This window comes from Mesocricetus auratus, unplaced genomic scaffold (genome assembly GCF_017639785.1).
Source record: "Mesocricetus auratus isolate SY011 unplaced genomic scaffold, BCM_Maur_2.0 Super-Scaffold_4256, whole genome shotgun sequence".
In the NCBI taxonomy this organism is placed as follows: Eukaryota; Metazoa; Chordata; class Mammalia; order Rodentia; family Cricetidae; genus Mesocricetus; species Mesocricetus auratus.
This window is the reverse complement of record NW_024429182.1, coordinates 84459749-84518973: the sequence shown is the minus strand read 5'-3', so window position 1 is coordinate 84518973 and position 59225 is coordinate 84459749. Positions and strand designations below refer to the sequence as shown.

Genomic DNA, 59225 nt, shown 5'->3' with positions numbered 1-59225 from the left:
TAAAATTGACCACATATTAGGAAACATAGCAAACCTCCACAAATACAAAAAAATTGGAATAACCCCCTGTATCTTATCAGACCACCATGCATTAAAATTAAAATTCAACATAACACGAATTGCAGAAACCCTACAAAATCATGGAAATTGAACAATGCACAATTGCACCATTCCTGGGTAAAGGAAGAAATAAAAAAGGAAATAAAAGACTTCCTGGAATTCAATGAGAATGAAGACACAACATACCCAAACTTATGGGACACTCTGAAAGCAGTGCTGAGAGGAAATTTCATAGCACTAAGTGCCCACATGAAGAAACTGGAGAAAAGTCACACTAGAGAATTAATAGCATAGCTGAATTCTCTAGAACAAAAAGAAGCAAACTCTCCCAGGAGGAGCAGATGCCAGGAAATAATCAAATTGAGGGCTGAAATCAATCAAGTAGAAACCAGAAAAACATTGCAAACAATCAATGAAACAAAGAGTTGGTTCCTTGAGAAAATTAACAAAATAGACAAACCTTTGTCCAAACTAACCAAAAGACAGAGAGAGAGCATGCTAATTAACAAAATCAGAAATGAAAAGGGGGTCATAACAACGGACACTGAAAAAATCCAGAGAATCATCAGGGCATACTTTGAAAATCTGTACTTCACAAAATTTGAAAATTTAAAAGAAATGGACAATTTTCTGGGTAGATATCACTTGCCAAAACTAAATCGAGAATACATAAACAATCTAAACAGACCTATAACCCTTAATGAAATAGAAGCAGTCATCAAAAGTCTCCCAACCAAAAAAAGCCCAGGCCCAGATGGCTTCAGTGCAGAATTCTACCAGAAATTCAAAGAAGAGATAATTCCAATACTCCTCAAAGTATTCCACATAATAGAAGCAGGAGACTCACTGCCACACTTTTTACGAGGCTACAATTACCTTAGTACCCAAGCCACACAAAGACACAGCTAAGAAAGAGAACTATAGACCAATTTCCCTCATGAACATCGATGCAAAAATACTCAATAAAATACTAGAAAATCAGATTCAAGAACACATCAGAAAAATCATCCACCATGATCAAGTAGGCTTCATCCCAGGAATGCAGGGATGGTTCAATATTAGAAAATCTATCAATGTAATCCACCATATAAACAAACTGCGAAGGAAAAACCACATGATCATCTCACTAAATGCTGAAAAAGCATTTGAAAAAATCCAGCATCCCTTCATGATAAAGGTCCTAGAGAGATCAGGGATAACAGGAACATACCTGAACATAATAAGAGCGACATACAGTAAACCAACAGCTAATATCAAACTAAATGGAGAGGAACTCAAAGCAATTCCTGTAAAATCAGGAACAAGGCAAGGCTGTCCACTCTCTTCAATATTGTACTTGAAGTTCTAGTTAGAGCAATAAGACCACAAAAGGAGATCAAGGGGATACAAATAGGAAAGGAAGAAGTCAAGTTTTCACTATTTGCAGATGATATGACAGTTTACATAAATGACCTGAAAAACTCCGCAAGGGAACTCCTAGAGCTGATAAACAACTTCATCAATGTGGCAGGATACAAGGTGAATTAAGAAAAATCAGTGGCCCTATTATATATAGATGTTAAAGTGGCTGAGAAAGAAATCAGAGAAACATCACCCTTTACAATAGCCATAAACAGCATCAAATATCTGGGGATAACGTTAACCAACGAAGTGAAAGACTTGCATATCAAGAACTTTGAGTCTTTAAAGAAAGAAATCAAAGAGGATACCAGAAAATGGAAAGATCTCCCATGCTCTTGGATTGGTAGGATCAACATAATAAAAATGGCAATCTTGCCAAAAGCAGTCTACAGATTCAATGCAATCCCTATCAAGATTCCAGCACAATTCTTCACAGGCCTTGAAAGAAAAATAATCAACTTTATATGAAAAAACAAAAGACCCAGGATAACCAAAACAACCCTATACAATAAAGGAACTTCAGGAGACATCACCATACTTGACTTCAAGCTCTATTACAGAGCTATAGTCCTGAAACAGCTTGGTACTGGCACAAAAATAGACAGGTAGACCAATGGAATCTAATTGAAAACCCTGATTTTAACCTACACACCTATGAACACTAAATTTTTGACAAAGAAGCTAATATTATACAATGGAAAAAAGAAAGCATCTTCAACAAATGGTGCTGACATACCTGGATATTGGCATGCATAAGACTGCAGATAGATTCATGTCTATCACCTTGTACAAAATTTAAGTCCAAATGGATCAAAGTCCTCAACATAAATCCAACCACACTGAAACTCTTAGAAGAGAAAGTGGGAGCTACTCTTCAACGAATTGGTACAGGAGACTGCTTCCTGAACATACACCAGTAGCACAGACGCTGAGATCGACAATTAACAAATGGGACCTCTTGAAACTAAGAAGCTTCTGTAAGGCAAAGGACACAGTCAACAAGACAAAAAAGCAGTCCACAGAATGGGAAAAGATATTCACTAACCCCACATCTGACAGAGGGATGATCTCCAAAATTTACAAAGAATTCAAGAAGCAAGTCTCCAAACACCAAAGGATCCAATTAAAAAATGAGGTACAGAACTAAATAGAGAATTCTCAATAGGGGAGTCTAAAATGGCTGAGAGGCACTTGAGAAAGTGATCAACATCCTTAGCCATCAGGGAAATGCAAATCAAAACAACTCTGAGATACCATCTTACTCCTGTCAGAGTTGCTAAAATCAAAAACACTGAAGACAATTCATGCTGGAGAGGATGTGGAGAGAGGGGAACACTCCTCCACTGCTGGTAGGAGTGCCAACTCGTACATCCACTTTGGAAATCAGTATGGAGATTCCTCAGGAAAATGGGAATCAATCTACAACAAGATCCAGCAATTCCACTCTTAGGCATATATCCAAAAGATGTAAATTCATACAACAAGGACATCTGTTCCACTATGTTCATGGCACCATTATTTGTAATAGCCAGAACCTGGAAGCAACCTAGATGCCCCTCAACTGAAGAGTGGATAGAGAAAATGTGGTACATTTACACAATGGAGTACTACTCTGCAGAAAAAAAACAATGGAATCTTGAAATTTGTAGGTAAATGGATGGCACTAGAAGAAACCATCATGAGTGAGGTAACCCAGTCACAAAAAGACAAACATGGTATGTACTCACTCATATATGGATTTTAGACATGGATCAGGAAAGTGCCAGTCTGCACTTCCACTGAAAGAGAATCTGGAAAACAGAGAAGAGGAATGAGGCAAGATCTTCTGAACAGATTGGGAACAAGGCGAGAGGTGGGGGGAGGCTGGGAGCTGCGAAGTAGAGATGGGGAGAAGAGGAAGAGAGAGTAGGTCATGGGGGAACAGGAAAGTTGAGGGGGTAGAATAGAGGAAGAACAGGATGAGAAATACAATAATAGAGGGAGTCATAGGTTAGAAGAGAGATCTGGCACCAGTGTGACCTCTAGTGATCTAAAGAGATGACACCAACTGGCAAGCTAAGCAATAGTGGAGAGACCACCTTAAATGCCCATTCCTGATAATGAACTTGACGTCTACTCTATATGCCATCCTAGAACCTGCATCCAGTAATTAATGGAAGCAGTGGCTAACACCCACAGTTAAACACTGAACTGAACCCATGGAACCAAGTGCCATGAGAAAGTTGACAAAGAATACGCTGGCAAAACCAGCAGAGACAGCTGATCTGAATAAGGGGGAGCTCTTGGACCCCAGACCGACAGCTGGGAGGCCAGCATGGGACTGATCCAGACCCCCTGAGTGTGAGAGTCAGTGAGGAGGCCTGGGCAACCTATGGAGCCCTGGGGCAGTAAATCAGTGTTTATCCCTGGCATACAAACGGGCTTCATGTGTCCACAACATAAAGAGGGGATGCTCTCTCACCTGGACTCTTAGGGGAGTGCCTGGACCCTGCCCTGAGCAAAATGACAGACTCTGGATATCCCCTATGTGGAAGGAAGTGGGGATAGGGTGGGAGGCTTGGGGGGATGGTGCGGGGGTGTGGGAGGAAGGGATGGAGAGGGAACTGGGATTGACATGTGAAACAAGCTATTTAAAATTAAAGTAACAAAAAAAGTAAAAAAAAAAAAAAGATCACTTTGCCCAAACCTACCTTCTTGAAGTTTAATTTTCAAAGTGACCATAATTTGATAATACCCAATAGCAGTGTTGTGGTACGATTAAACAAGAAGTTTTGGTTTTTAATGCAGGTGTTTGATGACAATTAATAGTGGTGGGGAAAGGGAAGAAAGCTTAGAGATCAGAGGCTGACCAACATGGCACTATGTTGAAATATCACTCTTTATGTGACTGAGAAATGTTTTATTCATCCTAATAATCTTCTAACTTTATAATATTCTACTAATGAAATATAGCCATTTTAGAACAGCTTAAAGAATTCCAAAGCATTTTCCCTAAGTCCAAGACATTAATGTTGAAGATTAATAAGCACTGTACTTTAAGCAAATGACTCACAGATGTTGTAGCTATGAATAGACATAACTCTAGTACAAGAACCATTAGAGTAAATTGAATAACTTTAATGTAGAGAGAATTTGGACATATATCAGGTCTTATAAATCATATGCAAAAGTTATACTTGGCAAGATCTCTGAATTTATTTTATGATATAGACCCACTCTGGGAAGATATCTGTGCTTCTCTGAAAGAAAGTAAAAGATGTGATCTGAAATTTAAATTTTCAAATTTCAAATACATTATTTTACTTCAGTTTTAATATATGGAGCAACTTGTTCAAAATTTCCATGTGGATATTTTCCTGCCTCTTCAACATAACCAGAAAAGCACGGTTACTTTTATATTAAAAGGAATTCTCATACCCCAAGTAAACAATGATCTCTATACTTACCAGAGGAAAATACACTAGTTTCCCATTCAAATTCTTTTTCAGTGTCTATCAATTGAAACACTAAACCATCCATTATTTGAACATACATGAGTAAACTCAACAGATGTGTATATGAATAAATAGGAAAAGTTTTATTAATAAACTTGATTTCATTTTATTTTCAGTGTAAATTAATTTATTGTGAATTGGCCATATTCCCAGACAGAAAATAGATGCAAATGTAAATTAATGCTTGGAGATCTGACTTGGGTCAATAAAATTCCCAGTGACTCAGAAACAATAAAATAAAGTTTTCTAAAATCACAAAAAAATGCATGGCATTATAAGTCACCATCAGTACTAAGTAATTCATTTTCCTTAGAAAAAGAAAGAAATGTACCCACAAAGACTAGTTTTACCAAACACAGTAGAGTAGTCCTGTTAGCCAAAGGCATAGAGAATTATTTGATGACTTCAACATTTAGTGTATCTTTTTTACTATTTAAAGATTAGAATTAGAAAAACTTTATTGTATGCCAAAAGGAAATCATAAACTTAAAAAAATCAGACACAATAATGTGAAAGTATAGAAGTTATTGGATTTAAAGTCAATTTGTCTCATTTTTATTTCACGTAAGTTTTATTGGCCTATGTCCATTGTACATAGTGATGGACTTCATAAAGACATTTGTTCTTCCTTTTTGCCTCCTCGCTGTTCTCACTAGTTCTTCTTTTATGGCATGTTTTTATCAATAACTTATGCATCTATGTATTTAACATCCATGAATGAGAGAAAACATGCTACATTTGGTTTCTTTTAGTCTGACTTACTCAATTTATGAAGATCTTCAGTTGTGTTCATTTTCCTGTAAATGACATAATTTTGTTCTTTATGACTGAATAAACCCCATGACTTATATATTTTCTTTACCCACTCTTTTGTTGACAAACCCCTAGGATGATTCAGTAACTTGGCTTTTGTGAATACTACACAACTATAAATATTGTAAGTGTCTTTTGTGTGCCTAAAGTCCTGTAGATATATACCCAGGGGTAGGATCACTGGGTAATATGCTAGTGTTATTTTCAGTTTTATGAGGAACTGCTAGAGTGAGATTTTATCTTCCAGAGTGATTTTAGAGAATGGAGACTCCAAGGTTGTCCACTAAAATCCTCTTCTTTCCTGCTGTTCAATAGGAGCCCTCATGGCAACAGCCCCCTTTACCTGTTCACAGTCACAGCCACAGCCATGAGCAAGATCTCATCATGGCTTGTGATAACAGCCACAAGTTGGGTCACACAGAGTTGTACCTGTGTTGCATCTTTTTGATCCTCAGACAGCTCGTTCAAATCTGTCCTAAGATGCCCTGAGACTAACCCGATGTCTTACTCTGGTCCATGTCATGAAGGGATATATTCATTTGGTTCCTGGAGACAGTTTATCTGAATCTCCCTCCAAGGCCCCACTCCATTGACTTTCTGAGAAATTTTTAATTACAGGGTCTCTGAAAGAAAAGTCATCTTTATAAGTTCATTATAAAAGATTTATCTATGAAGCTTGGTATGTAAGGAATATGGAATATCTAGTTTACAAATAATAATGAAATATTCTATAATCTTTGTCTTAAATTTTGTAGCTAATAGATTATCACAGAATACTTTTGTTGATTTTCACTGGCAACTATGCTTGTAACTGAAGAGAAAGGTTTCAATAAGAGTGCATTACTGCATTTTTATATAAAATAAGAAAAGTGAAGCAGTGAAGATGTTCTGCGCTTACTCATCAGTGACTGACTTTTGTTAAATTGGAAGTAGCATAAAACCATTGGATGTTTGCTTCCTTGAATCTTTAAACTCTTCACTAAACAACCGCAGACATGAAATACCTTAATCTGCAATGTAATTATTTTCTACAGGTACTTGAATATAGACAAATTTACTATTTTAAATCTTAAGAGTTGGCAATTAAGAAAATAAAATAACCATATAAAAGCAAGCCTTGACTGGTTCCATTTGCTGATTTCTGTGGTGTAGATCCTCCCGTGTATCGAGTTATCATGGTGACATCACTAAACGAAGGTTGAGAAGTGGTGTGAATAGCACACCTTTGTGTAATGTCCTCCACATTGAAATCATCCGCATAAAGAACGTCAAGAGCATGAAGGGCAGTGATGAGTAGTAACATTAACAGGAAATGATAACTTTTGCATATTATCATCACCTTTTAAAGTTTATCTGGGGCAAGGGAGATGGCTTAGTTGATAAAGTGCTTGTCTCACATCCTTGAAGATCTGAGTTTAATCCCTAGCACTGCTGGGAGGAAATGGCCAAGTGTAGTCCCCTACCTATAATCTCAGTGCTGGGGAAATGGGAACATGGAGGTTCCTGGAGCTGGCTGGCTATCCAATCTGGACAAATCAGTGAGCTCCAGGTTGATTAAGAGGACTTGTTTGAAAAAAAAGAAACAAAGAGGCGAATGATTGAGGAGGACACCCAGTGCCTACTTTTGTCTTCTGTATACAAACACACATACACAAATAAGTTACACAATTCAACTGTACTCATGGCTCAATGGCTTTTAGTAATTAGTTTGATCTTTCTGAAATTTTAGCAATCAACTCTCAAAAGCCTACATAAACCCATGCCAGAACACCACTATCCTCTACTCTTTTTTATTTTTATTTTATGTGTATAGGTGTTATGCCTGAATGAATGTCTGTGTACTACATGCATGCCTGTTGCTAGTGGTGGTGTATCAGAGGTCCCCTGGAATTGGAGATACATATGGTTGTGAGCCATCAAGTGGGTGCTGAGAGTCAAACCCCATACTCTGGAAGAGCAGTCAGCGCTATTAACCTCTGGGCTATCTCTCTAGCTCCTGCCTACTACTCATAATAAAATATCTATTATCCAGTGATTTCTCAGAGGCAGTTTGACCACCAGCACCCAAATTCTTCTCTAATGGCCATCCTTGTCAAAGCTATGGGGGATAAAGCTAGATTTACTGTGTTGCTTTGTCACAAAAATTTACACATTTGATGTTTTTCTCTAGTTTTTCTTTAGCATCTTTCCACATTCTTCTGACAAAGCTCTGTCTTGACAGAAAATGAAGGCCTTTTTGCTTGTGATTGTAATGAAAGAATGAGATTTGCCCTTCCATGTGTTTACTTATTCACAAGTGCCAGCTTTTGTTTCTGGTCGTTGTAACTTGCCCCTAGACCTCCTTGATAATCAGCCACTAGCTGAGTCACTGTATCACAGCTTTAGACAAGGAGAGCCTCTCTTCTCAGGACAAAGTGCTGTCCCTGGAAGAACTAGGAGAGATCAGATGGTATAGTTGGGCCTTACATTAAATTGTGCACACAAACACCCACACACACGAGTGCGCGTAGATATCACCACATCATATATATTCACTCATACTATTAGTGTGCAGGCCAACACTAAAACAGCTCGACTATTCTCTTTTCTCTTGCTCCAGAAACCTCACTTCTCCATCCATGATGAGCTGTGGATCCTACCAATGGGGCTAACTGAAAGTGCTGCTGTGCTCCTGCATGGGATGGAGGGGCTGTGTCTCAGGGGCTCATGCTGGCAGCTGGGGCTTCATCTTCATCAGTCCCTGTCCCTACTGTGAAACTCAGAAATGTCCAAAGCTGAAATGCCTATCCCTCTAGCTCCTGAGAGAGGGTGGCTCAGCTCTAGTGGTAGAAAGAAGGATACTGTAGGGGTGGTGGAACTTATGTCTCTCCCGCATCCCATGGAACTGATTGAGTTATTGAAAAATCGAATTCAGAGGCCGTTGCTGTTCATAACTAAGTTTTTAGCAATTCCAAGTTAGAAAGAAACTTCATTGTTAGTTTTACCGACTCTGAGCAGGTCATTTTATGAACCCACGTCATCCTCTATTTTCGCACATCGCCTAGATTAAGACAGTATCACTGTTTTCATGTGGGTTTTCACAAGAAAGGTGATCAGTATGTGAGATTGGCATAAAAATAGCTGATGACCAGACAGGCTTCCAGATCTGTGGTGGAGATAACATAGTGGCTGACATTCCCCAACAGGAGAGGAGCAGAGCTGTGATAAACCACACGTTTTACTCTGTATTTTGTCACTATCCTTACATAATTGAGCTACAAGGGAGCCTAGGGGGTGTGCAGTACCAGCTCCCTCATTTAGCAGAAGGGAAAGCTGAATCCTGGAGGACACTGTCCTCCACATGTTGTATAAGGAGTTCAAAGCAAAGCAGGAATGGGAAACTAGGATCTTGTATTTCTCATTCTCATATTGGCCAATCCTCTTTTCTGTATTAAATACTGCTTAATCTGATGGTGCTATCTTGGGAATCCTTGTCTTTTCAGTTCAGAGAAAACGGCCATTGGATGTGAAACCATGCTCTTGGGGAGCTCAGAAATTTGAATAAGGTGGAGCCATCCACAGGACCCAGGTCTATTCCCAAAAGCTCCCTGATCCAGCAGAAACCCAGGAAGAAGCATAGACTCAGGAAGAGGCTGTTGCTGTGTTCTTTGTGTCTTATTGAGTTAGTGACTCAGCAGCACTCTCTCCAGCTTGAATCCTGCTCAGGAGGTTTTTTTTCCCTCCTAGTATGCAAGCATTCCCTAATAGCAGGCTTCTTTTTATTTTTATTTAAATTAAAAACAATCTTATTTTACATACCAATCTCAGTTCCCCCTCCCTTCTTCCCATGATCACCACTAACCCCCATCCTATCCCCATCCCATGGAGGATCATAAAAGTCTGTCACATCATTTGGGGCAGGGCCTAGGCACTCCCTCATGTATCTAGGCTGAGAGAGTATCCTCCATAGGGAATGGGCTCCCAAAGTCACTGCACTAGGGATAAATACTGGTTCCACTGTCAGAGGCCCCATAGACTGCCCAGGCCTCTTAACTGACACCCACCTTGAGCGGGCCTGGTTTGGTCCTATGCTGGTTCCCCAGCTGTCAGACTCTGGTCCCTGAGCTCCCACTTGTTCAGGTCAGCTGTGTCTGTGGGTTTCACCAGCATGGTCTTGGCCCCTGTGCTCATCACTCTTCCCTCTCTACATATAACTTGATTCCAGGAGTTCAGCTCAGTGCTTAGCTGTGAATCTCTGATTCTGCTTCTGGGTGAAGGCTCTATGATGACATTTAAGGTAGTCATCAATCTCATTATAGGGGAAGGGCATTTAAGGTAGCCTCTCCCCTATTACTTACATTCTTAGTTGGGGTCATCATTGTGGATCACTGGACATTTCCCTAGTGCCAGATTTCTTGTTAAACCCACAATGGCTCCCTCTATTCTTTCCTTCTCTATTCCTTCCCCAACTTGACCTTCCTGATCCCTCATGTTCTCCTTCCCCCTCCCCTTCTCCCCTCCTCTTTCTATCTCCCTACCCCCTTCCCCATGCTCCCAATTTGCTCAGGAGATCCTGTCCCTTTCCCCTTCTCCAGGGTCCATGTATGTCTCTCTTAGGGTCCCCCTTGTGTCCTAGCTTCTCTGTGGTTATGGATTATAAGCTGGTTATCCTTTGTTTTATGTCTAATATCCACTTATGAGTGATTACATATTGTGTTTGTCTTTCTGTGTCTGGGTTTCCTCACTTAGGATGGTTTCTTCTAGTTCCATCCATTTGCTAGCAAATTTCAAGATGTCAGTTTTTTTCCACTGAGTAGTACTCCGTTGTGTAAATGTACCACATTTACTTTATCTATCCTTTTGAGGGGAATCTAGGTTGCTTCCAGCTTCTGGCTACTAAAGAAACAATGCTGCTATGAACAGATGTCCTTGTGGGATGAATGTGCATCCTTTGTGTATATGCCTAGAGTGGAATTGCTGGATCTTGAGGTAGACTGATTCCCATTTTCCTGAGAAACTGCCGTACTGATTTCCAAAGTGGTTGTACAAGTTTGCACTTCCGAAGGCATATCCCCCTTTCTCCACATTCTTTCCAGCATAAACTGTCATTGGTGTTTTTTATTTTGGTCTTTCTGACAGGTATAAGATAGTGTCTCAGAGTTGTTTTGATTTGCATTTACCTGAAGGCTAATGATGTTGAGCAATTTCTTAAGTGCCTTTCAGCCATTTTAGATTCCTCTATTGAGAATTCTCTATTTAGTTCTGTATCCCACTTTTAAATTGGATTGTTTGGTGTTTTGGTGACTAGCTTCTTGAGTTCTTTGTATATTTTGGAAATTAGCCCTCTGTCAGATGCCGGGTTGGTGAAGATCTTTTCCCATTCTGTGGGCTGTAGCTTTGTCTTGTTGACTGTGTCCTTTGCCTTACAGAAGTTTCTCAGTTTCAGAAGGTCCCATTTATTAACTGTCAATCTCAGTGTCTGTGCTACTGGCGTTATGTTAAGGGAGTAGTCTCCTGTACCAATTAGTTCAAGGGTACTTCTCTTCTAAGAGGTTCAGTGTGGCTGGATTTATGTTGAGATCTTTGATCCATTTGGACTTAAGTTTTGTGCATGGCCATAGATAAGGATCTATCTGCAATCTCCTATGTGTCAGCATCCAGCTATGCTAGCACCATTTGTTGAAGATGCTTTTTTTTCCCATAGTATAGTTTTAGCTTCTGTTGAAAGTGTCTGTAGGGAGTCTGAAATCAAACATTTATTCCCTCTGTAAGGAACAAAAGGCCTCCTGTTTTGGCCTTTTTTAAATGCTACGTATTTCTTAACTCTTTGGTAGACTATCATCTAGATATATCCCAAGACCATTTTTTCCCATCCCTTTTTAATCCTTGACTTCTTTTCCCCCTAAGATTAGTGTATAATCCCCTCAATTTTCTTTAATATGCACTCTTTCTGGTTGTTTTGCTTTTGCAAACAGAGTCTCAAGTGATACACACTGGTATTTGCATTTATTTTTTATCTGAGAGTGACCTTGAATGTTTGCTTCTCCTGCATTCACCTACTCCACTCAATATACAATCATAAACAGTATCTTATTTAATTCAGTAGATTTGCACATCATTCTTTTATGTAAAACATAGTAAGCTATTAGTGTCCTGGGAGTGCTGAGTGCTTTTTGAAACACGTAGAGACTATCAAGTAAGCAATGCTTTCTTTAGAATATGTGGGAGGAGACATAGGTGTTACCTAATCATAATCTTCTGGATTCAGGTACACATTAAACAAGCTATAATCTAAGTACTGTGTGAACCTTGCTGTTTAGGATATAGTCTTCAAACTAGTAGCATTATCAGCTCCTTGACAGGTTATTTCATCCCAAATGGTCAGCCCTAAACACCGGTACATATGAGCAACACTAAACTGATTCAGCATGTTGCATTTATACATGCATGTAAGTGTGTGTGTGTGTGTGTGTGTGTATGTGTGTGTAACAGTAATAATTAAATGAGATGTCATGAATTTGAGAGAGGGTGGGGTCATGGGAGGAAATGGAGAGGGAAAAGAAGAGGTAGAAGTGATGTAAATAAAATTTTTAAAAATTGAGGACACAGAGTTGAGTGGGAATGGAAGAGGGTTGTATATAGAAGGAGTTGGGGGAAGGGGTGAATTTGATCAAAATACAATGTATGAAATTCTCACAAGCCCTTGCCCTCCCTGGGGAGCAGAGGGGGGATGGAGTGGGGGTGAGGGGTTGGGATGATTGGGAGGTGGGGAAGGAGGGGAGGGAGAGGGAACTGAGAGTGACATGTGTAAAAAGTTAAATAAAAATATGAAAAAATGTATGAAATTCTCAAAGAATTGATAGGCATATTTAAAATGATAAAGAAGGGAAGAATGTCTACCCCCAGCCTAGAATTTGATCAAATATAATTTCACACAAGACACCTGGTAATGATAGTGGTAATGCTATTGGTCCACCTTGAGGAGTGCAGTTGTGGGACACAATGGAAGGAACACATTTAACACATCTGGTGGGGTATCTTTGGTAGCATCATGGAAGAGGCTATATGTGCACTGGGGAGGGGAGGATGGATGACTTCACAGAAGATGCAGGCAGAGGATGTAACACAAATAAGATACAAAGGCATCAAAGGGTCTTTGTCGAATGCAATTAGCAGTTATATGGGAAAATGTTTGAAGATGAAGCTGAAAATATAGATTGGGATGGTATTTGAAGAAATCTTTTCTGCTGTGCCAAAGACTGTAGGTGGCAGGTTCAGCAGGTTCTGTAGAGGAGCAAGAACATGTTTTCATTTACCTGAAAAGAGACTGAGGGAAATAAATTAATTATATTGCTTACTTTTTGTGTTTCTGTGAACAAAAGTAACTTCAGGAAGAAAGAGTTTATTCTGGCTTGTAGATTGAGAATGAAGGCCATCATAGCAGTTGGAGCTTGAAGCAGCTGGTCACATGGCATCCTCAGAAAACGAAAATTGCTGGTGCTCAGCTGGCTTTTTCCTTTTAGTTCATTTTTGGAATCCCATCCTGTGCTACTCACACTTCATGTGGGTCTTCCCACCACAGGTAACCCAAACTAGAATTCTGTTAGAAGTATGCCCACAGATTTATCTCTTAAGTGATTCTAGATCTTGTCATGTTGCAGGTCAATGTTAACTAGTGTGATTTGAATGAGAATGGCCCACATAGACACATATTTGAATGTTTTGTCTGCAGTTGGTAGAACTGTTTGGGAAGGATTAGGAGGTGTGGTGTTGTTGGAAGAAGTGTTTCACTGGGGGAAGTTTTCAAAAGCCCACACCATTTCAGTTAGCTCTTTCTCTGCCTCATGGTTGTTGTCTTAATATATAATCTCTCAGCTACTTCTCCAGCACCATGCCTGCCTTACTGCTTCTTGCCTTGATGTTCATGGACTCTTTGAACTGTGAGCAAGTCCCCAGTTAAATGCTTTCTTTCCTAAGTTGCCTTGGTCATGGTGTGTCTTCAGAGCAATATTAAAATAACTAAGACAAGTATCACACTAAACAATAACGAGAAGCCTGTGGGAGTCTATTGAAATAATCCAGGTTGGCATGAATAAGAACTGGAACTAAGGCTATGGCTGCAAGGATGTTTATATAAGCTGATATATTTGTGATAGTCTGTTATGTGGTTGGATGACTAACACATACTTTAATACCTGGAAATGGGATGATGCTGAGTGACAACAGTTGTGGAACCAAGGAGAAGGCAGAAGCTAGAATAATTCTAAAAATAATGAATGATAAAATTTAAATTGTCTTAGGAGGTCTCCTAATGGAAATCCAGACTTTAAGGTCAAGTCTGGCATGGAGGGCTCAAGAGTAAGTGAGAAATGTGTTATTGGAAAGCTGAAGTCCTTACCATTTAGCAACAGAAACTTAGCAAATCATCTCCTGTAGTTATGTGGAAAGCTGCACTTATAAATAATGAGAGCATACATATATAGCTGAGGAGGATTCCGAGTTCAGGGATGACAGTGCCATTTGTGTTCTTCCTGTTGTTTATGCATGAGAGGAAAGGTGTATGTTGAAGGGATATCTGCTTAATAATAGTAATAACAAAACAGGACTTACGCTTTGGACATTCTCAGCCTCTCTAGCTGACCAAAGATACTGGAATTAAAAACCTCACTATTGGGAAAGCATACTCAAGTGAGAAGTCTGAACTCCCTGTGATATTTGCTAAAATCTAAAGAAAAAGCAGCCGTGTAATCACCACCTCACTTCCCCTAAGACTGGAGATCAGCATGTTTAGTTGCTTTCAAGAGATTCAGAATGTGCTCTGAATTCTTTCAATCACACTACAGGGTCTCTAGGAAGTTTATTGGTATTTCCCTCGGGCATTGGGGAAGATCTAAAGGTAGAGACTGGATCATTCGTGGCTATCATTTTCATATAATAGAGCAAACCCTTGTAAAATCTGCAGAAAGCCAGAGTCCCTCCAAAGGTTGTTTCAGCAGAAAGAATGCCCGCTGCAAACCAGAGAATTCAGTGAAAGCCACAGAATTAGAGGAGGCTTCTAGAACATCAACACTCTACTGTTTGGGGGCTAGGGAGAAGACTCAGTGGGTTAAGTGCTTGCTGCACAAGTGAGGAGCAGAGTAAACATGCCTAGCACACATGTGAACACCAGGAAGGCATGGGATCCTGGCTGCAATCCTAGCACTCAGATATTGGAGATGGGATTCTCAGAGTAAGGTGGCTAGCTGTACTAGCCAAGTCAGTGAGCTTATTTTTAAAGTGATAGACTGTGCTTCAATATATAAGATGAATAATGATTGAGAAAAATGTCTAAGACCAAGCTCTGTCCCCCACGTGCATTAGTACCCACATAAGTGAACATACATATACATGAGCATACACAAACACGTCTTACTTTGAAGCAGAATACTTATATATTATGATGTGTCCATATCAGTGTTGTAAGTTGAGTATGTTGGAGGCAAATAATCTGCCCTTTTAGTTTTATAGGTCCATAGATGGAGGGGAAACTGTGCCCCAGCTATTATCTTTTAAATAGATTTTACCCAGGAGTTTCACTGGTACCCAGAACTGATTTAGATGATGAAATATTGACTTATGAGCTGATGTTATTATGAAACGAGACTCCGGGGAACTTTGCAATGCAGTGAATGTGTTTTGCTTGTGGGCAGTGTGTGAATCATTGGGGATCATGGAGTAGAGTTTGTGATGCAGAATTCTAATATAGCACCAAAATTTCTACTCCCTATTATATACAAGCTGTGTAGTGCCTTCTTGTTTGGGAGAATTCTCAGTGGTACAGCCTTCCGCTGTACCTGTACTTTCCTTTTTATATCTACATGGGTGCTTGTCTATGGCAGACCACATGCTACCCTCTCTTGACTTTGATCCTATAATAAATACCAACATCTTACTGTGGTTTCAGGGCCCTCTAAATCTAATGCAGTAGCTCCCAACATTGTTGTCAAGAGAGCAAGAAAAAAGGGAAAGAACTGAATCAAAAGTACTGATGCTCAGCCACCACCTATGAACATGTAAACCTGGTCTCATTTTTCCACTTTATCTTTTGCTGTCTGTGCTCCAACTTTACTATATTCTCTATTTATAGACTATAATTTGCAGCTGCATGTGGTAAATGCTTTAACAGCTGGCAAATCTGTAACAAAAAGCCAGATTTGTAGGTTAGTCAATTTCCACCGTATGAATACCCCAAACAAGAGGAAGTTCATGCTTCCAGTGACATATCATTGAATGCAGAGCTAGAAAGAGAGACTTAAAACTGGATTCCATGAGCTGGTGTGGACAAGCACCATCCTGTCAGGAAGATCATGCCTGTACCCGTAATGCATGTGACTGCTTGCTCTCAATTCTCTGCCTGTACCTTCTCCCAACACTCTCAACCTCAAATGTCTAAGTAGGGGTTTCTTCTGATGTTTGTACTCCATATTCATGCTGCACATAGCACCTTCCTTTTGCTAGTTATGTTTCATGTTAGTGCTTTATGTCAGTCTTCTCAGTTCATCTACCTAAGAGACCAAAGACCATGTCTTTCTTACTGTATCTTCACCAGACAGCAGTGCTTCAGTACCTTGCAGATTTGAAGGAAATTTTGTTTCCTATGTCCCTTTGGGACCTCTACTTTACAGAAATAAGAGATCAGGTCTTGGCTGAGTGAAAGTGAAAACAATAAGAAATTTAATGTATTATAGTAGCCAATTTGGAAATAAGAATTAATGCTAACTATGGAAGCATCGTTGTTACTTTTCTCATTGCTCTAAAATACTTAATATGAACAATTTAAAGTTAGAAAGATTTGTTTTTGATGCTTTATTTCAGAGTTGCCAATCCATCACAGCATGCAGGATATAACAGAAGAGTAGTTCATATCAGAGGAATACAGGAAGATAGAATGCCAAGGACATTCTTCCAGTGGGATTCTTCATCCAGTTAGGCCCTACCTTCCACTTTCATCATCTTCCAATAATATCATCATATTGTGAATCAATCACAGGATGAACCCACTGGTTAGATAAAAGTTGTCATGATCTAACCATCTCTGGAAAAATCAGTTAAACCCAGAGGTATCCTTTACTAATCATTAATAGCAACATTGAAAATTGACCTTACAGGAAGATAAAGGAGTACTTGCTAACCCTTGATTCAATACAAATGGTTAAAGTAGCAAATAAACACAAGGAACATGGAATTGTAAACCACTGGTACTGATGAACACAGAATAGGTAGGTAATGAGCTAACTGTTGTTTGGGGATGATTTGAGTACTCTTGGGAACCAGATGAGCTGGGAACCACTTAAGCTGAAGCTCTATTTGCATCCCTGCTCTAGAAGAGTATCTGGTTGTCTCATAGAAGCCTTGTGACATCTACTCATCCCCTCAGAATCTGGCTTCCCATCTAATTTTAAGGCTGTATCATCATTCATCATGGGACTCTCAGAAATTTTCTGATTTTTAATAAATGGCCAATGATTTTTCATTTGCTTATAGAAGAAACTTGACACGATCCAGATCCCCTGTTGTATCAGTTCATTCATATTCCTGCTGTTTCTTACAGTTTTGTGCAACTGACAAAATCCTGTGTTTATTTAAATACCCTATGTGATGACGTTTTTCTAGAGAAGTCCTTCTGTTTAAGTTAGGGTAGACCAAAGTCTTCTGTGCCTCCTTCAAGGATAGATTTTATCCCATTGGATCATAATTGCATCCTTGCTTTATGTCACAAATATTTATTAAGTGCCAACTATTCCGGGAAAAAAGTGTTATAATATAAAGCAAAATGGTTACAGCTTCTGCGTGAATGTCTGAGAGTAGATATTAAGAAATCAGAAAAATAAGTTAAAATGAAATGGAAGATGAATGGAAAGTATGTCTCTACCTTTGCAATCCAATGAGAAATAAATATAACATTGACATGAAGGTGGCAGTCTGGGAAGTCTTCCCAAAGGAATCAATGCTTAGCTGAGATATGAAAAATAAGTAGAAGTTAACTGGAAATAGACAACATAAGGAGACTCTAGCCCAGGGCAAGGTCATTCAGAAAGACCCTGTGTCTGGATGGCAATGCTGAATGTAACACACTGAAAGAAGGCCAGTCAGTATAACTGGATCTCAGAGAGTGGAAGAGGTGCATGTAAGTAATCAGCTGAAGCAATAGTCAGGTGGTATATCATTGCAGTTTTGTAGACCATGCTAAAGGTATTGTGTAGGACTTAGCACATTGTTGGCACTGATTATGTAGGCAAGACACCACTCCTATGAACTTCTTAGATCTAGAAATGAGCCAAGCTCTCCAGGAAGTCCCTAAAGTACCCCTCTTTATGGAAACCATTAATCTTATCATTGTGCTGGCAAGTCTAAGTGAAAAAGATGAGTCCAGACTTACAGTGCTTGGCTTAGAGCCCTGCCTTAGACAAGGGCAAGATATTTGTTAGCTCTACCCAACATGCTAATATAGCAGCAGCTCCAGAAACATCCAGTAAAGTTTCACCAAACAGGATATTCCTGGGGGTTGAAATAGGTGAAGAGCCTTATTTCCTACCCTAAGATACATTTTTAACAATGAATAGATAAAAGTCTATGGTAAATCCAGCTAATATGTATCATAGGAAACCAAATTAGCTATGGACTTCATAGTGAAGAGTAAAAGTGATTTTCTTTACCCACTTGACAATTAATCCCAGTCTTTGTGAAGGTCAGTCTTCAGTCATGGTAAGTTCTCTCTGGAGGGTCAGCTCAAGAGTGAATCTCATGAGAACCAAATGAAGTAGCAGAGCAGAGAATGGACTCTGTTAGTTTATGGGGAGATTTTTCTAAGAAAGCATTAGGAGGTGTGGCTGTGTTGGAGTGGATGTGACCTTGTTGAAGAAGGTGTATCACTGGAGGTGGGCTTTGATGTTTTAAAAGCCTACAGTAGGCCCAATTTCTCTCTCTCTCTCTCTCTCTCTCTCTCTCTCTCTCTCTCTCCTGCATATGGATCAGAATGTAAAGCTCTCAACTACTTCTCCAGCACCATTCATGTCTGCTTTTCATAGTGATAATCATGGACTAACCCCATAAAACTGCAAGCAAGGAGATTGGGTCTCCGGCGGGGACACTCCCCATCCCCTGCCCAACACCCATCCCCTCGCTCTTCTGGGGCCACTCCTGGCATCCAGAAGACCCGCCCACATAGGAAAGACATCGGCCCTTCCAGGACCCAACATCCAGCAACCCCAGCTTCAGCTTAAGCTTCAGTGTCAGCATCCTCAGAGTCAGCTTCAGGAAGGAAGGAGACCAGTGTAGACAGAAAGACACCACCAGCACCCACTGGAAGAAGAGATGGGAAAAAGACAGAATAACAGCTCACTCAGCAATAGAAAGACCAACATGATTCCATTAGAATCTAGGGAACCAACACCAGCAAGACCTGAAAAGCACTAAATAGACAAAGCAGAGGAGACAGACCTTGAAAATTATTTTATAAAGATGATAGAGACCCTCAAAGTAGAAATGAGGAAAACCCTTAAGGAAATAGAAGAAAAAATAAACAAAAAATCCATGATATGGAGGAAAAAGACAAGAAATAAACAAATCTCTCAAAGAATCTAAAGAGTACCAAGAAAAAACAACCAAACAAATGAAGGAAACAACTCAAACAGTTGAAGGATTGAAAGCTGAAGTAGAAACGATAAAGAAAACACAGAATGAGGGGATGCTGGAAATAGAAAAGCTGGGTAAATGATCAGGAACTACAGATGCAAATATCACCAATGGAATATAAGAGATAAAAGAGAGAATCTCAGGTGTTGAAGACTCATTAAAGGATATAGAGTCGTCAACCAAAGAAAATCTCAAAACCAAAAAATCCCTAACACAAAATATCCAGGAAATATGGGACACTGTGAAGAAGCCAAACCTGAGAATAATAGGTATAGAAGAAGGTGAAGAAATACAGCTCAAAGGTACAGAAAACATATTCAACAAAATCATAGAAGAAAACTTCCCTAACCTAAAGAAGGATATGCCTATGAAAATACAAGAATCTTACAGAACACTAAATAGGCTGGACCAGAAAAAGAAGTCACCTCACCATATAATAATCAAAACATCAAACCTACAGAATAAAGAGAAAATATTAAGAGCAGCTAAAGAAAAAAGCCAAGTAGCACATAAAGGCAGACCTATCCGAATTACACCTGACTTCTCAATGGAAACGATGAAAGCCAGAAGATCCTGGATAGATGTCATACAAACACTAAGGGAACAAGGATGCCAGCCCAGACTACTATATCCAGCAAAGCTTTCAATTACCATAGATGGAGAAAACAAAATATTCCATGACAAAGCCAGATTTAAACAATATGTATCCATGAATCCAGCTCTACAGGAAGTGCTAGAAGGGAAACCTAAATCCAAGGAAGATAACTACACTCACAAAGACACAGGCAATATATAATCCCACTTAACAACACCAAAAGAAAAAGGGAGGAGAAACTCCACAAAATAACTTCACTAACAATAAATCAAGCACAAACAAGAATCATCAGTCAATGGTCATTAATATCCCTCAATGTCAACGGCCTCAACTTGCCTATAAAAAGACACAGACTAGCAGAATGGATACGAAGACAGAACCCTTCCTTCTGCTGCATATAAGAAACACATCTCAACATCAAAGACAGACATTATCTCAGAGTAAAGGGTTGGGAAAAGATCTTCCAATCAAACGGTCTCAAGAAACAAGCAGGTGTAGCAATCCTAATATCTAACAAACTAGACTTCAAGTTAAAATCAATCAAAAGAGATGAAGAAGGACACTTCATATTCATCAAAGGAAAAGTCCATCAAGATGAAGTCTCAATTTTAAACATCTACACCCCAAATACAAAGGCACCTACTTTTGTGAAAGAAACATTACTAAAGCTCAAATTGCACATAAAATCTCACACACTAATAGTAGGAGACTTCAACACTCTGCTCTCACTGCTAGACAGGACCTCCAGACAGAAACTTAACAAAGAAACAAAAGAACTGATAGATGTTATGACCCAACTGTGTTTAACAGACATCTATAGAACATTCCACCCAAAGACAAAGGGATATACCTTCTTCTTGGCACCACATGGAACCTTCTCTAAAATTGATCACATAATAGGAAACATAGCAAATCTCCACAGATACAAAAAAATTGGAATAACCCTCTGTATCTTATCAGACCAGCATGCATTAAAATTAGAATTCAACAATAACACAAATCGCAGAAACCCTACAAAATCATGGAAACTGGATAATGCACAATTGCACCATCCCTGGGTAAAGGAAGAAATAAAAAAAGAAATTAAAGACTTCCTGGAATTCAATGAGAATGAAGACACAACATACGCAAATTTATGGGACACTTTGAAATCAGTGCTGAGAGGAAAGTTCATAGCACTAAGTGCCCACATGAAGAAACTGGAGAACAGTCATACTAGAGAATTAATAGCACAGCTGAATGTTCTAGAACAAAAAGAAGCAAACTCACCCAGGAGGAGCAGACACCAGGAAATAATCAAATTGAGGGCTGAAATCAATCAAGTAGAAACCAGAAAAACCAGAAAAACATTGAGAAGAATCAATGAAACAAAGAATTGGTTCTTTGAGAAAATCAACAAAATAGACAAACCTCTGTCCAAATAACCAAAAGACAGAGGGAGAGCATGCTAATTAACAAAATCAGAAGTGAAAAAGGGGACATAACAATGGACACTGAGGAAACCCAGAGAATCATCAGGGCATACTTTGAAAATCTGTACTCGAAAATTTAAAGGAAATGGACAATTTCCTGGGTAGATATCACGTGTCAAAACCAAATCAAGAGCAGATAAACAATCTAAACATACGTAAAACCCCTAATGATATAGAAGCAGTCATCAAAAGTCTCCCAAATAAAAAAAGCCCAGGCCCAGATGGCTTCAGTGCAGAATTCTACCAGAAATTCAAAGAAGAGCTAATTCCAATACTCCTCAAAGTATTCCACACAATAGAAGTAGGAGGCTCACTGCCAAACTCTTTTTATGAGGCTACAATTACCTTGATACCCAAGCCACACACAGACACAACTAAGAAAGAGAACTATAGACCAATTTCCCTCATGAACATCGATGCAAAAATACTCAATAAAATACTCGCAAACCGGATTCAAGAACACATCAGAAAAATCATCCACCATGATCAAGTAGGCTTCATTCCAGGAAGGCAGGGATGGTTCAACATTAGAAAATCTATTAATGTAATCCACCATATAAACAAACTGCGAAGGAAAAACCACATGATCATCTCACTAGATGATGAAAAAGCCTTTGACAAAATCCAGCACCCCTTCATGATAAAGGTCCTAGAGAGATCAGGGATAACAGGAACATACCTGAATATAATAAAAGCAACATACAGTAAACCAACAGCCAACATCAAACTAAGTGGAGAGAAACTCAAAGCAATTCCTGTAAAATCAGGAACAAGACAAGGCTGTCCACTTTCTTCAATATTGTACTTGAAGTTCTCGCTAGAGCAATAAGACAACAAAATGAGATAAAGGGGATACAAATAGGAAAAGAAGAAGTCAAACTTTCACTATTTGCAGATGATACGACAGTTTACATAAATGACCCGAAAAACTCCGCAAGGGAACTCCTAGAGCTGATAAACACCGTTAGCAAAGTGGCAGGATACAAGGTAAACTAAAAAAAAAATCAGTGGCCCTATTATATAGAGATGATGAAGTGACTGAGAAAGAAATCAGAGAAACATCACCCTTAACAATAGCCATAAACAGCATCAAATATCTGGGGATAATGTTAAGAAAGGAAGGAAAAGACCTGTATATCAAGGGCTTTGAGTCTTTAAAGAAAGAAATCAAAGAGGATAGCAGAAAATGGAAAGATCTCCCATGCTCTTAGATTGGTAGGATCAACATAATAAAAATGGCAATCTTGCCAAAAGCAGTCTACAGATTCAATGCAATCGCTATCAAAATTCCATCGCAATTCTTCAAGGACCTGGAAAGAACAATAATCAACTTTATATGGAAAAACAAAAGGCCCAGGATAACCAAAAGAACCCTATACAATAAAGGAACTTCAGGAGGCATCACCATACCTGACTTCAAGCTCTATTATAGACCTATAGTCCTGAAAACAGCTTGGTATTGGTACAAAAACAGGCAGGTAGACCGAATTGAAAAACCCGGATTTTAACCCACACACCTATGAACACTTGATTTTTGACAAAGAAGCTAAAATTATACAATGGAAAAAAGAAAGCATCTTCAACAAATGGTGCTGGCATAACTGGGTACTAGTATGCAGAAGACTGCAGATAGATCCATGTTTATTGCCTTGCACAAAACTTAAGTCCAAATGGATCAAAGATCTCAACATAAATCCAGCCACACTGAAACTTTTAGAAGAGAAAATGGGAGATACTCTTCAATGAATTGGGACAGGAGACCACTTCCTGAACATAACATCAGTGGCATAAACACTGAGATCGACAATTAACAAATGGGACCTCCTGAAATTAAAAAGCTTCTGTAAGGCAAAGGACACAGTCAACAAGACAAAAAGGCAGTCCACAGAATGGGAAAAGATATTCACTAATCCCCCATCTGACAGAGGGCTAATCTCCAAAATTTACTAAGAACTCAAGAAGCAAGTCTCCAAAACACCAAAGAATCCAATCAAAAAGTGGGGTACAGAACTAAATAGAGAATTCTCAAGAGAGGAGGCTATAATGGCCAAGAGACACTTAAGAAAGTGCTCAACATCCTTAGCCATCAGGGAAATGCAAATCAAATCAACTCTGAGATACCATCTTATTCCTGTCAGAATGGCTAAAATCAAAAACACCGAAGACAATTTATGCTGGAGAGGATGTGGAGAGAGGGGAAAACTCCTCCACAGCTGGTGGGAGTGCCAACTCATACAGCCACTTTGGAAAGCAGTATGGAGATTCCTCAGGAAAATGGGAATCAATCTACCACAAGACCCAGCAATTCCACTCTTAGGCATATATCCAAATGAGGCAAATTCATACAACAAGGGCATCTGCTCCACTATGTTCATAGCAGCATTGTTTGTAATAGCCAGAATCTGGGAGCAACCTAGATGCCCCTTAACTGAAGAGTGGATAGAGAAAATGTGGTACATTTACACAATGGAGTATTACTCAGCAGAAAAAACAATGGAATCTTGAAATTCGCAGGTAAATGGATGGCACGGGAAGAAACTATCCTGAGTGAGGTAACCCAGTCTCAAAAAGACAAACATGGTATGTACTCACTCATATATGGATTTTAGACATGGATCAGGATAGTGCCAGTCTGCACTTCCACTGAATGAGAGTCTGGGAAACGGGAAAGAACCTAAAAGATATGCATAGTACTCAAGAGAAGAGGAATGAGGCAAGATCCTCTGAACAGATGGGGAACACAGCGAGGGGTGGGGGGAAGTGGGAGCTGGGAAGATGAGAGGGGGAGAAGAGGAAGAGAGAGTAGGTCATGGGGGAACAGGGAGGTTGAGTGAGGGGGGGTAGAATAGGGGGTGGAGGGAATCATAGGTTAGAAGACAGATCAGGCACCAGTGTGACCTCTAGAGATCTAAAGGGATGACACCAACTTGCAAGCTAAGCAATAGTGGAGAGACCACCTCGAATGCCCATTCCTGATAATGAACTTGATGTCTATAACCATCCTGGAGCCTTCATCCAGTGACTGATTGAAGCAGAGACAAACACCCACAGTTAAACACTGAACTGAACCCAAGGAACATAGTGACAGAGAGAGAGGTGCGATGAGCAAATTGGCAAAGAATGGGCTGGCAAAACCAGCAGAGACAGCTGATCTGAACAGGGAAGAGCTCTTGGACCCCAGACCGACAGCTGGGAGGCCAGCATGGGACTGATCTGGACCTCCGAATGTGAGTGTCAGTGAGGACAACCTGTGGGGCCCTGAGCAGTGGATCAGTGTTTATCCCTGGAATACAAACAGACATCGTGTGTCCGCAGCACAAAGAGGGATGCTCTCTCACCCTGGACTCTTAGGGGAGTGCCTGGACCCTACCCTAAGTGAAATGACAGATTCTAGATATCCCCTATGTGGAAGGAATTGGCAATAGGGTGGGAGGCTGGGGGCATGGGGGTGCGGGAAGAGGGGAGGGAGAGGGAACTGGGATTGACATGTAAAACAAGCTATTTAAAATTAAAATTAAAAAATTTAAAAAAAGCTGCAAGCAAGTCTCCAATTAAATACTTTCTTTTATAAGCATTTCTTTGGCCATGTGTCTCTTCACAGCAATGGAACAGTAACTAAGACAGTACCTTCGAAAGTACCTCAAATTTCAAAAATTCACCAGAAGACCACTTGGTAGATGTTCTAGATGTGGATCTATATGACCATAAACATTTCTTCTTACTATGAGGGCCTTATATACAAAAGAATGACGTGGACCAATTGCTATAGGATAAAAAGAAATGGGACATTGAAAGGGGATAAAAATCACTCACTACTAAGGAGAAAAGGATTCAGCTTCATTTAGAGTAGAATCAACTTATGCCATTGCATTTCATCTCTCATGGGCTTGTGGATCAGGAAACAGGTAGGGGGATATCTGATCTGTTATTTCTGGAAACAATGACCTCCAGCTTGAACTTGCATGTGCACCTCCAACAAACTCAAGTGGATGCGCTTTTCAGATTTGAGGAGTTGAAATAGAGTTGTCATAGTTTGGAGGGGCATTGCTTATCTATTGTGTTGTAGCAAATTATTTCAGAAGTTAGTAGTTCAGAATAGCAGATACTATATCGCACAGTTTCCTAGCGTTAGGAATCTCAGAGAGGCTCAGGGTGGTTCTGATTCAAGGTCTATTATGAATATGCAGTTAAGTGCTTATCTAGAACTAGAATCATCTGCAGGCTTACCAGGCTGGAGAGTTTACATCTGAGCTCACTGCTGTTGTTAGAAAGCTGACTTCTTCTGGCAATTTCTCAGAGACCTTCAACACTTGGGCCTTTCACTAGCTTACTTGAGAGTTCTCATGATGTGGCATATGACATTCCTCACAAAGAATGATCTAGAATTGAAAGAAATGTGAAAAAATGCCCTAAAAGGAATAAGGGCTGGTATGTAGATACAGAGATGAACTACCACTTAATAACAAGCAATTCCTCTGCCTAGTCAAAATGGGCAATATATTTAAGCAGAACTATAAAAGTAAAATTGATGAGTTGTCAACAAGGATAATTATCAAGAGTGAAAATTTAGGGTTTGATGATATACTATTATGGAGTCGTAAGGATAGCTAAAATTAAAATAACAACAGCAAATCAAAAACCTGAAAACACCAAGACCAGAAGGGTATTTAAAATAGTATGGTCATACTTTTCTGCTAGGAGTGTGAAACAGCATAGCCATCAGAAATCAGTTTAGTTATTATGACCAATGACCACACAACTTGCAGGTATTTACTCAGGGCAAATAGCTTTACCTGTTCCCATCTGAATGTCCATAAGAAATTAAAAACAACCAAGACCTGGAATCTAATCAAGTTTCTGTTGAACAAGCTGCAGTATACAATGGAATGCTACTTAACCTCTCTCACTGGAATCTTCAAATTTTAATATACAACAAATTCCCCAAATAGCCACATATTGATTGTACAATCATATAAATAGATTTTATGAACATTATGCTAATGAAAGAAACTACAGACAAGAGGGTACATGTGACCTGTTGCTTTTTATTCTATTTGTCCATATATCTGTCTATCTGCCTGCCTGTTAATCTATATCAGTCATCTATCTGCTATCCAACTAATTTATCTAAAAATGAGCCCATTTTTAGTGGGCTCAGTGATTTCTTGAATAGAATTTTAGAAATGGTGACTTCATAGTGGTGTGAAGAACATTCTGTAGTAATGGAAACATTCTATAGCATTGTTGTGATAATTATATGAGTTAATGTACCACATACATATATATTTCATGAAAATTTACTTTTAATATAAGAAATATATTTATATTTATATTTATATTACAAAATATTAGACATGCAAAAGGTAAGTTCCTAGGAAAAAGTAGCCCTTAGAAACTTTATTGGCCTATTTTAGTTTCCAAGGATTATTTTAATGAAAATAATATATAAAACAATGAAATTAATCACTGTAATTACATATAAATATATTTAGGTAAACAACTTCAGATGTAAAATTCCTACCATAGGAAAATACTTATAATTTCTTTAAAATATTTATGGCAAAATGGTCATATTATAAGTATTACAAAAAGTCTTAATAAATTTCCCAAATGATATCGTAGAGACAACTTTATCAAAACATAGTACCAAAACCTAGAACCAAGTAATTCAGGTATAATTTTAAAAATTATTTTAAAGCATAAAATGTTCTACTTAAAAACTTCTGAGTCAAGTTGAATATCAAAACAAAAATTATCATTTAAAATATCCATTGCCAAATGATCATCCTGAAAACATATATATAATCAACATTATGCAAACTGAGCAGGTTATATTTTAGAATTTATGTGTTTTATAGTGTACATATATGCACATACAACAATGAATTGAAAAAGAGGCCAGGAATTTGAAAGAGAGCAAGAATGAGTATATTGGAGGGTTCAGACGGAGGAAAGGGAAGTGAGAAATGTTGTAATTATATTATAATCTAAAAATAGAAAAACAAAATTGATATATATCAAAACATGGTATAATGTTAAAACTGAACTCAAAGGGTAAAATAAAACTGTAAAAAATTTTACAATGAATTAACTAGTTCAATAAATACTTATTGAAGGCCTATCAATTCTAGGAACTTTTCTAGACTTAAAGGAAATATATGTATATAGCTTCCCATTTTAAATTATATGCTTATAGAACACAGAAAAGAAACAAAACATATATTTATTTTAGAAAATGTTAAGTCTGTGAATAAAAATAAATTTTACTATAGTAGCTAGCCATGAGCAGAGATGGCAAGCTATTTTGTATATGCTGATGACTTCTCTGGAAAGCTGATGTATGGACAGTCTTGAAGGAAGAGAGAGTATCAGGTGTCAGTGATGTACACACTGAACCAGTCATTCAAATGGAGTCAGAAGAGGCAAAATACATATTTCTAAAAAGTCCCCAAGGAAGCAGAAGTAAATTATTGTCAGGAAGAAAGGTCAGAATGGTTTGGGGTCAGATTGTGTGGTATCTATAAGGCCACTGTGAGGGGAATGAGGGATTTGTTTAGAGAACACACAAACTATGATTCAAAAACAATCAACTCCCTTCATTCATCTGCTCCTGTTGCTGTAACAGAGTACCATATACTGAGAGTCTTCAACAACAGACCTCAGTGTCACATCTGAAGTTTGGAAGTCCAAAACCACAGTATGTCAGGGCTGGTATCTGCTAAGATCTCTTAAGAGTTCCTGGCTCTCTGTGTCCTCAGCTGGAAACTTCTGTGTATAAGGTGAATGGTAGAGAGCATCTCCTCTTAAGAGGATAGCAGTCCCGTCAGTTTGGGACCCTACCTTGTTGCTCAACTTGTCCTTATTTAGCTCCTGAAAAGCTCGCCCTGCAAATGAAGTCACTTTGAGGGTTAAGGTATCCACATATAGACTTGAGGACACAATTTAACCTCCCAAATCTTATGAAGTACTTTTCTGTTGTTACAATAACACAAGAATAAGCTCAATGTCAGTGAATTGGGAACATTGCTTTTTTCTGCTTGTGGGTTTGTGGGTAGTTGCAGGTGGGAGGGGTGATCTCAAGAGGTGCTGTCTGGGCTTGAGTCCAGGCTAAATGTTAGAATTAGCTCCATATCTCATTTTGGGTAATATGTCAAAGAATAATTTGACAAAGCGTGGAGCTAGGTGTGTTCTTTTCATGACAACAAAGGAAACTGGAGAGCACAAAATTCAAGCACTTAGACACATTTCAAGCTTCTGCTTGTTTTAAGACTACACTATTTTTAAACTGGGCGGTGGTGGTAAATGCCTTTAATCCCAGCACTTGGGAGGTGGAGGCAGGCAGATCTCTGTGAATTTGAGACCAGCCTGGTCTACAAGAGCTAGTTGCAAGACAGTCTCCAAAAGCCACAGAGAAACCATGTCTCGAAAAACCAAAACAAAGAAAAGAGACTACGATTTTTTTTTTTAGCCAAAATAGATCACATGGTTGAAAAGGAAAGGAATCAATGTCATCTATCCCTGAAACTATGGCAAGGATGAAGAGCACATAATAATTCTGTAGCATGGTGAAGGGTTTAGAGCACTTAATCATTTAGCCTCAGCATATGAACTGCATCTCTGACTGTTTATTGACATTAGAAGACCCCTCGTTCCTGTAGTGGTCCATGTAGCATGTGAAGAGTAAAGACTGATGCTGCATCTACACTAAAAGTAATTGTTCTTCATGTTGCCTGGTGTGCTGCTAACATCCATTGCTTCTTAGGTTTCATGTGTTTGAGGATTTGAGTTAGTTACTGTTTCACTGTATGGAAGCCTGAGCCAACTTGGAAGTATTCACAAGATTCTGGTGTGAATTCAGCTTAGTCTTCAGTAACCTTAGATCCCAAGGTAAAATATTCTTGTCTTCCTTGCTTTTATCTTATCTACCTAACCATAGATATCATAGCTAGAGTGCCCCTTGCCTTTCTGATGATCATAATTAATCAAATGGATAAGAAGGGTGGAGTTAGATTGTGTACAAATGAAATAGTGTGTAATGGCCTTAGACAGGGAAATAGAAGATTTCCTTGTAAGATTCTAGTCAATTGAGGAATTCATTGTCCAAGAGATAACAGAAGGCATCTTAGACAAGTAAAACTAAAGAAAACCAGACCAGAAGGAACCTGAGAGGTGACCACAAGCAGGAAAGGTAACATTTAATTGTCACTCACTAAGCAATTCAATAACTATTTGTTGAGTGCTTCAGGCACACTATCCTGTATATTGGGGAAGAGCAATTAATAAAATGGACATATCACTACTGATGTGTACCCTGTTTATGGTGAAGGGCACAAACAAGAAACAAAGCTAGAAAAACTATGGTATAGTAAAAGATAAAGTGGAAAGGAGAAAACTAATAAAACAAAGAGAGGTGCTAAGGTGTGGTGGGTGTGGTGGGTGTGGTGTGTGCAGTTTCAGGATAGATGCCCAAGGTAAGTAACATTGAGTGAAGATAAGAAGGGGGCCATTGCATAAGAGCATTCTGCACAGAGTGACACTAGCCAGTGTTGACTAACAGTGCGAGTGCTTTGATATAGGAGTTGAAAATAAGTACTAAAGCCAGCATGGGAGGGTAGGAAATGTGGCTAGGCAGGTGATGGGGTGGATATGAAAGGAGAAGCTCATATTGGACTTTTAAGTTGCTTCAATGCTCAAGGCTTTTCTGGAGAGATGAGGAGTAATTGAAATGCTTTAAAGGTAGGAGGGATGGTTGTAATCCACCTTTTACAATGCCAGTTGGTGTACTGTGTTGAACAGACTAGAGGGAGGAAGGAACATAACCCTATGTGTGCTTAAGAAAATAGTCAGTGATAGGAGAGGCTGAGTTTCCTAAATAATTAACTCTGATTACCTTACTTGTGAGACTGGCTACCCACTCATCTTGGAGTTCTATTCAGTAACTTGCCACTGGTGGGTCCCAGCAGATGCCAGAGATATAGTTACTGACAATCTCCTACATGAAACAAAGCATCAGAATCAATGGCATCCCAGTTTCCTATGTGTAACAAGAGTCTGTGTTTCTGCAGTATGTGTCACCTCACTCACCTAAGTAGAGTATAAGCTCCATACAAGCAGGAAGTTTTGTCTGTTTATCGCTCAATTTCCAGTGCCTAGAATATTGTCAACATACTGAAGTTAGTAACTAAGTGCTTGCAAAATGTGCAGATGTCTATACCAGACTTGTTGCATGACCTTGAGTAAGTCTCTTCCATGTTTCTCACATAATAAAAAGTGGGTCTGAGTCACACTGATGACCATTATAGACTGACTAGGCTTTGGTTCCCATTTAAACTCCAAACTTCCATTTGGGGGGAAGAAAAGGCAGGGATAAGTAAGGACAAACCTGAGAAATGAAGAATCACAAATAACCTCTGGGACTGGGAACCAGGTCGCTCTTTGGAAAAAAAATGTGCATTGTCCTCTTTGACATACACAACATTCTAACAAATGGAGGAGGTTAACCAGAAACTCAGGGTCCAAGGCACCAAGAATCACCTAAGCACAACACCTTTGCTTAAACAAAGTCCTCACAGGCTCCCAAAGTGCTCTTTGGAAAAACAGTATAAGTAACAGCAGAGACTCCACTTGAGGATATCGAAAATACATTTTTTAATTTTGATTAAGTTCACAAGTGACAGTATTGACATTTTTTTAAACATATAGTTCCATTAAGTCACAGCACTACCATGTGTCCCCAGAAGGCAATGGTCCCCTTGAGGTTTTGCAGAGTTGTTAACATCAATAGGCTGGTTTATGGGGACCAGATGTGCTACCAGATAAGCTGGAACAATACTGTCATGTTTATTGGATACAGAATCACATAGAACATGATGTACAATAGGCAACTATAGTGAGCTCACTCTGCACTTAGTTTTAGCTTCTGTCAAAGGGAGAAGGGTTTTCAATACCAAGAAGGATGCAAATATATGTGTCTTCCACCAGCCTTTCCCACACATGAATTTAATTACACATGAGAAGAATTAGAGTTTATCTTTATTGTAACCTAGGAGGGAAAAAAAGAACAAAGTTTAGATATTGATTGCCAAGCTCTTGACATTATTTCATTTAACTTTCTATTAGTACTGGGAGGTTGGTTCTGTTGATGTCCTCAGTTTATAAAGAAAGAAATTAGAAACTCACTGAGAGTTAAGTGACTGTCCAATGGTTATATACCTAGTAGAGAGCAAATACAGTTCTTAAACCTATGACTGCTTTTAAATTGTTGTGTATATTAGAAGGATTATGTCATTGGCTTTCAGATCCAAATGGTATTTATAATTACAGTGATAAATATACAGGATCTGTATCTCCTGGTCCTAGAGCATAGCATCTCAGGAGAAAAAAAATGGAGAAAGTGGGCTGGGAGAAAGGAAGGTTAGGGGTAAAGGGTTAAAAAAAAGCTATAAGATGGGATCTGATCCACGGACCCAGTGAGGTTCAGAGTATGGCTTATGCCCCTGAGTATGTAGACATCTATTTTCCGACTAGCTGTACAAGGAAGTCACCTTTATTCTGGGGGCTATTATCTGCTCAGGCCTGAAGGTCCCTGCGGCGTCGGCCAAAGGCTTCAGAGCCCACATTGGTGGGCACAAAGTTGTCCTTCACCACACCCCCTGACCTGCTCAGCAAGCCCGCTAGTCGATGGGTCACACAGGTGGCAGTGTTGCAGGATCTCTTCTGGGCAGTGACACTGATATTCAGGATGGAGAGAGAGAGAAAAAAGGCCTGTCAGTGAGACTGGCGAGGTGTCTGCCCCATGGAACTATCATGGGACTATTGTTGCTCTCAGAAGCACCAATTAGCTTTAAGTGTTTCTCCCAAACATGGTTATCAGAACAGACAATCACAAGGCCATTAGAGGAAATGCTGTGATCACTTCCCTTAGACATTCCCAGAGGCATTAGAAAACCCAAAGTGGATTTGGGGGTGACTGGCCATAGAACAAAGGGTTACAACAGCCAATCATGACTATCTAAATAAAAATAAGCAAGGATGTATGAGTCTAGAGTAAATTTTGATGTCACCTCTGAGGCCATTCACAAGGACTGTAGAATCCATGTCCCAGTCAGACATAAGTGACCCTCCTTAGTACAGTGGAGCCCCACCCCAGTCTTACCTGAATGAAGAACGGAGGCGAAGCATCCATCCCGGCAATGCTTACCTGCTCCTCAGCACCTCTCTTGTTACTGCTTGAGCTGAGTCATGGGCACTGCTCCCAAAACTATGTCTGGTGACCTTAGAGCAAGACTACTTCTAACCACAAGTCCTGAACTCCATGAAACCTGCGATGTGGGCTAGAGCAATGATCACCATGGCTCAAATCTTTTTAGAAAAATAGTTTTATTTTCCAAAGGACTAGCACTTTCAGAAGCAAGACTGAGAAGCTCTGCGAGGAAGCCAGAGGCCTGCCCTTGCCCTCTGCCATCTTCCTGGGTGATTCTCTTTCAGCCTGTGAGTCCTTCTTTCTCCTCACCCACTAGGGATCACAGATCCCATCCTTTGCCTCAGGAAAGTAACTAGTAATAGCCTGGAGAGCAACCAGAGAGGAACTACATGCATCAAGTTACAGAAAGAAAACAAATGGAAACCAGAAAGGACAGAGGATCTTAGTTGCCAAAAAGGTTGTGATGGTCTGTCTCCAAGTTCTTGGCCACATCCCTTTTCTTGCCAGGTGCTCCAACCCCAATTGCAGTTTGGGGGAAGGTATGAAACTTGTTGAGTTCCTGTGTGTATGTGCCCAGCATGCAGGTACTCAGATTCCCACACCGCTTAGATCTGGGGCTGTCCAGGCTGTAGGGAAAAGACATGCAGGCAGTTCCATGCACCAGGGGCTGACCCTGTGGGCAATCAGCCAGTTAAACCAGTCAGGGGACTAGAAGTTGGGACAGGGGTGGTAGGAGGCCAGTTTACACATACGCCATTAGGAAGGCTTGGGGTGCAGTGGACCAGGGTAGTGTGGGGAAGGGCAGAGGAAAAGGGTGACTCTGGCACGCCACATGCTGTTCTGTCTTTCATGCTCAACAGAGTGTTTGGATGCAAGTCAACACATGCTTTTCCTTGGGTAGTGCTGGAGCCAGGCCAGGGTTGGTCTGTTTCCAGGATAGGGGCACACAGGGAGGCAGGGATAGGGAGGGGTGCTCTCCTTGGCCCTGTGACCACAATCACATCTCTGCAGAGGTCCCCAGACTTAGACTTTAACTTTACCAGTCCTATGCCAGGAACTACTGTGATTCCGCACCTTCTCTTAAGTGCTTTCATAAATAAACCTTTTAAGTGTGATTTAACCACAGTCTCACCAGATGACTTCTGTCTTCAGTGGAGTCTGAGAATGGCTGGGCCCTAAGTCCTGCTGAACAGCAGCCAGATGACCAGTGCATTCTCTCTTACCTCCTGGGTTCTGCCTTCCTCTGGATGTGCTAGGCAGGGTGTGGGGCCTTACCTGGAGCCCTCAGCGTCCTGCTCCTCCTCCTGCTCCAGCTCCCTGGCTTTCATCTGCATGTAGTCCTGCACCAGGGCAGCCAGCAGGCGAGCTTCTTCTTCACTGAGAGTGGCCAGGCCTGGGCTGCTTTCCAAGGTTGACCTGTGGAGGGAGGGATTGGGCTAGGCTGGAGCAAACCTAGCACCAACTCAGATTTCCTGCCTGCCACTTCCCCCAGAGGCCTGAGCCCGTGTCCTCGCTAGTGCTGTGCCAGAACCTGCTTAGGAATTTTGCAAGTTAAGTGGTAAGTGAAGCCATAATTAAATAATTTAATGGCAAAATAATTATTGTTGAATCTGAAATGGAGGCTCATTTTAGTAAATACCATTTGTAAGAGTATAAGAAATAGATAGACAGATTATCAGTAAAATATATTGGTAAACTAGCAAATTTGAGTGAAATTCATATCTCATGTGAACTGAGTAAATGGGCTTGAAAATTGATAACTGAATTAGGGGAAAAAGCAACCAAAGCATTTTGTATAATGTTAAGTGTCATACATCCAGTCATTGTTTGAAAATTATGTATCTCCACCTTTATATCAGAAAAAGTTTATAGTGAACTTATGTATATATGTATATACATATTTCTCTTAAGAGAGCTAGTTTTCAAACATTCAGCACTCTTACAGTTAACAGACAGGGATCTGTCCAATCCCAGGACAGTAAAGCTCCTGTCTTTAGACTCACCTGAAAGGTACTGCATGGAGGCTGCCTGCCTGGTACAGGAACAAGATGCTGACAACCAGGAAGGGGGAGAACTTCAGAAAGCCCATGATGTGTCCCTACAAGAGAAGAATGACATCATCCTTTTATTTACTTCTATTTTGCACCAGTTCAAAGTTCTATGAGCCCATAGAGTTGGCCTCCTGTGACTCTCTGGCATTTTGGCTTCATACTGATAACTACATTTCTCATCACCTTTGTCTCTTCATTGATAAAAAAGACGAACGAACGGTCCAGCGGGAATGTAGCCCATATGGTTTGAAAAGAATCGTAGCCCTACCGATGGAGGGTGGTGGTGGTGGTGTGTGTCATTTCATTTTATTTGCCTCACGGGTCAGTCTCAGGGAGCCCTAGGGGCCTCCTGTCTCTATATCTACCTCCATAGAGAAGCACAGAGCTATCTACCGTTCGTGGAGCTTTTGTAGACACCCAGGATGTGAGAAAGGAAAGTCTATGGAGAGGGAATCTTTTTGCCTTGGAATCTGTGAGAAGCTGAAGCTGCACTGCTCAGCCGCTCCACCCTCTGGCAACTCAGTCACCCGCCAAGAACCGGGTCTAAACTTCAGACCCACGGTGTTTCTCTGTAATCCCAGGGTCCCGAATCCAGGTTTGTAGTTGTAGCTGCTGGCTCTTGTTCCCTACATACTGGTGCTTGGTCTGGACTCTGAATCAGTTTCTCAGGAAACCTGAGTCCTGAATGCACCATCTGAAAGGAACTACTCCCGACTACGTGAGCGATGCCTTTCCGAGAGTCCGAGATTGGCGGATCAGGTGTGTAGAGGGCGAGACTGGAGCCCGCACTCCAGAGAGACCCGAAGAAGGCTCTTTGGATCAGTGCTTTCGGGTTCTACCTGGATCGCGATCTGACCTGAACCACGGGCTAACAGAGACCTGGATTGGCAGGGAAGACAAACTAAAGAGGACTAAAACGAGAGCAGGAGAGGGAGAGGAAAGTAGAAGGACACACCTGAGCAGGAATCTCAGGGCTCACCTGGTGAACGGTGGCTTGGAGCAGAGACGGCGGGGGTTCTGCTAGGGCCGGGCGGAGGTTGCAGTGCGGTGACTCTTGAGCTGGGCAGTGGCTCCGGTGCTTCCCACTGCCAGCAGCTGCTCTTATTCCCGCCGCGGTGAGTCGGGAGGGGTCCCGGAGCGCCGGGCAGCCAATGGGTGGAAGTGCTCGGTGCCCCAGACAGATTGCGTCACCTCGGTGCTTCCAGAACCCAGAGCATCTAGCAAGATGACACCATTTGAATTTGAATTGAGGTCATTGATGGTAGTGGGGGGGGGATGGTGGGGATCAATTAGAAACACCCTTAAAATTAGCGGGAATTTGGAAGGTGTTTTGACGTCAAGGTAGTTTTCATTTCTTCTTTCCCGCTTGACTTGAACATCTCCCGACACCAAGCTCTGGATGTTGAATAGTAGGGTCCAGGAACTGCATGTCTGACTCTAATCATATTCCCCTCCCAGCCCCCGCCCTCCCATCCCCTAGCGACTAAACTAAAAGCTTAGTGCAACTTAGGGATGGATTCTTGAACTGCAAGGCTGGCTCTGGCGGCAGAGCACAGGGTGAGGCTAGTAGGCAGAAGATGCTGTTGCTGAACACAAGGACTTTGCTAGACCTGAGCCGTGTTGCGGCTGTGCCATTGAAGGCTATGTGACCACGGGTAAAAACAAAAAAGACAACCCTCCCCTTCCCAAATCAAACCAAAACCAAAACATGCATGAAATCTCAACACACTCCTCTTTTCAACCGGTATCATCAGCTCCTCTGAAAGACCAACTAGTAGACAAAAACCTTGGCGTTTCCTGGGCTGTAAAATCACCCCCATCCTCCAGTGGGAATCATGTCTACAAAGCTGGCCATTCTTAATGTGCTGCCCAACTCAATCACATGTGAGGAGGGGGTTCCGTATTCAGCTGGTGCTGCTCGCAGTAGAGGGGGTAATGGGTAGTGGGGAAAGTACAAGGAAGGACCAAATGTCGCCAAAGTTTCCATTGGAGATGTCTCCCCCTTCCTGCCTGGCTATCTATCACTTCTTATTAGGCTGCCTGCCTGCCTCAGGATTTGCACAGCTGCCCCTTTGCTTCTGGCTGCTTGCCAAGATGTCCCTGTGTCAGTGTCATTTGATCTGGGCTCTTATCCTACCCTTACCCTTAGATCCCTGACTGAAGAACTAAAGAGCAGACTGACTTGACAGAGCTGTGGAGATGCTGCCCATGCTAAACCTCATACTCACTACAAGCCACTCATCACCACACAGAGACTCCCCTCTATTTCCAAATGCGTATCCTCTCCGGAAAGCACAGCTACTCATAGCAGTTGCCGTGGCCCACAGGGGCATCCTTAGGGGTTCACACTGAAATCATTCCAAGCTTGCCCTGTAGCTGATCCCACATCCCACAGCTCGCCTGCTGTTGGATCTCCATCTCAAGAACAGATCTGCACATACTGTCAAGAACGGATGTGCTCCGTGGCACCTAATTATGGATTCCCTTGATTTGATCTCTCTCACACCCAATCCACTGGTTTGGAGGCTCACTCAGTCTGAGCAGTGACCTCCAGGAGCACCTGCATGGGGGAGGGCCTAGCTTAGGCATTTGCTATGTGGGGACAAAGAAGCTTCTCTGCCGCAGTTGTCGAAGTCTGAGCCATCAACCCTACACCACAGCAACCAGTTCATACTTCACCAGCCAGCTGAGCATCAAGGACTGCGGTGGTCCACTGGGAGGAGGGAATACAAGGATCCAGGCTGCACATTTCCCTAGACAGATCAGAAATTAGCTTCCAAGAAGGCTCAAATGAATGGCACAAAGCCACAGAACTAGAGTTGGTCCTACCAACTCCCCAGATATCTGTCACCAGAAGCAGAGTAACAGGATGTTACCTTCTGCCTTAACTTCTGCAGCAGCTACCCAGAGGGAATAAAAAGGGGAGGAAGGACTGAGTGTCTTTCCTCGAGGCCTGCTTTCGGGACTGCAACAAGACCCATGCAAGGCTAGAAAAAATGGGTTTGGGACGATGGTGACAGGCTGGAAACCAGAGATGGAAGCATTCTGTTGTCACTGGGTTTAGGATTCCTGGACACAGTGATCCCTGGAACCTGGAGGCAGGCACAGCAAACATCCAGAGTTGGCATCCCTGCCTTTCCAGCGTTTAGTTCCTGAGCCCGGCCTGGATTTTCGTGAGCAATTATGAGACAAGTTGGAGACAAGCTAGCAAGGCTGAGGTGTCAGTGGCATACAGTGTGTCGGTCACTGCCACTTGGGGCTGATGCACAAAATCTCTCTCTGTCTCTGTCTGTCTGTCTGTCTGTCTGTCTGTCTGTCTGTCTGTCTGTCTCTCTCTCTCTCTCTTTTTTGGTGCCCAGGTGCCAAATGTACCTGGGCAATTTGTTTCTTCTTTCAACTCCAGAAAAACCTAATATATGGGATCTTGAAATCATTTTAAGCAGATGTATTTTCTATGAGCATTTCCTGAGGGGAGAGTTCATGGCTTTGACCCATACAGTGTTGACCACTGGTTTTCTAGCGGTTTCACTGGAGTGGATTTTCAGCTCTGTTCTTTGTCTGCAGAGCATTCTTCACACTTTACTTCATTCCACACCATGAAACCTGCAACTGCAAGTCACCACGTCCAGAGGGCGCTGCTGTCTCCCGTAAGAGTCAAACAATTGAAAGCCTTTATAGAGAAACTCGTGTTGCCTCTCAGACTGTGGAAGCACAGCTAAGGATCCGGGAGGCTATAGTTTTTTTTTTTTTTGACAATTAGGACCTTACCGGTACACCAGTAGGCTTTCCGCCAAAGTCAGAGGAATGCAAACCAATTCGTTTTAGTAAATTCAGTGCCCAGTGCCTCGAAGTCGCTCGCAGAACATCAGGGCCGAGTTAAAATCGCATCCTGCTGCGTTTCAAAATTAGGAGGAGCACAAACTCTTCTGCCACTGTTTTCCCATTTCCTTGACAACGTTTCCAGGACCAAGACCAGGAAATAAAGGTCTTCTGCTGCGAAATGCAAAACTGCCCTGCATTTACAGAGGGATGGGGGTGGTTAGACCTCCCTCTGGGCGGATCTCTGAGATTCTTTTTCTGAGTTCCCTAAAGATGTGAGGAAAAGTGCTGATCTCAAAATAATCGTTCGGCCAGTTAGCTATTTTATGGTTGGTCGTTGTTGTAAATTTGAAATCTGTTAGTCATTTAATTTTAAACATTCTAGCTTGCAAAAGGACAGTTTTACAACACTCCGGTAAATCCAAACTGCAATATTTATTCTCATTTGATTATGAAATAAAATTATAGGCCAAATCTTGTGGAAAAATCTTAAATCAATTTGCTTGTGATCAAAAGGGTTACATGTAAAAAACTTGCTTTTCTGAATAGTGTGTAAACAGATGCTAACTAGAGAGAATATAAAAACTGAGAGTTCAGAGCCCGAGTTAAAGTTACTGCTTTTCTACAATCGATACGTGGTGCAGACTCAACAGCAAATCACAGTGTAGCAGCGGTCACAGCCGAATCACATTCTTCCCACCCTGGCAAATACTGGGAACTGTCAAATGAATTGGGGGGAGGGTGTTCTGCTGAAGTTTGGTTGTACTGGCTTAAAAAGGCAGGAACCAAAGATTCTGTCACTGAGATAACTGAAGAACAGATTATTTCCTAAGACACCTGCATAGCACATTAAAGCATGAGGCACGACCAAATGGCTGCAAAGTAACAGAAATATCCTGAAAGCAGCCAGAATGTCCACTGATGGATAAATGGGAAAGAAAAGTTATACCTTATACATTATATAGCATACAAATGCATTTTATGTATACCACCCATATATTTATAAATACCACATATATTACATAGACTACATATACATGATTCATCCTTAAAAAGAAGGAAAACTTAGGTTTTGACTGAAAGCATGTGCTGCTTTCAGTTATAGCAATACTGCACTGTCCCCAGGAAGAAAGAAGAGAAATAAAGCAGACACCAAAAGTCAAATGCTGCATCACCTCACTGATGTGTGTAATCTGTAAAAAAAAAGTTGAACTCAAGTAACAAAGCATGGAATTGGATACTGTGGGGGAGGGGTGGTGGGTAAAGGGTTCAAAGACCTTTGAGTCAGAAAGTGGGTAAGGTCTGGAGACCCAGCCATGCAGAATAGTGACTACAGATAATAGCAAAAATTATTCTTGAAATTTGCTGAGAGATTAGACCTTAGATGCTCCCAACACACACACACACACACACACATACACACACACACACACACACACACACATTCAGAAATAGTTGTGAGGGGTAGGCTTGATAACTAGCTGATCTGTTAATCATTTTATAGTGTCTATGTATATAAAATCTCACTGTAATATGTGGAAATATAAAAAATTAGAGAAAAAGAGAGAAGTGAACTGTGTTCTTTTGTGGAGGTCTTCAGAGCAGGTGGGTTTTTATAGCTCTTGCTGAGGACCTCATTGTTTTATTAACAGCCTAAATCTAAGTTATTTAAAGTATGTTGCATGTCTGGTAAGCATGAGTGTTACATGTGATACAACTAAGTAAAACAAGGCCAAAACGTTATAAATATTCAAACTTGAGCTAGTGAAATGGGTCAGTGGGTCCAAGAGATTCTGGGTTAGCCCAATGATCCAATTTAACTCTCATGGTAGAAGGGAATAAATGACTTCTGAAAATTGTCTTCTAGCTTCCATGTGTACAGCATACACAGGCACACCTATACTCAATCACTAACAATAAGTGAAATAAAAATATATTAAAACTACATTCAATCAGATCTGTGTGCCACCAACTATATTATCTTTCACATCCTCAGCAGCTTATTAGGATGACTATTATTGTCTGCAGGCAAAGGAATAGCAAGAATATTTGCCTTGGATAAATTATATTTCCTAGTTTTCTTTTGAGTACTTAAAATATTAGAACATGGCTTATCAGTTTGCCCTACAGGCAGGAGGTCTGGGCTCTTGGATCTAGGGACAGACTTATAGGGAGATATAGTTATGTCTATCTTCCTCAGGGTTAGCATGATTTGTGGTGAGAGGCTCAATGACCAGGCATAAATCATTTATAGTTCCTGTACCAACATTTAGGAGACTGACAGCTTTACAGCAGAAAGTAAATATTGATGCTACCACTTACAATAAATAAATTGCTGAAGAATAAAATCCAAGTTAGATTCATAACAATACTCACAGAATAAATTTAAATACTTAAAAGCTCACTTAATTTTCCATATTTAATGTGACATCCTGCTTCACTTCGTCTGATATTGTGGATGACTTCATGGAGTGTATGGTTTGGCCAGTGGAGGCCATGTGTTTGTTGGGGACAGAGTTAGTCGAAAGTGGTAGGAGTTAGGAGACAGATTCTTATTCCTACCCCTACCTAAAAGGATATGATTGAGCTGTTCCAGTTTCCACATTTGATTTATGACTGTGCTGGGTTGAAAGTCTCAAATTCCCATTGATTCTGACTTCTAAATGAGCTGAGAACTTCATACCATATTTATAGTACTTTCTTGGATTTATTCTGCTTGCCCCTTCTTAATGAAATTGTCTTGTGGAGGGGGCTGGAGACATAGCTCAGTAGTTAAGAGCACTGGCTGCTCTTCCAGAGGACCTGAGTTCAATCCCCAGAACTCACAGGGCAGATCAGAACTGCCTGTAACTCCAGTCCTATGGGGATCCAATGCTCTCTTCTGGGCTCCATGAGTACTGCATACACATGGTGCAAAGACACACATGTATACAAAACACCATACATATAAAAATCAAAATAATTAAAAAAAGGAATTGTCTTATGAAGAACAGCTGAAGAAGTCAACATAAAAGAAAATGGCCTTCTATGGATGACACAACCAGAAAAGATATTGTCTCCTCTCATGGAAGAATAAATGATTTTTCAGAAGAAATAAGAGGAAAAGAAAAACAAATATCTTGGTCCTTGTCGGCAAAAGGCACAATAGCATTTCATGGCTTGGAGACAGAAAGCATGCCATCTGGACTGGCAGCACTGTTACCTACCTCGTGAGGAACTATTGCTGACTCCTTGGTCTTGTCCGGTACCCTGTCCTGAAGCTATCAGCAGGAGTTTGCAGAACGGCTTTCTGGGGGACCTACCAAGAACCCAAAGCCCACTTGTTATGGATCCTTCAAATCAACTCTGAAAAGTACTCCTCAGATGACTCCTCAGTAGGGAAGAATGAAGAGTTTAACCTTCAGCCAGTCTTTCAACAAGTATATAATGAATAATTTGGTTAGGAGATAAATCAATTGATGTGCACAGGAAATAAATTAAAGAATAGATACAATACATGAAATGCATTTTAGAAGGGCTGTAAAATGTAATTATGCATGATTTGAAATACTCTGTATGATTTATTAGTAGGAACAGAATAAAGTAAATAAGACCTTTAATCAGATATATGAGGGCTCAGATGAGTTGAGAGTATATTTTGTTACCAATGGAGTGAAGAGAAAACTACAGCCAGAAAACAGGAATTCAGTGACAATGGGTTCTACTACATCACCTCAATGAGGCTTCTTCTTTGTGTTATTACACTGTGGGAAGGAAAGTCAGGTGCAATTGAAGCAAACGAGTAACATTGTCCTTGGTCTTAAGAGTTGAGAGTAGAAGTCTTGTTTCACAAAACAACAAGGATGTCTATGGAGAGTTTTGCCCATCTTGGGTCAGCCTGCTAGTGTTCAACTACTATACCAAGAACAAATAAATCTACATCCATTAGATTGCCCAGCCTCCTTTGATCACTCCTATACTTTAACAGAAGGGATTCTGAGTTAGAAACAGTAGAATTCATTCTCTTGACAAATAATGGAGCTCACAGGTCTAAGGAAAATGAGGAAGTAAATTAGGTCAACTTATTAAAAATGTATAGTATCTTAGGGAGACAAATTAAATAACAAAAAATAGAGAATAATATACATAGTGAATATATATACATATATATATATACTGGTTTTCTGTTGCTGCTATAACACCTTTTATAGCTGAAAACATTATACGCTTGGTATTTCACACTTCTGTAGAAGTCCAATATCAGACAAGGGTCTCACTAGAATGCAATGTTTGAAGGACTGTGTTCTCTCTGAAGGTTTAGGGGGAATCCATTTCCAGCCTCTAGTGTCCAATCACATCCTAGTTTATGACCCACTTCTCCATCATCCAAACCAGAGATAAGTAATTTTCGTGTCATATTTCCCTGATCTCCTCTTTCACCTCTCTTTTCCGTTAGTCAGAATCCTTGTGTTTATATCTAAGCTGAACTCTTGAAATCCCAGTATGATCTTTGCATTACAGAGTCTTCCGTTCAACTACATCTACAAAGTCCTCCCTCCCTGTATTATTTTTTCAGGAATCATGATGTGTTGTTTTAGAGAGGTCATTATTGTGCTGCCATAATAAGTACATGTCAGGTTGATTGACAAGGACTGTGTGTGGTCAAGGCTTAAAGGACAAGATGCCGTGGGCTGGCACACTTGAAGAAGACACCTGGAACAGGTGGAGTCAAAGTTAGTAAATGACCAAACAGAGGAGAAAATAGTCTCTGAAGAAAGGTTGCATCCACTGGAGAGTGGGACAGGATGTGAAGAAAACACATGTATCAGGTGCTTTTTGTTCTCTTTGCCTTTCCTTCTGGGAAGGTAACTCTCCTGAACGTGTCCTGTATAGTCGTCTTCACTCATTCTTGAGGCAGACAATGTCTAGAAATCATTAACTTTTATGTATAGGGTTTGTTCTTCCATCAACTTCTAACTTCATGTGTGTCCTTCAGTGGAATGCTGTCCTCTGAGCATGATGTGGTCATTACAGTTTTGAAATTAGAGAGGCTGTGGTTGATATCTGCACACAATTGGACCATTTAACTGACATTAGAGTTTAGAAGCAAGAACACCAAGTCAGGTGGGTTTCAGGATAGATCAGGAATGAGAATGGCAAAGAGGAAGATTGGGATATTGTATCCATGAAGTTGTTCCATCCTCTCATTCTTGGAGAATGAAATGTTTAACTGGCTGTCTTGTAGAGTGGAACTCTCTGCTGCTGAGGGGCTGCCTTTCCCAACCTCAAAGGCACCTTTGCTCTTCCTTCCAAAGTTTCTTCCAAGGCACAGAAGCTATTTTAAGGGTGATTCCAGCTGCCAGGAAAAAGCTGAATGTAGTGGACAGGGGCCAGGCTGGTCAGCCTGAGAGGTGGATGGACTCAGTGTTTGACGTCAAGGAATTACTCAGGAAGGGCTCCTCTAATATAATTAAAATCCTCCCTTGCCTCAGACTGGGTTGAGAATGGCTCTTTGCTTTTTGGCTAGGGAAACTGGGCCACAGAGCATAAGAGATAGAAATAGGAACCTTCTCATTCTACCAGGAGGCTCATCAGAGAGATGGTGTTCTGATGAGCTTTGCCAGGGACCAATAAGGTACATGTGGGGATTTCCCGTATAAACTGAGAACGGGGTGCAAGCAGTATGGCTCTGTGACCATAGGCAATCGAGTTTGAGTCTTGGATCAACCATTCACTTACTGCCCTTAAGCAGACAATAATTTCTTTAAGTAATAGTTTCTCAACATGCGAGATGAGGTTATGATAACAACTACTTAGCAGGACTGGAGATAGTTCACGCTAAACCCTTGGACACATTGCTTGGCCTGGTGCAGATACTTCAGAAGGATTGCTATCCTTTCCAGTGCCAAATTCTACCAGCTTAATAAAGTGAATTAAGTAAAACCATTGCATATTCTCGGTCTTCTGAAGAAGACAATCTATAAAATCTTTATTCTCAAAACAAAATTAATTGCCAGGGCCACAACAGAATGAATCTGCCTCTGTCTGCCCCCTCAGATCCAAGCCTGGCCATCTTGCAGCCTCGCTGCCCAGAAGGATTAATGATCATCTATATTAAACACCTGGCGTAGTGCCTGGTGGAGCAGGAACTGGAGAGTGTTTGTGATTATCATTATAGTGAAAGTGTCCCCCTTCAGGTGCCAAGTTCTATCAGCTTGCAGTGTGCTGAAAAACTAATTGAACTCTTTTCTACCTCCTTTTAAAAGTGTGTGTGTGTGTGTGTACCTGCCTATGCATGCCATGTGCACGTATAGAGGCCAAAGGACAACTTTCATGAGGAGGTCAAAGGACAGCTTTCAGGGGGTCTATTCTTGTCTTCCAGCTTGTTGAAGCAGTTTCTTTGGTTTCTGTTGCTGAGCCCTGTACTCCAGGCTAGCAGGTTCCCATCAATTTCCCTGTATCTCTCCCATCTTACTTTGAAGTGTTGGTGTATCTATCACATCCAGCCTTTTATGTGGGCTCCAGGGATCAAACTCAAGACACCAGACTTGTGTAACAAACACTTTTATTTGCTGAGCTGTATTCTAGCCCTTTTCTACCTTCTTATGAAAAATAAACCAGATATAATCTCCATTGTTTCTTATGATTCCGTCACCATCAAAAGAACGTCACCTACTGTGTTGGGCATAATTAATATAGCACACTCTCAGGGGAGGTATGGCAGAGAGGATCAATAGTACCACACGGCATGCTAGCACATGGTCTTTCTTTTTGAGGTCTATATCTACTCAATTTTATGATTATGCTATTTTACTTCATCCCATCTGGTTGTCAACTATCATTTCTTGATATTGTCATTATAATTATCTTAAGCAACAACCTATCTATTTTCATTTATTATGGAATGAAATCAACAACACACACACACACACACACACACACACACTCACCTAGTAGAATGGTGTGGTAACAGAGATCCTGTAGGAATTGCACAGGAACTTGTAAATATTGGTCTAGAACTATAAAAGGAGCACCTGCTTAGCTAGTCTACTCAAAAGGACAGAAACAAAGCTTACTGGAATGATGCATAGAGCACATGGCAACTGAGTGAGTATCTCTTGTAATGGTCAGGAACAGGGAACAGCATGATCTTTGATAGCACAAGCTTCAACTACTTATGCTCAGGACAACAAACAGAGCAAGTAAACAGGTTGGAGCTGTGTGTGACTGAAGAGCTTAGAGACACTGAGTGGGAATTTGACAAGAGTAATGTCAATAATAGATTATAGTGACTCCAATGCTGGTTATCATGCAGTTGCTGTTTTGTGATTTTCAGTTCTCAGTTATATCTGATTTAAGGGGTGTCACTGGCCAAGTGACACCTAATGAATGAATGGGCATCTTTGGTATTTTTTCCCACAGTAATGATGACAAGAAAGTGCAGGGTATGGGTGAAGTTGGTGACCCAAGCTCCTATCTTATAAACAGCATGTCTCTGGTTAACAGGTCTGAAGACACAAGTTGAAATTGTGTTTTCAGTTCCAGGCACATTTGTAATTGATCTTCAGCGAATCAGTATGCTATCACTGCTTAGATACTGCATCAATTTCTACAATGCTGTTACTCTTCGATACCAAGGACCCTAGATCATCTTAAAAGATCTTTCAGAATTGGGGCTAGTTATCCTAGGCACAAATTTAAGCTTAAGCTTAAGCTTAACATGTTGTTTAATGATCAGTGCTGGACTTATTTTCAGCACCACCAAATACCATTTAGAGAATACATCCAGTTAGATAAGGATATGGTGGAAAGACTGCCTTCAGAGTCTCCCTCCTGCTACTCTCTCTTGTGGGAAAGTTAGGAATGATTTGAGTCTTTTTTCTTTGTCTCAGAAACTCCATTTTCAGTTGGGAAGATAACTGCTAGAACCGTTATCCTTTTTCTGCAGGGAGATGCGGATATAGGTTCCTGCTGCCTGCCAAGCAGGGTCAGGTAGTTTATCTCTATTCCTGTCATTCATCAAGCACATCAACCCTCCTGCTTTTGTGTTTTCTTCTCTGCAGTCATACTAGGTGTGGAATAAAGCTAGATCATTTGTAATCCTTTGAACAACTATAGATTATATAAAGGAAAATGGTCTACCATGTTGGCCTTTGTGTGTGTGTTTATAAAGTATCACATGTGACTAAATAGTGCAGAACCTTTTGCACTCATATTTTCATTTTATTAAAGGTGGGGCGGGGGGAAGAAATAGAAGAACAAGGAAGAGAGAGCAGAGAAGAGGGCATTTGTGATGCTGAGTTGATTCACATGGGTTGGTTGAGAGACAGATGCTGACTACCTTGCCTTATTTTGTGGGGATTGTCAGCACAGTGGCCAGTAAGTGCTTCTGGAAGCAGCAGTCATCAAGAAAGCATCTTTTAGCCAAATGTGAACCTTGCATTTTTTTCTTCCCAGTTTTATAGCTCTGTTCCTGATGGGGAATTCCCTTCCCCATCATTGCTTCACCTTTCTCTCCCAGGTAAACACGCTGATTTATGTGTGCTACATCTCCACTCACCCCAGTTATGGGGACATTAAGAAAGTCTCCAGATGCCTGGAATAGTACATTGACCACAAAGCTGCCACTGATGTAAGCTCAGGTTTGATTCCCAGTACCAACAGTGGGTGAGAGGAGAGAGGAGGCAGTAGGAAAGAAGGAGGAGGATGTATGGAGGGGGAGAAAGAGAGAGATAAGAACAGCTAAGAAAGAGGAGAGAGGACAGAAGAGGATTTGGGGACTTGAAAATCATGGAGCTTGAAGGCATGATTGTTCTTAACATGCCATGGACAGGAATTATACCAAAAGAATGAACCTTAGGTAATGGAACTTAGTTGGTCAGCGCTTCTAACTCTTCTCTCTATTCACAATGGAGTGGGTTCCAGGTCTATAATACACCAATCCTCTTCTACCAATTCCACTTTTTCCTAGATGTGTCTTGTTGTAATGGATGTCCAGGAGAGGGCTGAGTTCTTACTTAGTCTTTTTTCTCTTGCTGCTCAGATTATGCCATGAATTCTCGTAATTATTTAATTGTATAATTGAGGCAATCATTTATGTTGTGCAGCGTGAGGTTCTCCCTTTATTCTGTTGTACTGAAACAACACAGTGCAGCGAGCATCCAAGGACTAATCTGTGACTGAAGACATCTAAGAAGTGGTAGTGAGTTCATGAAATACCACTATCTAAGATTACCTCTCAGAATGAGTCCTAGAGAGACGTCTTTAGGGCTGGAGGACATTGTCCTCTTCTCTCTTTTAACTATCACATTCTGCATGCAGAAATGGCCAGCCCTGGACAGGGCTCCACATTTTCCCAGACATTTGCTCCATGGCTGTGAAATGGTCAATCCTCTACTTCCTTCTCCCCAAAACATCTCTCACAGTAAAAGCTACAGACAAACATTATTGATCCCTTCCTGCCATTCAAAGAACAAATGTAGGAAGAAAATGCAGGGAGCTCTCTTTGCTGAGCATTGAGAGAACATGATAAATGGCTACAGGGACACTCTGCTTTCTGAAAAACTTTTCGTTATTATTGAGACACCCCCTCCACACTGTCCTCCCAGGGGCACTGGGGTGGAATGGCTTCTCATCAGCTCTGACAGCAGACAGGGGCAGCATCGGGGGAGCTCTGAGCTCTTCTCTGCTAATGCAGCCAGGGGAAGCATGCCAAAGAAGGAACAATCTTTAATTTAAGTGAGCTGAGGATATTTACTGAATGGAAATCAATCCTTTGAAATTAAAAAAACAAAAAAGTGGTCTGACTAAAGATCCCCACAGCAACAATAAACTTATAATAAGTCCCAGGATTACCTTTGTTGATCCTGTCCCTATTCTTGGTGCTTCCTTCTTTACCTCAATTTCAAACCTAACTCCATTCTCATGAGAGCCTTCTACAGCATTACCCTTGGCTTAGACTTGGCATTTTAACAACTGGTGACCAAAAGCCTTCGTTTGGACTATGATACAGCATGACAAGCTGTGAAGGAATCCCCATTTAGCACTATTGTATAGATATCTAGTCTCTAGGCTTCTAGAGTCAATTGTTGCCAAACTATTGTAAAGCACATACCAGACTAATTAGTGAATAGAAATAATCTGAACTCAAGGAGCAAACACCTGTACAATTCCTCAGCAACAGTAGAATATTCATTACAAATATACATATAGCATTAGACAAGGAAGACTACAAATTAAGCTATATAAGGATTCTTGATGAATATACAGTGACTGAAATGGCATGATGTACTATAGACTACTGTATTTTAGTAAGTTTAAAACAATAGAGGAAATATAAATGCATCCTATGACTATGGTGGAATTAAATTAGAAACTTATAAGAGAAGGATTCTTGGAAAATTATTGAGATACTGGAAGTTAACATTTGCACATATGAATAACTCATGAGTCAAAGGAAGATTACAAAATATTTTGAACTGAATTAAAATGAAAACCTGACAATTTGTGCACTGTAACTAAAGAAGTGTGCTGTTGGGCAGGATTTATAGGCTTAAATGCATGTATGAGAAAGCAGTTCTAAAGCTAGTGATCTAAGTTTTAATCTTAAAGTGCAAATAAAAAATAGCAATTTAGGCAAAGCAATCAATTCTATCTTGTCATAAAATTGACAAATACAAAGTAAAGGGAGGGAAAGAAAAATGTAGTGATATATTATTTATGATTTATTAAAGCTTGCCTGAAGATTCAGAAAAGCACAGTCAGCCTCTAGGTATAGAGATTAGGCAGTGGTGACAAACATCTTTAATCCCAGCAGCCAGAAGCCAAGAGGTGGTGGTACACACCTTTAATCCTAGGACTCAGGACTAAGAGGTAGACTGATCTTGTGAGTCCAAGGCCACCCAGATCCATACAAGACTGATTCAGTTGTAAAGAGAAACAGCTCACACAAAGATGATCTCAGCACCTGGGATCACATGCCTTTAATCCCAGCAGTAGAGGGATATAAAAGAGAGGAGCAGGGTCTTCAGCAGTCAGTATGGAGTATTCGTTATCCAGCCACTTTGAGGATAGGAAGACATTCATTCACTCTCAAGATTCTCCACCGAGGGGAGGCAGCAAGAACAGTCCATTCAGCCTGAGGTAGTGGTAAGAGCTAGTGGCCCGATACTTTGCTTTTCTGATCTTCAGCTTGAAGCTTGAACCCCAATATCAGTCTCTGAGTCTTTCATTTATCATGTTACTGTAGGGCCCAGACCCCCCACCGAGGCCCCTGCTTTGACAGCCATGACAGGCTGAAGAAAAGACCCAGCAAGATGTAGGCCTCTGACACAGTGACCTTATCGACTTTGCCCTAATCACTAGGAAGCCAGATACCCTCCATGTGGTAAGAAACCAATCAGAAGTTAGTTGTCGGGCTCTGGATGTGCTTTACTGATAATAGTGGAATACAGAGCTAGCAACTGCCTTGGGAGGGCCTCTAGGTACAGTAACCTTTCTGCAGCTGCAGCTGACCAATCAACTCAGGATAGGTTGCCCAATCCCGGAGGTGCACCAATCCTGAGACTGTTGCTATGCAACTAGCTGACCCCCCCCCCGACACTCCCTTTGCTCTACCCAATATATGCCCGGCCTTCTGCTGCTTGGGGCCCCTCCTACTCTGCCGGTTGTGTCAAACAGACAGAGGTCCCGAATTAACTCCAGTTAACTCATTAATTATAAAGACTCTTTGCTTTTGCATTGGATCTGGTCTCATGGTGGTTTTGGGGGGTTTAGAGTCTGAGCACAACAGGCACAACATTAAAAGAAATGATAGAAGTAATAGCAGAAATAATTGCAGTAGAAGTTGAACAAATGAAAAAGTCAGTGAGCTCCTCAAAACAAAAAAAGATAAATTGGTAAATTCTATTAAACCTAAGAAAAGGATAAATGGCAATGACCTGTACCAGGAACCCTCATACTAGAGTCATCAGCACAGATATTCAGGCATTAAGAAAGCTTCAGAAATAGTTCAGTACCTGGCTTGTGTGAAGTCCTGGGTATGATCAGTCCCGGTACCACAAAGGCACATATCTACAAACATGCATGCATACATAGTACCATGATGAAATTATTTTAATAAATCAAAATGCACTTAAGGATACAAACTCTTTGAAAGATACAACTTACCAAACTCAAATTATTAGTAGTTCTGTGCAGACCAGAGAAATTGACTACATAACTAAAAATTTCCTGTATGTGAAAGTTGAGATCCAAATGTCTTATGTGGCGAATTCACCAAGCTAAGATAAAAAATAATAATTATTGGATTGCTGATATTTACTTAACAATGAGATTACAAATATGAAAGAAAGCCAGACTTTTAATATTCTGGGCATATTTCCATTGTGGGCAACATGAATTCTCTACAATAAAAAAGCTTCACTATGCAGTCAAGTTTTTGTTAATTATATGTTACTTACATTTTGTTAGTTTCAATAGATAAGTGTGGATTAACAAAAATCTTGGTGCACACCTTTTAATCTCCACACTCAGGAGGCAGAGACCATGAATCTCTGAGTTTGAGGCCAGCCGGTCTACAGAGTAAGTTCCAGGTCAACCGGGCCTACAAAGAGAAACCCTGTCTCCAGAAAAAAATCATGCTATATTATTTTTTGAGGTATGATTCTGGGGACAAGACATGTTTCCTTGAAAATAAATTAACAGTTTTATTGAGTGATTTACTTTCAATTGTGTACTATTTAATTGCACCCATGTTTGACGGGTTTTCATAGATGTGTCCATCCATGAATAACCATCACATTCATATTCAGAACATAACATTGTTTTTATCCACAAATATATTCTTCTTTTACCTCCCAGCAAATCAACCTTATTAGCTTACACATCATTAATTGATTACCATCATACATTTATTTAGTTTTCTAGAATATTTTAAAATATACTGTCTCATCCTGAATATTTTTCACAAGTGTAATGTCAATTTCTGGATACTTTAACACATTAAAAAAAGCCAAGATTATTTTAATTCTACTAAAACTGAGAATTTATGTCATGAATTTAACCATCAAATTTTTTGGGGGGGGTTTGAGACAGGGTTTCTCTGTATTGCTTTGGCGGCTGTTCTGGAACTCGCTCTGTAGACCAGGCTGGCCTGGAACTCACAGAGATTTGCCTGCCTTTGCCTCCCGAGTGCTGGGATTAAAGGCGTGCACCATCACCGCCCGGCCCATCAAATGTTTTATAATATAAACATGTGCTATATTTGTTTATGCTATGGAATATTTCTTTAATGATGCAAAGATGTGCTGCATTCTTTTATGTTGCATTTGTATAACTCTGTGAAGTTGTGTTACTTTGCCTTCCTAAAACACCTGGTAGGTCTAATAAAGAGCTTAACAGTCAATAGCTAGGCAGGAGAGAGATAGGTGGGGCTGCTAGGCAGAGAGAATAAATAGTGTGGAAAGGAGAAGGAAAGGAGGACACCAGGGGCCAGCCACTCAGCCACGCAACCAGCCACAGAGTAAGAAGGAAAAAAAGGTATACAGAATAGAAAAAGGTAATAACTCAGAGGCAAAAGGTAGATGGTATAATTAAGTTAAGAAAAGCTGGCTAGAAATGAGCCAGGCTAAGGCTGGGCATTCATAAGTAAGAATAAGTCTCTGTGTGATTATTTGGGAGCTGGGTGGCAGGGCCCCCAAAAAGTGAAAAACCAAAACAATAAAACAGTCTGCAATCAACTGTGTTTTCTGCCTTTCTTCATTTTGTCAGTATTTTGTTGAATCACATTGGTTTCTAAATAGTAAGAAACTTTGCATTTCTAGGATAAAATGCACTGGATCAAGATATATTGTCTTTTATGCACATTGCTCAGTGCAATCTGTTAGTGTTGCTTTGTTAAAGACTTGCTTTGTCGACCTAGATAATGGGATTTTCATCCCACTTATTCTCAAGTACATACGTTCATGGCATGTGAGGGTGAAAATCACTTTGGGGATTCCCTGAACCCCTGTCATCTGGAAAAGCAATCAGTGTTCCTGTGTATTTTAAACATACATTAGCCCTTCAAGCATTTTTTTCCTTTTCCCTTCCTCTTTCTGCAACCTCAGTTACTTGTATAGTAAACTTCCTAATAGAGTCTCAGAGAGACTTACATTCATGTTAATTTTTATTTTTTCTGTGTATGTTCTAATTTTGTTATTTTTTATTAATTTTCTTCTAGTCCACTGACTTTAATTTTTTTCTTATTTTTACTTAAATTGGAAACAGGCTTGTTTTACATGTCAATCCCAGTTCCCTCTCCTTCCCCTCCTCCCCTGCCCTCCCACCAACCCCCTATCCCATCCCCTTTCTGCTCCCCAGGGAGGATGAAGCCTTCCATGGGGGATCTTTAAAGTCTGTCATATCATTTGGAGCAGGGCCTAGACCCACTCCCTGTGTATCTAGGCTGAGAGAGTATCCCTCTATGTGGAGTGGACTCCCAAAGTCCATTAGTGTACTAGGGATAAATACTGATCCATTACTAGAGGCCCTATAGATTAACCAGACCTCCAAATTGACATCCACATTCAGAGGGTCTGGGACAGTTCTATGCTGGTTTCTCAGCTATCAGTCTGGGGTCCATGAACTCCCCCTTGTTCAGGTCAGCTGTTTCTGTGGGTTTCTCCAGCCTGGTCTTGACCCCTTTGATTATCACTTCTCCCTCTCTGCAACTAAATTCCAGAGTTCAACTCAGTGTTTAGCTGTGGATGTCTGCTTCTGCTTCCATCAGTTCCTGAATGAAGGCTCTAGGATGGCATATAAGGTAGTCATCGATCTCATTATCTCATTAAGGTAGCCTCTTGACTATTTTTTAGATTGTTAGTTGGGGTCAACCTTGTAGATCTCTGAACATTTCCCTAGTGGCAGATTTTTGTTTAAACCTATAATGGCTCCCTCTATTATGGTATCTCTTTTCTTGCTCTCCTCTATTCTTCCCCTGACTCGATCTTGCTCTCTCATGTACTCCTTTCCCCTCCTCTTCTCTCCTTCTCTTTCTTCTAATCCCCCTCCCATTCCCTCATACGCCCAATTAGCTCAGGAGATATTTTCCCTTTCTCCTTTTCCAGGGGACCATGTATGTCTCTCTTAGAGTCTTCCTTGTTTTCTAGCTTCTCTGATAATCCTTTACTCTATGTCTAAAATCCATATATGAGTGAGTACATACCATGTTTGCCTTTTTTGACTGGGTTACCTCACTCAGGATGGTTTCTTCTAGTTGCATCCATTTGCCTGGGAATTTCAAAATTCCACTGTTTTTTTTTCCATTGAGTAGTACTCCATTGTGTAAATGTACCACATTTTCTCCAACTTTAAAATTTTTATGTATAATCTGTTAAATATATCTGGTCTAATTTTTACTTCAGATATTTTATTTTTTCTATAACAGCTCCATTTCATTTTATTTTTAAATATTCCTTGCCTTTTTATTTTATGTTTTTCTTTCAATTCTTATGATCATTGAACATATTTACAAAAATGACCTTTCCTTGTTGCTAATTTCTTCAGCTGCATCACTTTGTCTTTTTCTATTATTTTTCCTTGGTCTCTTTTCTTTTTCTCTTTATGCATTGGACAATTTCTGTTTCAGTGTGAGAAACTGACCATTTTATGTTTAAGTGCTGGGACTGTGAATCTTCATGCCTGCACATTTGTGTGTGAATGCAGGTGCACATATGTACACGTGTAGAGGTCAGAAGACAATTTCTGTGTTGGTTCCTTACTTCTACCCTCTGAAAGGCAAGGCTTCTTTGCTATTTTTCTACCATGTAAGCCAGGCTAGGAGACCCTTGAGCTTCTGGGCAGTCTCCTGCCTCTGCCTCCAATCTATCTGAAGACGTACTGGGAATGCAGACACTTGAACTCATACATCTGACTTTCTCTGTCAGTTCTGCGAAACCAAACTCAGGTCCTCATGCTTTTGTGGTCAGTGTTCTTGCCCTCTTTTTTTTTTTTTTTTTTTTTTTTTTTTTTTTGGTTTTTTACGAGACAGGGTTTCTCTGTATTGTTTTGGAGGCTATCGGTCCAGCCTGGCCTCGAACTCACAGCGATCCGCCTGCCTCTGCCTCCCGAGTGCTGGGATTAAAGGCGTGGGCCACAACCGCCCGGCTTGTTCTTGCCCTCTTAGCTATCTCCTCAGCCATGTATTTCTTTAAAGGGTGTTCATTTTGTGCTAGCCAAAAGATTACTTGATTCAGTCTTATATTTCCTAGGCAGGTTAAGTACTTGAAGCTTTGGGGGAAACATGCTAATCAAAGATGCTCTTGAAGTGTTAGCTTAGCTTCAGATGGAAGTCTTTGGGGTCTCTAATAAATGCCAGGTGTGTTTAACAATATTCTTCTGTTCTATTTGGGAGGGGCTTGAGTAAACTTGGCCCTGCTAAAGCCATGGATGTTTGGCTACTTTCTTTCTTCCTTTAGTATTTTGGTTGTATCTTGAAATACATTTCCTGGTTATTACAATAGATTTTTTTCTCATTTTACTTATTGAATTTAAATTTTTGAACAAATTTTTGGTTATATGATTTTATAAATTCAAAGTTCTTATTGTTGTGGGACTCTTGTATGTCATGTCTCCAAGCCCTGCATATTTGAACATATCTGGCATCTTCACTTGAAAGATAGATTAGTTTTAACATTCATCAGTCTTTGTATTATCCTTTTACATTTTATGGCCATTTCTTCATTGTGTTTCAGAATTTAATGTTACTTTTAGAACCTAGGTTATCTGACTCAAATTGTATAATAATTTTATTTATAAATCACAGGTCTTGTGATGAGTATATCTCTTCTTGGAAATCAATAGTAACCAGGATATACATATTATCTATATCTATATAAGTATCGGGATAATTTCTCTCCTGTGGTAATGTAAACATAATCTATCCACTCTTATAAGACTGAGTAACATCTCCATTGTGTAAACATGCCACACTTTAAAAAATCCATTCTTCTGTGAAGGTTGCTTCCAATTTCTGGCTATTATGAATAGAGTAGCAATGAACACAGTTGAGTAAGTGTCTGTCTCTAGTTGAGTAAGTGTCTCTGTGGTAGGACGATGTGTCTTTGGGTATATTTCCAAGAGTGATATAGCTGGATCTTGAGATAGATTGATTCCCATCTTGCCAGGGAGCTAGCACACTGATTTCCATAGTGGCTATATGAGTTGTAACAGCAATGGATGAGTGTTCTCCTTACTCCATATCCTCACCAGCACCAGCTGTCACTTGTTTTATTGATCTTAGCCATTATGACTGGTATAAAAAGAAACTTCAAAGTAGTTTTGACTTGCATTTCCCTGATGGATAAGGATGTTGAACATTTCTTTTAAGTGTTTCCCAGCCATTTGAATTTCCTCTCTTGAGATATGTACCCCATTTTTGATTGGGATATTTGTGTTGGGTGTTCTGTGTTGCATGTGTCATTCAAGAGACGGTCACTCTAAGATGAATTTTAGGCTCTCTGCCAGTAGGGAAGAACAGTTTCTATGAAATGAACCTAGAACAGCTGTGCAAAAGAGTATTTATTGATTATTACATAAAAGTTGTTTTCTGGATAAGACAAGTTCCTCATACCAAAGTCCTGATCTAACCTATATGTTTTTCTGAATGAAAACATCAAACCCCTGAAACTTTAGTTCTTATTGTGTGCTGTTTGCAGTACCCAAAAATGAAAGACCCTCCAGGTGTGCCAGGACTATCTTATGACCAAAGCCATGCAAAGGCTGTAAAGCTCCTTTAGAAAAACAACTCTATAGACAACAGAAAACAATCACTATATTCCCCAATGATTTCTTCAAGGTCTAAGTGTTAGTATTCAGGCATCTGTACTGGCCTGTCCTTGGGATTCTGACAGGATACACCCTCAGCTGCAGTCACTAAGAGCACCACCTGTGCATATTCACTATGTTCCTGTTTAAAAGGGCCCTGCCCCCTCTGGATCCTCCTGGCTTGCATGCTCTCTCTCTCTCTCTCTCTCTCTCTCTCTCTCTCTCTCTCTCTCTCTCTCTCTCTCTCTCTCTCTCTCTCTCTCTCCTTCCCTCCTTCCCTCCCTCCCTTCCCCCTTTCCTCTCTCCTGCTGCTCCTGTCTTTAGAGGCTGGTTTCCCCCCTCCCCTTTCCCTTTTTTATGATTCCTTTCCTTAATTAAAAAAAAAACCCTCTGCTTGAACCCTGTTGTTCACTGCTTTTCTTAGATTACAACACTAAGTACTGCTAGAAAACAACTTAATTCTGATGTTACCCTAGATACAATGACTCTACTAATTTTTCCTCTACATATTTGCTTTCTTGATATCTAGTTTTTTGAGTTCTTTATATATTTTGGATATTGGATGTGTAGTTGGGAAAAATCTTTTCCTATTCTGTGGCTGCCGCTTTGTCCACCTCTCAGCACCTCATGGAACTCAACAAATACAAGAAAAGTGAAATAACACCCTGTATCCTACCTGACTACCATGTACTAAAACTGGTTATCAACAACAGAAGCAACAGGAAGCTTACAAACTCATGGAAACTTAACTTACTATTCAATAAAAATGAATGAAGACAGAAATTAAGAAGTGAGAGATTTTCTAGAATTGAATGAAAATGAATACACAACATACCCATAGAACACAATGAAGGTGGTTCCAAGAGGCAAGTTTGTAGCACTAAGTGCCTATATGAAAGAGAGAAAGAGAGAGAGAAGAAAACAATTGGGGAGATTTCATACCAGTAATTTAACAGCCTAGGTGTTAATTCAAATCTGATAAGTCCATTTGGTTTTTAATGTCAGTTAGCTCAATTATTTCTCTTTTTAGTTTTTGTCTGGATAACCTGTCTATTGGTGAGATTGTGCCATTGAAGTATCCCATTATTAGTGCATGAGGGTCAATATGTGATTTAAGCTGTAGTAATATTTCTTTTATGAACTCAGGGCCTGCTACGATTGGGTTGCTGGGCCCTAGTGGAGACATATTGTCCTATTGTTTATTGTGATTTTATGCTGGTGTTTAGGCATCTGGTTTGGGAAAATTGTTATTGTAGGTGCTGATATCTGGTTTTGGTGGTTGTTTTGTTCCTGGTTTCTGTTGCCCTACATGGATGGTTCTTAGGAGAGTGTGGTAGCTGTGTGTTTTCTGATAGGAAATTCTTCAGGGATCATGATAGGTGTAGCCACTGGGGTTTCCAAGTAAAATGTGTTTTTTAGGTATTGGAAGCCACACTTAGGAATGGGGAGGAGTTAGGGGTGGTGGTGAAGGCATGGAGGAGGGAGGAGGGAAGAAAGCAGGAAGTGCCACCAGGATCTGCTTAGTTCCCTGGTAGAGGGGGCAGAGAGTGAGAAGGGGCCTCAGCAGGTGGCCTGCTACAGGTCTGGGGATGAGACTGGGCATTGGACTTGAAGGAATGAGGGAGAGATGAAGATCTGTCATTGATCTACCTGTTTCACAGCTTAGAGTGACTTGTAGGTTCCCAGGGAATGCCTGTTGGAGTTGGGGGCTGAGATAAAGTAATGGGGAAAGGAAGTGTGGAGGAGTGGATCTGTGTGATCCACTGGAGATGGGAGCTGGGTCAGGGAGGGAGTCTGCGGCAGGTGGCTGCTACAGAGCTGGGGATAAGAGAGGGGGACTGGTTTGGGAGGAACTGAGGGACAGGTGAAAAACTGTAGTTACCCTACCTGCTTTCCTGACTGGAGTGGCCTGTGGGTTTCCAAGGAATACCTGCTGGAGTTGGGGTCTGGGATACAGCGATGAGTAGGGGGAGAGAGGTTAGAGGGTGAAGATTGTATGATCTATTGAAGATGGATCAGAGAGGAAGGGGAGGCTGCAGCATGTGGTCTGCTACAGAATTAGGATGAGACTGGAGGGTGGGATTTTAAGGAGCAGAAAGGGGGCGGTGAGGATCTGCAATTAGCCTACCTGCTTTCCTGGCCAGGCTGCCCATCCTTCTTTTGAAAGTGCATTTGTCCCTTGGCCCTGGGATGGATGTTAGCTACTTAGGTCTCCTATGATCCCCAATCTAAACTGGTATTTTACTGTTACCCTTTCTCTGAACCACTCTCATTTCCTTCAGAGTACATATCAGAATCTGAGGCTCTGGTCACAATTTGAAGAAGAAAGCATACTATCTTCGATCTAACTTACCCTCTTCCTTCAAAAGTCTGCCGCCACCATCAAGACCTTTTTATTTTTAGCATTAGAAATTTCAGTCTTGTTAACCTGTTGTTTGGTGAATAAAAACCAATTGCTGTGAAACTCTCAAAGAATCATAAGGAAAGTGCAACTGCTTTATAAACCACACAGGTGATATGTCTTGCTTGCAGCATGGCTAAATGTATAAACACCATTGGGAAAATATTGATTTTCCTAGCTAGTCTGTTTGATCCTTTCTCTGAAAGCCCTCACCAAGCATTAAATGACCACTTCAAAATCACTTAACTTAGGAGTGCTCTCAGAGATTCTCAGAAAAAATGATCAAAAGGGCAGAAGAGATGGATCAAATAAAAATCTGGAGTTCTTTTGTGGTCTTATCTAAGGACTAATGCTCATTTTATTCAGTCTTCCAAATTCGTTTTATGCAAATTCCAAAAACTGCTGTCTTCACCTTTTTCAGATACTTCATAGTCTCACACACACACACACACACACACACACACACTATATACATATAT

The 59225-nt window shown here is 40.5% G+C and overlaps 1 protein-coding gene across 2 annotated transcripts; it reads right to left on the bottom strand.

Annotated features, from left to right (window-relative positions):
- Positions 1 to 31112: 31112 nt before the first annotated feature.
- On the bottom strand, positions 31113 to 35877 carry LOC101831320 (calcitonin gene-related peptide 1). 2 transcript variants are annotated; one of them, XM_040756067.1, is made up of 5 exons: positions 35722 to 35877; positions 34695 to 34789; positions 33967 to 34107; positions 32033 to 32217; positions 31113 to 31530 (listed from the first exon to the last, which is right to left on the bottom strand). In XM_040756067.1, the coding sequence occupies exons 2-4, from the start codon at positions 34778 to 34780 to the stop codon at positions 32058 to 32060; spliced, it is 387 nt and encodes a 128-aa protein (XP_040612001.1). In that variant the 5' UTR covers positions 34781 to 34789; positions 35722 to 35877; the 3' UTR covers positions 31113 to 31530; positions 32033 to 32057. The 2 variants fall into 2 exon arrangements, with proteins under 2 accessions (XP_040612001.1, XP_021086107.1); XM_021230448.2 differs by lacking the exons at positions 31113 to 31530; positions 32033 to 32217 and adding an exon at positions 32851 to 33317 and having other exon boundaries at positions 35722 to 35876.
- Positions 35878 to 59225: the final 23348 nt, after the last annotated feature.

Bases quoted from the DNA above. Each gene is read 5' to 3' on its own strand.
- LOC101831320 (XM_021230448.2), bottom strand. From the start codon at position 34,780: ATGGGCTTTCTGAAGTTCTCCCCCTTCCTGGTTGTCAGCATCTTGTTC. The intron at 34,108-34,694 runs GTGAGTCTAAAG...CTCCCTCCACAG, and splicing joins CTCCATGCAGTACCTTTCAG to GTCAACCTTGGAAAGCAGCC. The intron at 33,318-33,966 runs GTAAGGCCCCAC...TTTTCCCTACAG, and splicing joins CAGGACGCTGAGGGCTCCAG to CCTGGACAGCCCCAGATCTA.